Below are 72,089 nucleotides of genomic sequence, written 5' to 3' on the forward strand. Positions count from 1 at the left end.
ATGCATAAAAGCGACCATCGCAGTCTTCTAGTTGTGATATTGTATAAGTGTCGCCCGGAAGTACTGTCACAACCATTGGACCACGATACTTAGGTTGAGTTTTGGTTGGTTCTCCTGGTGTAGATTTTGAATTTCTTTTAACTACTACTATTTCTCCTTGTTCAAATGATAGAGATCCCGATTTCTTCTCCTCATAATAAGATTTCAGTTTTTCTTGTTCTCTAACAATCTTTTCTCTAGCTTCTTTTTACAATTTTTTTGGTTTCTTCCAAACTTCTGCTTCTTCATCAGCAAGTAATCTCAAAACTCCATTTTGAAATCGTGGTATATCCATGAAGTATTTCAAATGGTGTTTTCCCAATAGTTTTATTGATTGTATTATTCAAATTTCTTTCAACTTCTTTAGTCCCAATCCTTTTGATGTTTACTTTTCATTGATGTTACTATCGTTGATAAAATTGTTCTGTTCGATCTCTCGACCATACCATTTCCTTGTGGGTGGCAGGTTGAATTTAATGTATGAAGAATTCCCTTTTCCTTGCAAAAGTTTTGAAATTCCTTTGAAGTAAAACAAGAACCTCGATGTGATATTTTACGATCTGGTAATCCAAATTCTTCTATGAAACTTATCAATGATTTCAGTACGTTTTTCGAAGATGTGTTTTTCAGAGTATACAATCGAACGAATCTGGTCATATTATCAATGACGACTAACAATTCCTTGTTTCTTTTAGAACTTGTGATGAAAGGTCCAAGATGATCAATGTGCATGGTCTGGGGCCTGAGGGAATAGCATGCAGACGACCCTGTCTTTTTCCACCTGGAACTTTTTTTATCAGGCATTCGAAACACACTGATATATGTCGACGAACATTTCTCTTCATAGCAAGAAACCAGTAGAGTTCTTTGAGTTTTAAGACAGTCCTATCAACAGCAAAATGTCCTATAAAGTCATGAAACTTCACAACTATGCTTTTTCTTATGCTTTTAGGTACGACGTATAATAACTTCTTCTTTTCTCCATCCTCCACAATACGGAACAGTCTATTCCTTTTCAAAATATAATTCTCCACATTTTGATTTTCTTCTTTGGTTCTTTCACTTTGGTCTTTCTTCAAAATTGTTATTAATTCTCTTGACGTTTCATCTGCATGCTGTATGATAAGAATTTGTTCAACTAAATTTAAAGTCAGACAAACTTCTAAATTATCTTCTATCAAAGAATGCATGGTGTCTGATGAATTAATAACAGGAGCTCTACTGATTGCATCGATATGAGACATTTTAATTCTTGGTTTGTGGCGTATTTCAAAATTATATTCTTGAATACGAATACTCCAACGAGCAATTTTGGAGTTGCTAGATTTCTTTGCATTCATGTAAACCGATGCTTGGCAGTCGGTAACTACCGTAAATTCAATTCCGAGTAAGAATTGTCGATGTCTATCTAGAGTCCAGACAATTGCCATTAGCTCGAGTTTACTCGAGTGATAATTATTTTCAGCTTCCGTTGTCTTTTTACTCACGCAGTAGACAAGATGCCATTTGCCGTCAATTCCGAGTTGAAGTAACATGCCAGCAATACCCTCTGAGCATGCATCAGTATGGATATCTGTTTTGAGCTTTAGGGTTGTACAAAGCTAAAATTGGTTGATTCGTCAATTCATTTTTCAGCATTGTAAAAGAATTCCGATGACTTTCTTCCCATCTGAATGTTTGATTTTTCTTAGTTAGTTGAGTCAGTGGTCCAGCTTTAATTTGGAATAAACCTTCTAAAGAAAAGGAAATAACTCTTGTTGGTGATCAACGTCGAGATCCGAGCCAATTTTAACTTGGCTTAAACTTATAGGAACATTTATGTTGTTAATATTTTTCATTTTTGTTAAGTTCGAGCTCAATTCAGAAATTTCAGTATTTAAACATAGTTCAACTTCTGCACTCCCAACGCATTGATCTTTTTGGGCTTAACACTTCTACCGCCAAAGTTAATCACTGGCATACAAGTTTCGCCATTTTTAATTTCTAATAAACAGCCGATACCTTCGGAAGGATTTTCTATCATAATTAATCCATTATCTACAGAATCTGTTTGAGAACTGACAAGACTGATCGTATTTTTCTCTAATTAATTTAGCTCAAGAGCTTTAAGGCAGACTCGATTTATTTTTTCATCAATTTGGAGGTTACTAAATAGTTCATCTTCCCTATACCCGAATTGAAATCTTTTTCCTATTCTGACATAAGCCATGTGAGGGAGATCAAGCCATGTCCGTTCGATTATTAGATCAACTGGTTGTGCATCATCAAGAACAAGGTATATATTTATGCCTTGACCTTTTACGTTACCAACTTCAATATCAGCTTTAATTATTCCTGTAGAGGTCACCGCAGGCACACTTTGGTTTCCAAAACCATACAATTCATTCATCAAAGAGAATCAGAGTTTCTGATTTACGCGCGTCTGTATTTTTGACCACTCTCTCTCTCAAAGCTGTTATTACGCTCGGCCGTAGTCAGACCCTTCCTGAGCTTCGTAGTCAAATAAATTAAGGGGGCCAATTCGTTTTGAACCTTGATAGCTTCGGCTATACTTCTTTAGTTAATCTTAGTTTTAGTTTAATTCTTAGGCTTTTAATTTCAAGTCCAAGTGCGGGCTTTGCTTGTACACTCCCAGGCGGTGTTTTGTTAAATCTTATTGGAATAATAAAGCGTTAGTTACCCTTCTATCTTGTTGTTTCTTGTCACCGAACACAAGCGATTATTCGCTTATCAGTTCTTAGATTCTTCATTTCCAACATTAACTTAGAATTCCAAAGTGAGGAACTCTACAAAGTTTCTGAACAACTGAAATCCTTAAGAGACAACAAGAACTCCCCGTATCAATTAAATCCTGTACTTCTTCAGAATTATTCAGTTTGGCTTTCTTCAAGTATGAATTGCTCTCTTCTGAATTTTCGCGAACTTGCTCAACAGAATAATTTTTATCATTTGAATGATTATTTTCAGCTTTAGCATTTTTAAAAATACAATTTTTAGCTTTGTGACCTGTTTTATTACATTTTCGGCATGTTACTGCTGGTTTGGGGCAGCGGACAGTCCCTTGAAATGTGTCCAAAATTATTACAGCTGAAGCATTTTTGTTCACCTTTTCCATTATGTGTGATACCATAGAGTTTTTTTCTTTTCGTTAATTGTAGCAACAGGACCATCTCTGAAGCAATTTCGTTTGTCGTAAGACCCTTCTTTACGCGGTTGTTTATTGTTGAAAGTTGACTTCAAGGTATCATAATCATCTAGTTTTTCAACTAAATCATTTGGTGAAATTAACTTGGATCAGACGTCAATAAAATGATATTTTACTTCTGGAGACACTTTACGTTTTATCTGATACGCTATAATAAGGTCGCTCAGTTTCTCAAAAGTATCTACTTTAATTCCACTTATCCATTCATTAAAAAAAATTCCTTAACTCATATGCAAAATTCTTAAATGTGTTTCCTACACTCTTACTATGCGTAAAAAATTTTTGAAAGAAGAATTTGAAATTTTTTTTGAAAAATTTTCTGAAGAGAAATTTTTCAGGTGTCATCTTGTACCGTTTTAATAAGATTCTTTTAACTTCTTTATAATCGTTTGCAATTTTATCCGTTTTGCGATTAACTGAGCAATATTATACGGCAATAAGCCAAGCAAATGAGTAACCTATGTATTTCTGGTATTTCAACTTGTTTAGCCAAACGTTCAAACATGATTAAATATAAACTGATATCATTCTCGTCAGGTTTAAATTTTTGCATCAAACGATGAAGCTCTAACTTTGGATTCATGTGCATACCACTAGCAGTTTCATTGGTGCCAGAATTTGTAGATCAACTTACTGCTTCAATACGTAGTTTTTGCAGCTTTGGCGCCAACTTACCCCACTTATGGAATATTAGCCAACTTTTGACATAACCGTTATTCAGTATTAAAGTACTCTGCGAAAAAAAAAAAATTGGGACAGTTCTGAATCCCCCGTTCTACGGGCCGATTGACGAAATTCAATTTGCTTTTTTCATGTCTCAAAAGCGTGACAGGACATATATTAAATTTATATATAGCTTTGTTCTAACATAGTTATTTTGATATAAAAGCGGACTTTTTCTGAAATAACATATTCTACGACTCATTATGCCTACATATTAAATTTCGTAACTACTGGTGAGAAATTTAAAAAATTTATCTTGGCAAATTTTTTTCTGTGTTTGGTCCAAGAATGATTTACTTGGAGAACTTGATTTACAGCAACCTTTTTTCCTTTCCTTTTTCTTCATTGTCCATGAGTGGGGAAAAAAGTCATTGTTTGTACTTTCAAATAATTTTAAGAAAGTGCGTAAACCACATTTTCGTTATTATCGCTTATAATAAATACGCCAAATTTCAAAACGCGCCAAAATGTAAATTCATGTATATCTTAGGAAATTTTGAATAAAAAACTCTTATTTTTTTGCAGGTAGCTTAGAAATACATGTATTTTAAGATGATGGCAAAATTTTTATAGGTTATAATTCAAAATATTTTTCGAAAAATTTATAAAAATTGTTTAAAAATACAAATTTTAAAAATAAATCGTAGAAAATAGGCGAATTTTTTTTTCGAATGAACCTAAATTTCGAAATATGAAAGGAAGAACCAAATAAGTTTAATAAAAAAGGAGATATTAATAAATATCGAATATAATATTAAATTCAATTAACATTGAGGAGCTGAAATTTTGAGAGCTAATTTTTAAAAAAACTACACGTGCGATTCTTACAGAACTTGGCAGTTTGGCATAATTTGAGTCGTAGAATCGAAATGTGGAAAAAAAAATGGTATGTCATTTGGGAAAATGTTTGATTTTTATATCAAAATGCCTGTATTAAAGCAATGCTATATGTAAATCCAATACATATCGCGCTTTCGAGACATGAGAAACGCAAGTTGAATTTCATCACTAGAGCGGGAGATAAAGAACTTTTTTTTTTTTGCAGTGTACATTAGTAGAATGAAACAAAAGGTTTAATAATACCCTTTAATTACAAGCCTGATGCATGTAAGCAATATTTTCTGTAATTAGGACATTAGTTAGACGATTTTGTAACAGATATGCATGCTAAAAGTTATTAAAATTATAATCTTTATATAAATATATCGCTTTATGTAATAGAAGAGTTAATCTGTATTATATTATGCAGTATCTTAAATTTTTGTCCAATGCTGAATATTCTCAATACTAAGCTTTTTAAAATTCTTGCAACTTTTATCAATATACATATCCCTTTTTAACAGACAAGCTAATACACTGATGATTGTAAAATTCATTAGAAATTCTGACTGATAGGGGAAAATTACATTAATAAAATCAAGGCAGGTTAGATAAAATGCAAAGGATCCATCACTCGGTGTCCGCCGAAAACGTCGCGGAGAAAACCACGCAAAACGAAAACATCGTGGAACAGAAGAAAGCAGTTCTAAAATATCGTATCTATTTCACGGAGGAATGGTGTATACACACCTGGGTACCTGGTCCGAGGGCCCTATCTTTATCGAACAAAATTAAAAATTACTAATTATGTATGCATTAACACAAAGAACATTTCTAAATTAAAAAAAAAAAAAAAAGAGCTATATCATGAGATTTAAATAACAAGTTACATAATAAATTTAAGGTAAGTAGTTATATTATAATAAAAATGTACTAAAGTTAAGCAAGATATTAACATTAAATTATTAATAACAAGTTAATATGAGATAAGAATTTAAAAGGTGTAGTGAAACAGAGTCGACTAATGGGGGAAGCATCTTGTGAAAGCTTTTCGAGCCGATAACAAATATCCTGAACGGGAGACATACAACAATTGGAAGAATAAAACAAGAAGTAGGTGTAACTCCTTCGGTGAAAAATTTAAAAGGGGAAAAGAATAAAAAGGCAGGTAAATAATGGATAAGTTTGAGCAATTTGAAATATTAAATTGACACTGGTCCTGTCAAATAAAATATAACAAGATACAAAATATGTGCATATATGAGAGGAGATATACATAATACAATAAGCATAGTTACAATAGATAATTAACAAGTGCTGAATAATAATGCAGGTAACAGTAAGAAAACATCAATCAATATTTACATTTTGCAGTTATCAGGATCTTTAATGTAATTACATATTTTAATAGCAGGGTGTTGAATATTTTTTTGGCTTTCGAAAAAATTCCTTGGTAATATACAATATATAGTTTTAAGCTGGTCCATTTTGAGATTCGGTTATTACAAATGTACCAGGGTGAGTTTGAAATTTGACGTAATATACAATTTTAGGCTGTTTGGAGTCTCTTTCTATCCGATTTGCAAAAATATCCCCATACTTAGCAGGCATAACAGAGCATGAGACGCAATACAGATTTGTAAATGAGTAATCTGTTGTATATATAGAATTCTGTTTCGAGTAATTAAGGGGAAAAGTGTTGCTTTACGAGCTCGAAACTTCTGTAAGAGAAATGTTGTGTGTGGGGTCCATGTCAGAGAATTACTGAGAATCACCCCGAGATAAGGGACCTTCTTAGCCCAGAGGATAGATGCTCCATAGGTATGCAAATTTTTATCAATTTCCTTTTTCTTGGTAAACAAGATGGCATGCGTCTTACTTACATTAACAAGGATTTTCCATTTTTACAGCCAAATCTCAAGTATGTTTATGTGATCTTGTAATCGTTGTATGACTGATCCAACGAATGCACATTGCGTCAGGATCGCTGTGTCATCTGCGTACATTTCGAGTGTTGTAGGAATTTCGTTCATATGAATATTAAAAAATGTGGGTACCAGGAGGGACCCCTGGGCTACACCTGCTAATATGGGACGTGGTATCTACTGGTCAGATAGGATTTAATTATGTTTGTGATGTAATCTGGGAAGCCCAGATTGTGTATTTTGTAGAGGAGTGCTTCCAGCCATACGCGATCAAAATCCTTGGAAATGTCTAAGAAAATTCCACCTGTGATCTTCTTGTTTTCTTTATTCCTTCAGTAATCGTTTCAACAACTCTGTACAGTTGGTTCATTGTGCCCAGATTCTTTTGGAATCCAAACTGGAAAGGGATCTTCAAAATGCTTGTTCACTCTTTCAAGAATGACTGCTTCATTAATTTTGCTTAGGCATGGCAGGAGGCTGATGGGCCTGTAAGAATCTGGTTTGTTTGATGGTTTTCCAGGCTTTAATATTGGGGTTATTATAACAGTCTTGAGCAAAATATTGCCATTTCAGGATCAGGTTAATGATTTTGAAGGTGAACACAGTCTTTTTGGGGAATTTTTGAATCATATGGTTTGAGATCTTGTCGTGCCCTGGGGCTTTCTTCTTTTTGAATCGTCGATGTATTCAAGGACTTCCGATGGCATGACTGGGGGTATGTTGTCAGTGCGTGGATTGGGAGAGTAATTGTTCTGAAAGCTAGTGATCATATTTTCTGTTGTTGTGTCATGTATGTTTTAAAGTTGAAACTGAGATTCCAGATGCTGAGCAATAAGTTCTGCTTTCTTAGTTTCAGTGTAATGAATCCTATTGGGGCCTTTAAGCGGCGGAATGTTGTTGTAGCATTTCTTATACCTTTTGAGAGCTTTCCACAGCGAATTATCATCCGTGGACAGTGAAGTAAAGTATTTGGACCAGTCGAGTTGTGCTTGTATGTTAGTCTGAGATTTGATTGCGTTACACAATTGGTTAAATCTAGTTTTGTCTACAGGATTTCTTGTGCTTTGAAATTTTCTTCGAGCTGCATTTCGGTGTTTAATGAGTTCAGCTATTTCCTTGGTGCAACCTTTGTTTCTGGCTTTAATTTCTTTTTTTGCTCCACTATATGCAGCTTGAATTTGTTCCGTAAAGCTCTTTACTAAAGTGTCAATATCATTACCTGACTGTATTGTTGGAATTGTATATTGAATGTTGTTTAGAGCTTTGATGTATTTACGCCAGTCAGTAAAGGGTTTTTTTTTTTTTTTTTTGGTGTTTGTTCTGTTGTGGTATAACTACTGATGCCCAGGAGTATCCGAACTGGGTTGTGATCGGATGAGAGTTCATCCAGCGCAGAAACATCCAGTGGAACACTGGTGTTTCTGAGGATGAAAAAATGTATGATTCCTATGCAACCGGCAGTATACCGTGTTGGGATTTTTCGGAGCTGCAAATTATAATCCCGCCATTCGAACTGGCTAAATTGTAGATTACGATGCCTATGCTGTTAGAATTTAAGCAAGTCCATGTGCAGTGTCGCGCATGGAACTGCATGCGATGATTTGTAGGTACTTGATTTTTTACCACGATATTTTCAAGGACGATGTTTTTAAACTGCAAAGTTTTTAACCTCCTTATTTTCGACGACGATGTTTTGTACCATGATGTTTTCGTCTTGCGTTGCTTTCTCTGCGACGTTTTCGGCTGTAACCCCATCACTCTTAGCTTGGGAGACCTTTTTGCATGATGTTAAATTACAAATTAAAAAATTAATTGGCATGCAGGCAAAATTAAGATACAATACTCTTGGTTGGCACGATGGAATCACCTCTGAAATAAATGACCTTTTCATTATTGACATTTGAACCAGGTGACCTAATCCTCATCTGCTTCGTCGGATGGAACTAGAATGGATGGTTACTTTCCAGCTTGCGCAGCAAATTGCTACAGCTCTTGAGACATGATACAACAAAATACAAAAAAAGAAGCATGATGCCTGCAACTATTATGAGCACGCACCATTTTATATGCTCTATTCTGACAGGCAATTCTAAAATGTCACCAATAGTTCTGTTCGTATACTTGATCACCCTGAAAGTTTCATGGTTACTGTCACAGAAAAGTATTGAATGTTTTCCTTCTTTGAAGATAAATCCCTTCATTAGATAAAGTATTAAAAATAGCAAGACTGAAAGCATGTTACATTTTTCACATTTTTAAATCAGTGATATTTGGCCATTTTGAAATGATAACGAATAGAATTGTACAGAAATAAAATGCATTCATCTTGTACTTGACAGAAACTGCATAAGCTTTTAGAAATGTAGAATAATGGAATATTCAGTAACTGTGTGTTTATACAGTACAAAGTCTTTAATCCGGACCTCACAGCGACAAACTTTCTGCGCATGCGTAAACGCACAATGCGTTAATGCATAAATGCGCATAATACGTTTACGCATGCGCGTTTAATGTATTACAGACGGTATAAGCTAGGCTAAAATCATCTATTTCAGTTAATGTTGCAGATTGCGTTGTTCCTTAATCTTCTAATTAGATCCGGCTTATTATTTTTTGCAGACTGTTAGAGCAATTTTATAAAAAGTAAGTTTGAACTTTCGATTATGTCAAAAAGAGTTTCCGATTCTGAAGCTGCCAAAGGATCTACAAAGCGAAAGCATGTTTCAATGTCCATCAAACAAAAAGTGGAATTGCTGCAAAAAATGGATAAAGGCATGAAGAAAGTGACAGAGAGGTTAGTGAAAACAAAAAAATTTCGATTGACAAGTTAGTCGGTACTCTCAGCACAGCAAATACAGGACTTGAACAGGGGAACTTTGTAACTGAACAAGAAATTATGTCTGTTTATATAATTAAAGAGAAAGTATTAGCACATAAAACGAAGCAACTTAAACAACTTACATTGAAAGAAATGTTTAATAAAGTAAACAAATAAATATTAAGCTTTTTTTTTTTTTTTTAATTTTGATACACTTTAGATCCTAATTGCTCTTTATTTCATAAATTACGGTTTCATATTTTTAATTTTATAATTTCTGCATGCCATCTTACCAGATTTAAATTGATGATCTGTAATCCGGAATCGCCGAAGGTCCCGACGAGTCCGGATTAAAGACTTTGTACTGTATAAATGCCTACAAAAGGCTTGAATAAGTGTTTCTAGTCAAACGTTTAAGTACTGCTGACCTAAGAAATACATTATCAAGTTATTACATTAACTCCTTTGATTTCAATTTCAGCAATTTTGCATTCCTATTTACGCAACAGCTGTTTTAATGTTAATTAAAATAATCTATATAAATGTCATATTTTTTACATAAAGCCTGAACAAGTGTTTTTTTATCAGATAAAACAAATAAAGGAGAAAATATTTGTAAGCCGCAAACTTGTAAGTGACTGTAAGCACATCATAAACAACAAATACTGTATGCTCTAAGATGAAAGCTGACTTAATTTGTTGTGGACGCTATACTGAGTCAATATATGGGACAATTTAAATTAATCCAGAATTGATCAAGCATGATTTAAGTCGCAATAGTGAAAGAAGACGTTACTTTGCTGTTGCGAAGCTTAGTTTCTCTAAAATTGGCAAGAAATCCACTATTCTGCTAAGTTTCAAATGTAAACAAATATGGCTGCTATGATTAATCATTTTTAAAGCAAGAAATCGTCACGCAGTGGGCTAAAGCACATTTTCACCTTAATTTCTTATTCAGTTACAAAGCTCCATTGTTCAAGTTCTGTAATTGCTGAGTCAAGGATTCCGACTAACTTGTCAATAATCGAAATGTTTTCATTTTCTATAATCTCTCTCTCACTTTCTTCCCTATCGGTAGCGGTATTTTCTGGATCTAGAACCATACTACAGATTTCACTGTCCGTTGATTGATGATTGGGGCATTGTCATCGCAATCAAAAACTGCTGTTGTATCATCTTCATAAGTTCATTTCTTAGTGAAATAGTTTGACTTGAGCCAATAGCATTGGACCCGTCAATGACATGCCCTCGCTGCGACGCTGTCTGACACATTCAGTCATCACTTTGAGCATATCGAATAATTTTTCTGTTATTCATTGGGAGTGGGGTGTCGGAATGATAACAAAAAATACAAAGAGTTCCTTTTTCTGTTTTCTTACAGTTGACTTTCTATGCTATACTCCCGCACAATTTTGAGACAGATATACATTTATCCATTTTTTGCAGCAATTCCATTTTTTGTTTATTGAACATGCTTTGTTTAATGGATGAAGCATGCTTTCGCTTTGTAGATACTGTTGAAACTTCAGAATTAGAAACTCTTTTCGACAAAATCGAAAGTTCAACCTTTAATTTTCATAAAACTGCTGTAATAAAAACAGCATGAAAATAATAATAAGTTGGATCAAATCAGAAAGTCAAGGCAAAGCGCAACCTGCTATACTGACTGAAATTCTTTGGAATCAATACAATATAATTTTAGCTTAAATTAACAGTCTGCTATACATTATTGGCTATGTATCTTGAGATTGGTGACGAGAGACAAGTTGTTTCACTAAATTTTATCTTGCTTCTATCACGCATTGAAACAATTAAGCCTACATTATATTAGTTTTTTGTTTTACTTACGTCTATTTCTTCCACTTATTTAAGGCTTATCTAAGTCCTGAACAAATAAATTTCTACATATACTTGAGGCACATCGAAGACCGGCGCTAACTATCGTACCGCTTGATGACTCGTGCTACTTGATACTCTGCAAGTCCTAAATTCTACTACCAAGCACTTTCCCCGCACCTAAATTTTAGATCCCCGCACCTAAATTTTGGATCACAGTGCTTTCCCTAAATTCAAAAATTTTTTCCATCCCTTAATTTTGCTTAGTGTTTTTCTAAAAATTTTGTCTTTAAATTCTGCCGTCCGTTGCGGCATATACGATTTCTGGGTTTATGTGAAAAACAGTTATTCTTAATTCAAATAGCACCAAAAATAATCTTTTGGCTTATGAGTATCATTAAAAAAACGTATTTTTAGCATATGGAAAGAAATGTTAGTTAAATTTTTCCTTGTCAGCATTTCTTAGCGCATTTAATTTTAATTCTGTAATCATCACCAAGCGTATTGTCAGCATAAAAGATTATGATGTTAGTTATTAAATTACTAATATAAAAAAATGTTTGGGCATCGCTGCACGAGTCATTACTTAAGTTGACATGTGTTGATAAACATTGGTGATGAAAGCAAAATATAATAAATAATAATTTGCCAGGTTGGCGCCAGGGATATAAAATATTTGTAGGTGTAAAGTAAATTATGTTTGTAGAATGTTTCGGTTTGAGATGTATGCGAAGCAGTTTAGATCATTCCAGATATTAGACGTCTGGATCTCTGACTTTGTACTGTATCATGTTTCAGGATAAATGTGAAATTAAATGTTACATTTCAAACGTTTGAGAAATTACAATATAAAATTCTGTTAATCTTTTCAGAAAATATGTAACTAAGACATAACAAGACAGAATAAAACATAAAATTAGGCAAAGCAAAAAACTTGTATTTGGCGTAGATTTTAGTCAAGACTATCGAGAGGAAATAGGTACTGGTCCTTCTTTACCAAGTGCTAAGAAAGGAGAGCCTAAAAAGGGCAGATTCTTCGGCTTCTCGCAACTGAAAGAGGTAGAGACTGATGATATTAGTTGGCTTGCTAATCTTTAGCTCTGAGAGTGTATTTTTCAGCTTCATAAGTGTTCACTTGAAAATTAAAAAGCTTTGAAGAATTGTACAGTAAACAACATGAGCTGAGATTTTTAGTTCATGAAAATATATGTATTTACATCTAAACTAGTAATGCAGCTCTGGCATATTGAATTGAACATAAGTTTAAACTCATTTTTAAAAGATTAAATACTCATTTAATGTAATTCATATTTCTTTCTGAATAATTTTTTAAACATATGTAAAAAGTAACCCACCGATAAATTTCAACATTTATGATGAATTCTTTTCAAGTTAAAATACTATAAATAATGCTTCTAACATTAGTCACAAAATAATATTCATTATAGAAATATTAAATAAAAATATGTAAGCACATTTTCTGAATAAATGCTAATCATTAAAGCCTTGTGCATCTATTTTGTGCAATAATCAGTACTAACAATAGACTTCATAATACATTAAATCAAAGCAAATTTTACTTCGTTTTTTTTTTTTTTTTTCTTTCTGTGTTTCCAGTTAGCAATGGGAGTGAATTAATTTTTGTATGCTTTTGCAATGATTATTATAAAAGCATTATTATGGATCATCAGCAGTATTATGCAGCGTCAATTACTCATAAAGTAATGAAAATAAACTGGTATTTATATACTTTCATATGAATATTCATATTCAGTATTTTAGAAGTACAGTGGAACCTCAAGATAAGAGTTTAATTCGTTCCAGCATTGAGCTCATATAGCGAATTTCTCGTATATCTAGAAACAAACTTCGCCATTGAAAGTAATGGAAATCCAGTTAATCTGTTTCGCACCCCCAAAAATATCAACATAAAAATCAATTTTTCTAACAAATAACACTGATAAATAAGATAACCATAGTTTATCTTTATGATAGCTTCCAACACCGACCTTTTAACTACGTCTACTTAATCTACACCAACAACATCTTCTAGAAGTTTTGGATGGTTCTTGGAAGTAATGGTAACTCCTTTGGCTACATCAAGTTTCTTAATTTATTCTCGCTTCTTCAGAGAAGAGTGCAAATCGTCTATGTCGAAAGGCCGTAAGTCTTCGCCAATTCCGTCAGTCTTAGGGCCATGCTTGTTTTATCTATGATTTCTTTCTTAATTTCAACAGCAATGGCTTCCTTATTCTTCTTTGCAGCGCTATCTGAGGCAACACTCTTCTTTGAAGGCATCATAAAATAATTATTTTTAAGTTAAATGTAATAAACAATTGACCCACAAGTGCACAAGCACGTAGATCAAAGAATACAGAGTGATCTGATGAGGAGATTCCCAGAGTCCAGCCGGATCCGGAAATGGTGTCACGCATAGCAACAGCCTGGATCAAAGCTCGTATTTAGAGACCAATGTTTCGCTCATACTTTCCTTGTATATAGAGGTGCTCGTATCTCAAGGTTCCTTTGTATATTAATTTACCTTTATGCAGAATTCCATTCATTCAATTTTTCTAACATTTCTATTCCTTTTAAATCTCTTTAAACCCAAAAAGGCTTTTAGTCTCAAGACATGATTTTGGGTTGATTCATGTGAAATGCTTTTTTTCACTTTTTGTTGGAGTCTACTGTCACTCAGCAAAATGTTAAGATATTTATCCTTCAAACTTAATCTTCCAGTTATTAATTAATGAACTACACATGAAAGCAATTTCTGCAGTTCTTAAAAGTATATATATGCATATATTTTTTATTTTGATCTATTTAAATAAAAATGCATTTAATTCAGGATTCTGATTAAACATTAAACATTTTTATTTTCAGTTCTCAGATATACAGAAGATATATAATGTTCCCATGATAGCAAATATGTGTATTCACCTAGTATCTCATAAAATATTTTGCTATTCCATCAAGACCATCTCTACTGATAAATCATTTTAATTTTCAAAGCAATAATTTTAATGACTTAATATCCTAAACCTTTCAAGTCCTTATTTCATAAATTTAATCATTAGATCCTAGACTATCTCTAGTTATTTTATTTATTTTTGCTGGGAAATAATTTTTAAATACTGCTTCCTCTGTCTGTGAAACAAACTTTTTTCTCAAGAGCTGTTGACTGTAGCATCAAATCATCCACTTTGTTCTGAAGGCTGGAATAATAACATTGCTCAGTAGCATTACATTCATTCAGTTTCTCATGGCAATTGCTATCATTTTGAAGTTCCAGAAAAGCCTTTTTTTTTTTTTTCTGTTGCCTTTACTACCTTGGTGTTTTCTGCTAAATAGCTCATTCAGGTATATTAACAGTTGGGATAGCACCTCTTAGGTCAGCAATCCTACTTCCGAGTGAGAAGAATGTGAAAGCAATCATGAAAAACATTCCAGAAACAATAACTGAGGAGGCTATTTTTGATGACTTAAGCGCAGGAAATTCCTGATTGTTAAAGTCAAGCAATTTACTCGCACCAGACGTGTATTTACTAAAAGGCTGCTCATCTTTTTCATGGAACTACTTAGAAATGAAGGCGGCAATGCTATTTTTAATCTAAACATGTTCAGTTTCAATGTTAAAATAGAGAAGTTTGCCCCGAGGAAGCGACCAACACAATGTTACCGGTGTCAGGATTATGGACATACTCCACATCTATGAAAAAATAAGGAGCGATATTGCAAGTGTGGTGAAAACCATAGCACCAGGATTTGCCCTAAAAAACCAGAAGACACCCCCACCTGTTCATTTTGCGGCTAGGGACATGTAAGCAGTTATCGTGGGTGTAAAGCATACCAGGAGAAGTTTGAAAGAAAAGTTAAGAACCAACTCCCCCAACCCAACCAAGCTGGACGAAGGAAGAATTTCCTAACCTGAATAACACAGATCAAAACAGAGATAGCAATGGAGTTGACACCACTGCAAAACCTAAGTATATCGAAAAGGTTAAAGGTCAGAGATTTCAAATCCTGAAGGAAGCAAATTATGTTACGAACTGGTTATTCGATGAAGAAGTGCAAGATTTTCTAATATCATACTTATCAACAGAATTCACAAAGCCCGGACTGTTGCCGATAAACTTTCTGCAGGTTTCAAAGCTGTCACATACCTTATGAGGATTGCGGAAGAAGAAAATTGAATTGTTCTGAGTAAGTCACATTCTTCCTGAATTTCATGATTTCTCCAATTGTCACCAAATTTCTCACCACCAGCTCATCACTATTTTGTTACTATCTTAAATTTGTGTCATCTACAGCTTTCCCACTTCATATTCCATCTTTGATGCTTAATTTGTCACATGTTACTATTATTCTTAGAAACTCATTCAAGATCATCACCAGGTTCTTTTTGCATCAATGTTAGAACTTCTTAAACTGTACTACAATGGGTACCGGGTGTCCAAAGCACCACTCTACCAGGAGGTCAGCAATCCTAACATTCTATTTTTCATATCATCCTTTACAAGCGGATCCACTGAAGTGATTGCTGCATATTCTAGTTTTTTTTTTTTTTTTTTTTTTGTGTGTGTGTGTGTGTGTGTTGGCAAGATCCACTCTTTGGCATGTGTGCAACCATTCTTCAACCAAATGTCTCTGTATAGAAATTGATGAAATATCATATTTGCTTTTTTTGTATTACGATGTTATGTATTACTGCAGGTCACAATGGCACAGGATACCATTATTTTCAATATTTTTATTAGAAACACTTTCTAGATACAAATGCAATTAAAATATCCCTAGTTAAAATTTTCACGTAAAAGGAACCTCCTCTGAATCTAAGAACTAAATGGTCTAAGCTTTCAAACTGTGGAGCTCTGGTCAGTAGGTGTGGTGACAAACCCAATGACATCACATAATGTCTGATATAGTTCCCTTTATCACATTTCTGCACATAGAAATTAAGTACTTTTAAGGACCATTAATGAAAAAATTAAGGATCTATCAACAAATGGGAACTGAACAAATTCAATTAAAAATATTAGCTATGCCTGAACCTCACTTTTGTTATTAGCTATGCCTGAACTCATAAATTACGAATTCATATTTTAACTGTATAATTTCTGCATGCCCTTTTACCAGATTGAAATTGATGATCTAATATCTGGAAAAATCCCAAATCCAGAATCGCCGAAGTCCTGACGAGTCCGGATTTCGGACTTTGTACTGTATTTTACACTTATAATAATTGGACATATTTGAAAGAGGATAAGGGACATTTTTACGTTTTACTAACAGAGTTGATTGTTAAGTTGATTGTTTTCTTTAATGTCTCCACTTACTTGCCCAGTTTAGAGGTTTAGTAAATACTAGGTAGACTTTATGCCAAATGGCATAGGTTAAAATAAGAAGTTAAAATCATAATCAGCATGATTCATACTGCTGCTTCCCTAGAAAGAGACTTGCTGATCAGAACAATCCTGATAGCCTGATGTAGACATGGTTGGCAAGTTTTGAAAGTTGGCTGTACTCTGCCTGTCTGACACAGTTAGTGTTCCCAGTTAACATATTTTAAGGTTCCAATAAGCCACTAAAGCACCAGAGGTGATAAGCTGTTTTGCATTATTTTAAGTCTCACTAGATGCAAAGAATAAGTTTTACATGAATTTTAAAATTATTTTGCTGTCTCGTGTGACCACGGCAAGGATTAACGAAAGGCAACAACTCATTTTAATATGCGGAGATAACTTTTTAAGGGTGACCAGTCAGTTAATAATTTAATTAGCTAGTTAGGTACCCTTAGATTTACATGACCACTATTAAATTTTTTAAAAATATTTATTAAAAAAAGCACTATTAAAATCACGATCTATTAACATGTCATAGTTTAAAATACATGTAATTTATAACATTGCTTCTTAAACGATATTAAGATAATTACACATTAAAAGCTACAAAACACGTTTTGTAGCAACAATCAACAAAATATTTATGCAACTTTTAAATTCGTCGCAGGAATTTCAAACATTGCCAGTAATGATGCAAAGACAAATAAGTATAAATCATCAGAGCTGATGAAGCATGCAAATGGAGGATATAAACAAATTCTGTCTTATAACTCCAAAACCTTAGTTTAAAAAAGTGACTTGCATTCTGGTAACGAAACGGAAATTATAGTAAAGGCCAAAATTATAAATAACTGCTTAATTTACACAATAATAACTCTACATATTTTTGGAGATTAATTTTCTTTCTCTTTATGTATTCGGTTTCTTTCTTCAATACATTTCCTCTTCATTTTAGAAATTTGTTATTCTAAAAAAATTAAACGCATTTAGAATGTATAGGGAAAAGTGCTAATTTTATTCCTTTAGTAATATGAATATTCAGAATAAATATGAAATTATATATGAAAAGGACCGGTGAGGCAGAATGTTTAGAATTTAGTGACATACTGAGCAGCAAAACCTAGGAATGGGAAAACTTTTAGAATTAAGTATCCACAGACATTGCATCAGGTGGGGAAAATGCCTAATGCCAACCTTGTATATGACGCATTGAGCCATATAAGATAAAACTTTTAAATTGTCAGTTTTAAATCTCTTTATTAAAAGAAAATTTCTCTTCTATAAATGCCTGTTCATGTGATAAGTTTAGAAGCATTTCTGATATTTTTTATGTTTGTGTCTAATGAGAAGTAAAGACAATAAAGGGAAGATAAACATGCTAAGAACAAAAATAAAACATCCAAATATTATGTTTTCAGTTGTTCTATAAAAACCTTATTTTGTTCTAACCAATTATTTTTATTTTAAGAAACTTTCCTTTCTCTCCTGATTTCATTTTCATGCCAAAATGCAAATTTAAATGATGTATATGCAAATCTAAATTAGTTCAAAAAAATATTCAAGTAGCAGATTTTTAGAGTTTACAGTAGGAGAGTTATTTCTAAATTTATGCCGCATGTTTGAAAGTAGCTCTGTAGCTGCATATTTGGTGCTAGCCACTTACTTTAGATTACATATTAATATTCTAGGCTTGGCTTTGCTGTGTGCAGCCGATTAAGTAGTTTAGGTTGAATAGGAGCCAGTCGTGTAACTAAAATTTAAGTCATTGTGACTGTACACACTATTTTGTGAGCACAGAGTGAGTGCATGTTCTGTTCTGTTTAGTTAAAATGAAAAGGATGTTATAACCTTTGTCTACAGTCATCTGTTCTTTCAAGTCAGAGCAAGAATTCACCACTTCATCTTTCACTAGGGTCTACAATTTATGTTCCCAAAAGGAACAAGAAGACTCCACAAGTTCTTCCAAAAATTCTCCAAAAAATAAGAAATTCACCAAAAACTTTCTATAAAATACACCCTTTACGAGTTAATACCATGAAGATATTTTTCTGGTATCTTCTAGATTCGTGGGTCTATAAATCTTGCCATCAAATCCTTCTAAACTTTCCAAGTTGCAATGTCTAAAACCCTAAAGAAAAATTACCTTTACCAATTATGCAAATGCATATTCTCAGGCAATTTCATGGGAAAAACTCCTACCATGAAAAAATTAAAACGAAGACATTTTTAATTAATTACAAAGCTATTTCGCTTTTGCTAAATTGTTTCATAAATTATGCTGAAACACAATTTAAGTATTTATTATCTTGCTTATGTTTCAGATTCAAAATATTGTATAATTTAGTTGCCAAAATGAAAAGTAATGTCAGTTTATAATATGATAGCGAAAAATTAAAATTTTCATTTTAATTGTTCTTTCTTGAATATAATTTCAATATATTAGCATTATTTTAATAAAATTTATAATGTTTTAAAAAATATTGAAAAATCGATTTTTTCTGAATTAAAAATTTTCTATAAAAACTGATCTTAAAATTACCAAATTTAGAGCCATTTATTAAAATTCACATTCCCAAAAGCGAAAAGTTGTTTAAGAGCTCTTCGGAGTAGAAAAAATAAAATAATTTCAAAATGCTTATATTTCACTTCTTGCTCAGAAACTGAAGTATACTACCTTTTATATTAGAATTAGGAACAAATTATAATCCATGAACCTATTCACCCATTCAAAAAAAAAAAAAAAAAAAAAAAAAAAAAAAAAAAAAAATTAATTCAACGAATGGCCAAAAATATTTCTTGAAAATGCTAATTCACATTCAAAATGGCAGTCTTAAAAACAGACAGAAATTTCAGATGATTAAAATTAAGGACCTCCTGCCAATTTTGGCCGAAATTAAGGACTTTAAGGGACCAAAAATTGATTCCAAAAAACCTAAGGACTTTTAAGGACTGTACGAACCCTGTTTGCTAGAGTGTTCATGTTGGTACTTTTGTCCCTCCAAAATGATGACCCAGTCCTTTTCTTTCTTTAGCTATGCCTTAAATGCAGTCAGTCTACTTTCAAAACCTTCACCTTCCCAAAAAAACTTTAAATACAAAATTGTAATAAATATTTTACACATAAAAACAGATATTTTACCATACTTACTATACATGCTGCATATAATAAACAGCATTTAAAATGCACAGTTATCTAAATCCATGTTTAATCTTTAATTTTAAAAAAATGTTTCTGAAATTAAAGAATTCTAAACACTGTGTGTAAAATTCTTTATAGAAATCAATTTTCTGATAAGAGTAACTGACATCTAGGAAATTCTAAATAAAGTATGTTTAATTAGCAAATATAATCTATCTGACTTTACAATTTTACTTCTTATAAAGTTTTTACATTTAACTGATCTGAATATTAGCTGCTCCTATACAAAATCATTTAAATATTTATGAAAATATTTTAGTGAAACTAACATTTTTAACAACAGCTACTGGAAATCCAAGAATCTTGTGTATTTAATGCTGCAGCTATAAATATTTACAAGAGAGTTCTATAAATAACAAACATTTATTATTTGAATATTAAAAATGTAATTAGACAATGCAATAAAACAAGACTGTCACCAAATGTGCTTTTTTAATAAGAATTTCTGACGACATACAGAGCAAAGCCGAAGTGTATTTAGGGAAATACCCCAAGGTGCCACAAAACAATCACAGAGTAATTTGACAGTAATCATATCACATTAAACTGGTAGCTTTGGGAATTTTTTTACAATTAATAACAATTAATATATATAATATATAGTTAGCAATCAATAATCAATTGACAAGAAATACATCCTTTGGGTGAAAATTAACATTCAGCTTTTACTTTTTGAGCGAGCAGGCATATATTTCTACCAAAACTATAACAGTGATAGTAGATTTTGCTATCTTTATTTTTTCCTATTCACTGGTCTTAAATATTAAAACTGATGGACTACAAATCACAATATGAAAAAATGAATGTAGTTATAGCTTTCAGATATTCCAGGGGAAACAGCAGTCACAATTTTGCTTTTTTTTTCCCTTTAAAGATCACCACTTACGAAAAGCAGTTGGTGACATTTATCACCCAAAAAATAAAAAAAAGACAGAAGCCTATGCTCTTTCAAGCCCTGCCACAGATTATATAAATGGGGGAAACAGCATCAGCGAGGCAAAGTGATACTGTGCGAGAGGCAAGGGATTTTATTCTTGCTCATCCCCCAAGTCATGCTTCACCTTGGAAAAGTCAAAATCTTCCCCAGTTCCACGTCGAAAGATGTCCAACACATCTAGGCAGGTTGTTTCAAAATGTGACGTCGCATCATATGATTCAGATATAAATATCTGGGGGAAAAAATATATATATAATGTAAAGAAAAATTATAAAATTACACACACACACACAAAAAAAAAAAAAAAAAAATGCTCATTATAGTAAGTTTACTTACTTGACTTTCTTCACCATAATCTTTGGGTTTAAATACATCACTAACCCATACAAACCTAAAAGTAATAAGAAATGAAAAATTGACATATATGTAATCCAAAAAGAATTTGTTACTGAGAGTGAAATATCTTACTTACGTAACAAATCTTTACGTAACAAATTTTTATATAAAAAAAGATTCTTCTTTTATTATTATTTCTACTTTATTTACTCATAATTCTAAAATCAAAACTTTCATTATATATATATTTTTATTTTTTATTTTAACATTCCAGGGTTTTAAGAGGAAAAATCTGCATGTAACTTCTGAAATCATGTTTTGCACTTGAAGCTGTAAATACTTACAGCGTCTCACAAAAGTGATGGGACACTTGTGCTTTACAAAAGGAAACTGTAGTAAAATAAATTTAAAAAATTATTTATTTTTATAATATTAATTTAATAAAAATACAGTTGTTTAGAACGGAGCAAAAAATGGCTCACATAAGTGATGGGACACTTACTTTTTCAACAAATATTTATCAAAAAATTTTACTTTTTAAAAGGTTTTAATATTTTGTTGGATATCCTTTTACTTTTAAAACATGATTTAATCTTCTTGGGATAGATTCGACTAATTTTCTTGCGATTTCTGGAGTGATTTTACCCCATTCTTCTTGAAGCACCGATTTTAATTGTTGTTTTGAAGAAATGGTGTGTTTGCGAATTCTTGATTCCAATTCTTGCCAAATATTCTCTATGGGATTTAAGTCTGGAGATTGTGATGGTGTTTTTATTATTTCAGGAGAGTTATACAGCAGCCAGAGTCTAATGTTCAAAGCAGTGTGCGTGGGGTCATTATACTGGTAGAATTTAAAATCGTTATGAAGGTTCAATTTTCGTGCTGAAGATTTCAAATTTTGATTTAAAATGTCAATATACTTGTACCGATCCATTACATTGTCAATAAAAACAAGATTACCAACTCCAGCAGACGACATACACCACCATACCATAACTCCTTCTCCACCATGTTTTACTGTTGGTACCAAGTTCTGTTTACGAAATTCTTCCCTGGATTTTATCCACACCAAGATTCTACTGTCAGAACCATATATATTAAATTTACTCTCATCAGCAAATATAACTTCATTCCAGTAATCAGAATTCTTATTTATGTTGGATTTTGCGAAAGCCAGTCTGAGTTTTCTATTATTTTCACTTAGAATTTTTTTCCGGCTGCTCTACCATGATATCCAGCAGATCGAATTACTCTTCTAATAGTCTCAGGATTAAAAATTTCTCCATATAATGCTTGTAAATCAGCAGCAACTTTAGGAGCATTCATTCTTGGATTTTTTTTAATATTTCGAATGATAATTCGCTTTATTCCATTGGATAGCTTTGATGGTCGGCCAGGTCTTCTTTTATCCTGAATCATATGATTCATTTTATATCGTTTAATGATATTGAAAACTGTTGAATGACTCAAGTTAACTGTTTCAGCAGTTTTCTTATATATTTTCCACGTTCAATATGCAAATTAATAACTAATTTTCGAACTTCAGGCAAAGTTTCTTTTCGTTTAGCATTCACGGCTGCACAGAGCTAAAAAACACAAAAATTCCAAAACAAACTGAAGAGAAATATTGCAGACTATTTTATAAATTACTGCCAATTGCTTTTGAGTAAAAATAAAAAACCCCCAAAAAATATTTTTATTGCAGTACGTAGTAGTATCTAATGGTGTCCCATCACTTATGTGAGCCATTTTTTGCTCCGTTTTAAAAATTGTATTTTTATTAAATTAATATTTTAATATTTTGAGAAAATGTATGTTATGTAATAATTGTTACTAAATTTAAGAATGAAACACACCCACAAATATGTTTTTTTTAATTAATTTTATTACAGTTTCCTTTTGTAAAGCACAAGTGTCCCATCACTTTTGTGAGACACTGTATGTTGCAACTGATCTTAAATCTTAATACAAAAATCATCAGAATGAAAAAAAGGCGCACATAAAATGTTTTGCTACATTTTTTAAAGAAAAGTGTCAATTATTAAAAAGTAATAAATCCATTAAAAGTGCAAGAAAAATTAAGAAGTGTGTTTTCTCCTTATAATACATAATAAGGTTTTTTTTTTAACTTACTTCTGCTTGATTGGTCCCAAGAGATCCAAACCAGGTTTAATTTCCTGTTCTGGATTATCAGTTTCAACAGTAGTACTGACCATAGCAACAAACCAATTCTTAGCTGCAACTTGATGAGTGTATGAGACAAGAGACACATATATATCTAAAAATGGCAATTTAATAATTACATTTATTACTAATTTAACAACATTTTATAAAATTAAATACAATTATTAATTTTATAAAAATTTTGTTTTATATTTACAAAGGACCAAAAAAAACATTTTTGATAACATGTATATAAATGACAAAAATATCTAAAACAATTCAGAATTTTATGAACGAATACACTTGATCTTGAAATAATAAAAAAAGAGGTAAAAAAACCTTTTTTGAACAAAAGGAAGGCCTTTTCTCTAACATACGAAAATATTCACCATTTATTTTTAAACTGCCCTTTTTCTACAATCCAGGAATAAAAAATATAACTTATTTTACAATACCTATTTGTTCACAATAAATTGAAATAGGTCCAATGAATAGGTTGATAAAATTTATTTTATCAAGAGAAATACTTAAAAGTTCTTGAGCTTTCCACAAAAATAGATGTACAACTGTTCACAATATCACAGAGCACAGTCAGTAGTTACAATTCAAACTACTGAGAACGTTAAACATAATGCAATGCAAAGTGCATCTAAAGAACCAAGTTAAACCAGAGATATCTCAATACTCTAAAGTCACACTGAACTATTAACCGACAGCAAATGCCTTCTCTCTGGTCTTGCATAGTTTTTGACCGGCCATTTCTGTACTTCCTGCTTGTCAAAATTATTGGAAGGCATATGAGAGCTGAATTATGGTTACAACTATATAGAGCATCAATTATAGTTACTCAATTACAATATCCATTTAGGAACAGGACCAAAATGCTGCCAAGTTTGATGACTTTTGACAGTTTCTTGTCAATTGAGCAAGACAGCTATTTACTCTATATTTAATAGATATGCCCCTGTATTCTTACTTTTCCAGCAAAGTTCACCTCTCTGGATTTTCATGTTAGATTGATTATACAGAGAAATACAACAATTTCGCACATAACTGCACTAAAATTTTTTAAACTAATTTGATTGAATATTTACATTACAGTTGTGGGCAATAATAAACAGCATGTATGTGTACATACAGAAATATCCATTTTTGTGAACAAATTTGCATATATTCTATCAATGCTACAAAATCGTCTCAGCAGCAAATCATGAAGTAACAGTTAATCTGAATTCTGCACCACTGCCATGAAAATAGTCCCTATCAAATAAGTTTTTTTAAAATGAAACTTCTGAAAAGTTTTTATTTTTTAATTACATATCTTACTTTTAAAAACGAATTCATATATAAAAGTATAAATATATATTTTGTATAGAACTTATCATTTTTACCAAGAAAATTCTACTACACTTTGGATTGTATGTTTAACAAAATATTTAGTTCACATCTTTCCTGTCTACAGTTCACTCAGTCCAGAATTAATGTAGATTTAAACATGAAATTTTCTATAAGGTTGAGAAAGTTGCATATACCTGATACAAAGAATTTTGGCCTGACATTGCTTTGTCATGCAAAGTTTCGCTCTCTATGTTGGCAGCTTCAATGCTGGTCTTGAACTGAATATTATAAAGCACAGGTTGGCAATGATATGCTTAGAAGCATTATGGTGTCTGCAAAGCAATTCTAAAGTGCCCTTCTATTTAAATATCAAAATTATAAATATTTAGAATTCCCATAGGTATATATTGGGCACCACTGGGCCTTGCAAACTGTTAAGGGCCATTCCTACTGGGTTTTATTTGAGCAAATGGAGATAGCTGATGTAGCTGACCCATCTCCAAAAACTCAGTTTTTTCCTACAGGGCAGCAAGTTGAAAAATCTGAACCTCAGGCATAGCAGAGCTAATTGACACATGGATCTCACTCCATTAGCTCAGAAAATCTCCAGTGGGAATGGCCCTTTAAGGTTCTGCCCCAATTTTGCAGAACATCCTAGAAGCAGTCAGAGTCTTCCACTACTTTCCCTACAATTAAACTCTCAAGACTTTCAGCTTGCCGTGTATTTTGAGTGCCTCCTTGCTGCATGGAAATCATAAGCAGACAAATTTCTAACCATTTCAAATATGTAGCGAGTCCCCAAGAAAGAACTGTAGATTGAAATGCACTACCAGGTACTTTTCCTACTACATTAAGTCAATTATGGATTTAATGCAGCCACCTTCCATCTAAGCTTTCCCAACTTCTTCGTCACTCCATGGGTTTGAATTAGACAATTTTGAATTTGTAACTTCATGTATGACCAGATAAGTCATCTCACATTTCAGTTCAACCTGTAACAATATCGGCAGCAAATCAGGTTTCTGCATTCATCTGGCTATCTAGCCTTCAATATTCTTGAAATTTTTAACAGCTAGGTCAATGATGCATGATCTGTGCGAGACAAGAATTTTCGGGCATAGAGGTAATGGCGAAAATGTTCTACAGCTTTGACTGACGAGTAACTCTTTTCTGGTGACACAGCAATTCCTCTGTGGCTTAGCTAGACACTTATTCCAATATGGCACCATGCATATTTGACTCTGCACCATGCATATTTCTTGGGACAAAACCACAGTGACATTCACTGTTTGCATCCATGTCAAGAATAAACGGTTTATCGAGCAGAGGTTATATCAGGATTGTCGAAATGATAAAGCTAGCTGCAGCTCATTAAATACACCCCCAAATTCTTTTGCCTAGAACTTCTGCTTGCTCTTTGTCAGTTCATGAAGGGGGTCTTGCAATGGAAAAAAAAGTCCTTCGCTAATCTCCTATAGTAGATGCAAAGCCCCAGGAAACTTCTCAGCTGATGGACATTTTCATGCCTTCTAATCTTTAACTGCTGACACTTTTTCTGGATCCAGTCATACCTTCAACAGAGATAACATGTCTGAGGTAAGAAATTTCCTGAAATTCTTTAGTTCATCAATCTATAAAATCAAAACATTTCTTATATATGCTCTTGTATAGCAATTAGTATAATGGTTCATCACACTGACTCTGGGCAACAGCACGGTGAAATTTTCAAAACTTCCTTCTTCTTAAATTTTTAACTTTACAATGTTTGGCTGAATTCTGTTGAAACACAATATATTACAAAGCATGTGACTATCTGATCTCATCTCCAATCATCTCTAGGTTGGAGAACAAAGGTAAGGAAATAATTTACTCATGTTCTTGTCTTGCACTGACTAATGGTAAACATTAGAAAGACTGAAACTTAGTATATCCCTACATTACCTCCAAAGCAGTCAAAATGACTGCACTGTGAAAGAGTTACTACTGTGTAAGGAAATTTGTTTAAAATTAATTTTTAATATTATTTACAACTATATAACAAGTTATTAGTAAATATTAATAAAAACTTACTTCACTTAAAAAAAATAATTTATACATTATTATTTGTACTTTTTTTGCAAATGAAAGTGGAAATCTTTTTATGTGTACATCTTCCGCAAACATACTTTTGACATTTTTCACATTATATTATTATATATACTATATTATTTGTTTTGTTGTTGTGGCAAAGTCGTACTTTACAAATTTTGCGTTTGTTAGAATGGATTACATATGATGATGTTGCAGTTATCTTTGTGCGTCTTCATGTTCTGATGACTTTTTCGGTCTTGCTTTCTTTGTAAAGGATCCGGGTATTTATAACAGCCAAACCTAAAATATTGAAAAATATTTGGAGGTGCTTTCTACAAGAACTAGCTTTTACTGTATTATTTTCTGGCCATTTGATCCGTCATACCAACTCCAAATTTTGTGCTGCTATAAAATTGAATAGATTCCGGTAGCATTTTTTATTAACTTTTATCAATTTTCACAAATTTATGCTTAGAACTTAAAACAGCTATTCTTATTTGGTTTTTCTTTTATATATTGTAAGAACACAATTCTCTGATTTATATAGCAGAGTGGAAAAGAGTCATGTTATCCTTTGTTTTTTGGCTGATTTGTGTAGTTCTCTTTTGTTTCTTCTAATAGTACCAACTAGAGCTTCTTTGGCCAAAAATTTTGTCGCTAGTGACATGCTAGTGGAAAAGTTATCAGTCGTGATATTTCTTCCACAGCTTGTATATGGCTTGACTCAACCAGTTTCAGAAGAACCTGTTCACCGAGATTCAAATAACAAATATTACTTTAGCTTACTGAGAAACTTCAACTTATCAAGTATACGCCCAAATCGACAATTTATCATGTATTTGTATGTTATGTGATGGTAATCATCGAAAAAAATGAAAACTTATTTCAATACAGAGCCGAATTGGTCATACAAGAAATTTACTCAATTCAATAATAAGAGTCATTTGATTATTTAAAATTTCCCAAGCAGTCATTTTGACTGGCACTATAGGTATAACACACACATATATATACTGGAAATGAAAGAAGGGAGGAAACTAACATTAACTACAATTATTAATAAACGCAAAAAAGTCACTAAATTCTAAGAAATTATGTCATTATATACACAAATGTTTTTCTAATTGAAATTAAAAAGCAGTCAAAATGACTTCCTTGGGCAATCTAGTGTTAACTTTTGGACAAATTCCTATAGAAGATTCTTTTTTTTACACTTTTACATCAAGGATGATTTCTGCACATTATTATTGGAAAAAAGTCAAGAACCTTAAAAGGGAAGACTTTTTTACCTCCATTGCATTTGTACAATAAACAGAAAAGGCTGCAAAAGCCCCTCCCACATCCAGACTATCCAACTGCTAGGAACTGAATCTGCCACTGACTACCAGCATCTGGTGACTTATTCTCTAGGTCACTGTTTAACATCAAATAACAATAAGTTTTACATGATATGCTATCTCCCTTATCTTTTTTCATTTCTTTTTCTCTTCATCTTCAAACAAAAATTTCACTTGCATTTTGCAACCTTGTAGTTAACACTGAATACAAGTTTTCCAACAGTCTTAAATTCTTTTGCTTATACGTATGAGAAAGAATATTTTAAATTGACAATGAAATGTTTCAGATGTCTTTTTTTAATTACACAGATAAGCTGTATTTAACTGAACTAGAGAGGCATTGTTGATGATAATGCTCAAGTGCAAAATCAAAACATAAATAATGCAACCACTTAGATGATTTAAACTTCCGGCTGTATTATACTTCTGACCTGCATATTTTAATCCTCTCATGCATGCATTACAATAATGCAAATAAATTTGTAGAGCTGATTTCAGCTTTCCTCATTTCTTTTTTTAATCCAGATGATGCAGCTTAACCTTTTGAAGACGGGATGGCCATTATAGTGGCCATAGAGTCCTCTCTTTGAAAAGACGGGGTTGTCCACTTTAGTGGCCGTCTTTTTCCCCTATTTTCCAGGCTGAAAAGTGGGGTGAAATGTCAAATTTGACGTACCTAGGGTTTTAACCCCTTATCTCTTTCAAAGGTCTTTCTTTTGCGACATAGATGCACCCCTCTGAGAATCCATTAAACTACACACAAGAATCTTTGTTGCAAATAGGAGGTGATTTCTTAAAGGGGGGGGGAAAGCATCCGGTTCAAGATTCCCCGTCCTTTGGTAGCTTTTACTGCTTCTAAAACCCCGGCATCAAAAGGTTAAATGACATACTGCTGATACTACATCTATTCATTATATACGGAATAAATTTCTAAATATACTATTCGATACGATAGAAAATACGATTCTCATTTGATAAGTTTGGAACTTTCAATTTCATTTACAAGTTTTGTTTGCTTAAAAACTTTTCTTATTTTTTATTTATTTTTTCCTACTGTTACATAGACAATAATTCTATTATCTTACCTGATTTTCTGCCAACTTGTTTCTGTGGAATGATTATCTGGCACGAAAGTGCATCCTTCGTATTTGGAATGGGATGATTCAAGAGGCAAATGCAACGAACTACCTAACAAAATCAAATAAAATAAAATCTTCACATTTTATCATGAGACAAAAGCTCAGAAAATTTAAATTGCCAAACTTCAACCAGTTTACTAACTGTAAACATGATACGTATATATACTGCATACCTGCCCAACTTTTTCAACTTTATCAGGAACATAAGATGGGTCACAAAAAACTTGTTTACATCTTGCAGTTTCATTTCCAGAGCGGACTCCAACTACCTTGCCATTTTCCATTACCAATTCATCTATTGGTTTATCCAGCATGTATGTCCCACCATAAATTGCACTTAGCCTGTAAGATGTCCATTATTAAATCATAAATTTAAAAAAAAAAAAGACAAAGAAATAGAACTACTGTAAATAACTAAAAATACCATGAACACATCTTGAAAAAATCTGATGTATACACAACATGACTTCCTTGTACATAATATTAAATTATACACATTTTTTCTTGCATTTCATTTAAACTTATTGGACTGAATTAAACCTACTTGGCCGACAGCGCATAAACCACAATAGAATAAATGCATTCTTTAAAATTCACTCTATTTGTTTACCATAATGACACTCTGGCGCTAGGTTCACTTAACAGTATTATATTTCGTTCATATTATAACTCAGAATGCACAAAATTTATATCATTTAAACAATTATCTAATCGTTGCCACATGTTCTATTCAAATACTATAATAAAGCTAGAACGATGTATAAAAGAAATTAAGCATACAAAATAAAAAAGAAACGGTTTTTCAAGAAACAGTTTTTCACAGACGATTTAGCATTTCTCATTCAATTAATTCAGTTCTCACTTCGGGATAGGGCAAAAATACATAAAAACCCAAAATATCTGTATTAAAAATTACGAAGTCAATCTTAAACACTTATTTCCTCGGAAAAATTCCAGAAAGGATTAAGTATGATTTAAATAATAAATGAAGGCATCATCTTTGTTGTTGCGAAGCTAAGTTTCTCTAGATTAGCAACAAATCCGCTATCCTGCTGTTTCAAATGTAAACAAGAGCAATGGCCGCCATCAAAAACATTATTAAGCTTAGCGGCATTTAAACAATTTTAAAATTGTTGATAATTCTAAAAATATTGCATGCAGATTTACTACAGGCATAAAAACCTTAACCGGAAGATAAGAACAACATAATTCAATCATTTTTAAAGCAAAAAATGTACAATTTACAAACATATAAGAGTAAAGAAACTGAGATCACTGAGCCGAGTAACAGAGTGGATATATATATATACGCAAATACATCGTTAAATTGCATTCGAAAGCAGTCAAAATTGATATTTTTGTTGAAATATGCTGCATGAAACTTTTCGCGATTACAATACTTCCTTTTTACTTCGTACAAGGAAGTAAAAAATACTCAATTTTCAGACTGTCAACTGGGAAAAATACTTTCACAATACTATAAAACTGCTGCAAAAATTTCTGCAAATAATCATAAGCAATCATTTCCCAAGTCATGACTATTTTGTTTTTCAGCTGATTTAAATGGTCTTTCATAATTCCACAAGGAATTCACAATCTAAATCAAATTACCACAGTTGAAAATTCAGTTTTATTAGAAAAAAATTGAATAATTACCGTTTACAACCTCATTTACAGGTTTTAAATATTTCAAAGCTGATTTCTAATACATGTGCAAAATTACTTCAATTAACTTAATTGCTATGTTTAGTATTTTTAGATACTTGAGTATCAAATTATATTCTATAAATTAACTTCCAACATTTTACTCCGAGATGCATCAAATTATAGCAAATTAAAAGGCACATCATTTGTTTGTTTGTATTCAAAAAACATGCATGAAAAAAATTTTTTAATTCTAGAACATTTAAAATTTCATAAACCTGAAATTGGAAACCTTTCTGCACACATGGCTATATTTTAAATTAACTTTTAATGGAACTATAAAAGATATTTACAAAAAACTTATACAATATCTAAGGTACAAGATCTTCTTGACCAATAACACATTTTCACCTCTCTGGCAGATTGGGATATGCAAGGTTAACATTATAACCCATATACCAGGAGTGGCCATAGTACGGCTCTTGTAGTTGAGTGATGCAACTCTTTTTCAAATAAAATGTATGTATGAAATGAATTAAAACTAATCAATGACACTTATTTCACTGCTTTTAAAATAATGTATATAGAGACTTGCTGCAGTCAAACTTTTCTGAATTCCAAAATGCAGCTCGCCTTGCATATACTATGAAGTTTAGTCTTCATCTCAGCAAAATACTCAAGATTTAAAGGTGAAAAACTGGACAGTAGTTAAGAGTTATTAATGAAAACTTTTGTTTGGTCAAATACTTTCAGCCTTACCAATTCCGAAAATTCCCCTCCTGGAATAAATAAAATAAATAATAATCTTTCATCCAGTTCTCTACGATAAATAACATTAAGAGCAATTATCCAATCGATGGACAATTTTGTTTTTTAGGTACATGAATATTTTGAGCTATTATTTTAGTGACTGATATCTGGATAAAAGGAAAACCTTGACTGTAACATTGTGTTCAATATACAGTGAAACCTATATTCCACTGTACCACATTCTAATAAATTGTTGATTCAAAATTCTTCTAAAGTGAATGAGGATGGATGTTTCAAAAGTCAATTGATTTTATATGCATTCATGAAATTCTGAAACTGATCAGATGGCAAAGCTTTATACATTTTCCAAAAACCTCACTTATATTTTAATCATTTATTGAAATGGATAGAACTGTTGATTTCTGAAATACATAAATGCAGGAATACACATCTGACCAAATATCCCAATTTATTTACTGCAGGTCTGTCAATTCTACTGACAAACCTTTCCAAATCCTGAATCTGAAACATCACCACCCCTCTGAATGTAACATATTGCATTTTCCCTTTCTTAATAACTTCATCATAATTTTGACTATTTATTTCACATACCCAGTTACCGATACTTTCTTCAGTTACTTAAAGTTAAAATCTGCACCACAACCTAATAATTATACAAACTTTACAACTAAAAATGCTCAATATGTCACTCAATGAATAATGAAATTTTTCTTTTTTAAGTCCATTATTAAATTAAAACTACTGAAATGCAAAAATGAAGTTCATACTCTATATACTTAAAAAAATCTTCAACATGCATTCAAATTTCAGAAAAAATATAATTTTACCAGCAAATACTAATTAAATTTTCTTCCTGTGCACTTATACATTTTATTTATTTAAAAAAGTAAGTTTAATTTTAAAAAATTTCAACCAAAATAACTTTTTGATTCCAAAATTTAAGCTAAACTTACCTTGCAAACCCTTGTGGAAGCTCTCCTAGCCCATATAATGGATATAGATATGGACTCTTGCCATAGCGAGCCAAAGAATCACTGTACAGTTTAATTCTGTTGATAGTTTCTAAGCATGGCTTTGCAAGATAACTGGGTAAAGATACATACAAATATTAAACTACATATAACTTATAATCATATCATATCTATATTATAATTCTTTTTAATTATCTGTAATAATAAAAGAAAAAATGTGAGTACACTGCTTAATGCAAAGATGGAAAATCCTACAGCAAAATGACCAGAGTCCCCAGATTAAGTAAGACAGACCCACATTTCAATGCAGGGTACTATATAATTTAATTTTAATTTAAGCTGCCTCAGTAACTCTATCATATCAGGAAATAGAAATGGGAAATTATAGTAAAGGCTGAAATCATAAACAACTGGGTAATTTACATAATAACTATACATATTTTTGAAGAATAATTTTCTTTATGCAATCAGTTTTAATTTATAAATTTCTTTATTCAGTTTCTTTCTTCAAAACATTCCGTTTTTATTTTAAAATTTTTGGATTTAATTAAGAATTGCTTTTATTCTAAAAAAAAAAATAAATGCATTTACAATGCATAGAAAAAGCTGATAATTTTATTTCTTTAGTAATATGAACATTCAGAAAAAATATGAAATATATATGGTAAGGGCTGGTTAGAGCTGGTGTGGCAGAGTTTTTAGAATTTAGTGTCACACCGAGCAACAAAATCTAGAAATGTCAAAACTTTTAGAATTTAGAGCAAGCATTGGAAGCAGAATTAAGAAAGGCACTAGGGAGCATAATTTAGGTAACACAGAGGTTGTATGAGGTGGGATCATCATTAGGGGTAGCATATTTTTCCCAGCCAGGGCCGATTGCTTATTAGCCAATTCGTCACAGCAAGTGCATATCTTAAAATTAATTTTTAAAACAATACCACGGTTTGTCTGTAAAATCCAATGGAACTTGGAATAACAACAAAAAGAACATATATGAAATTGATGACTTTTAAAACTGAAGACACTGTTGCCAGATTTTCGTACATTCTGAAAATTTGATGATTTCTGTAAGGCATTCTCACACTAATAAGTAAATACCATAAGTTCTTTTCAAATGTTCAACATGGCTCTGCATCACATTTTCCATCAGACCAGCTACCCAGAACTTAGAACAACAAGTACTTTCCTTTTGTTCTTAAAATTACTTAGCTCTTGCAAAAAATGAATCTTGATATGGATCTTCTTCTTGTGTTACCAGTTAAAACTATATATACAGGGGCCTTCCTCACCTTTTTATATACAGCACCTTTCATACTGTTTCTTTCTTTAAATAGTTTATTTACATTTCATCAGATATCAATTTCTTGTTTCTTCTTTTAGTCCCCCACTTTATTAACCTGAGAGTAATATCCACTATAATTTTATTTACATCTTAGACCCCTAAATTTTTAATGTACCAAATATGATCTCGATTATGACATTATTTTGTTCCCTCTTTTTGCAAGACGTTTTCATGATACACCTCAAATAAGCAGCACAGCCCACCAGCGACCGAGCGGTAAAAGCCGCTGAACACTGGTAGTTCGTTCCGGGGTTCGAGTCCCGGCAAACAGGCTGGCTGCACGGGCGTTTTCGTGGTTTTCCCCATGTGTAATGTGGATACGAGCCAGTTTCCCTTAAAAAGACCTCCATGGGGCACCTCTCCCTTTCCGTGTAGTGCCTAACGGCAGAGCACGTAATAAGTAAAAAAAAGAGCAGCACAATATCCTAACTTCAGATAAAAGGATTCATATAACATGGACTAAGAAAATTTTGTACCAATTAAAAAAAAAAAGTAAAGTGATGCCTGCCCACATGAGCTTTAAGAATCCAACCAGTTATTATAAATATAAAAATCAATTCCTCTTTGAAGCAGGGATACATCTTTTCAGGAACTGAATCCTCCTCTAACCCAACTGCTAAAACACTAAAAATGGCAATATAAAAAGCATTCCTTTCTTCTCTACTTTCTGTTAAGCGAATAAGTTACTACTCATAAATATAATTTCAAAAAATCTTTCAATTTTTCACTTTTTGCCACATGATGTAACTATAACAGACTATTAAAGCATATAAAGGAAAACCGGTATACCACTAATAACCGCATTGAAGTAATTTTGATGTTGGCAAACATTTGGTTGGGAGATAATAGTGGAAGCGAGAAAAAACACTGCATGTCTTCTTTTGAGGGTAAATCCAACAGAAAGTTCTAAACCATTAATTGTCTCAAAAAGGCATGAGTGATTATATCCTTATCCTCTCTAGCTGACAAATTTTTAACTGATTATATCCTTATCCTCGCTAGTTGACAAATTTTATGGAATTTGTTAAAAATCGAGAGTTTGAATTATTTTATTTTATTAAAACATTAGTAAAATTTATTGGTACTTTTCTGTTTCGCCGGCGTAAATCTTGCCATGCAGACTTTATTGGCTACAGCATACACATAAAAAATGTTACAAATGAAGAATTTTTTTATTTTAAAGGCAGAAACATTTTAATATTGTTTAAAATTTGGTAAAAAGCCAATAAATTTTCAAAAAGACGTTAATTTAAGAATTTACTATGCTTTCATGTTTCAACATCCTGATTCGCCAATTGCGAATGGCCTTAGGGCATAAAACTGAACTAGCTGGTATAAATTCTATGTAACTATATACCAATATTGAAAGAAACAATCAATCTCATAAGAAATGGCTGGTACTTGTTTTGAAAATGAGGCAAAAATGAAAATGAGGTTACCAGAGAGGATATTCCATTTAGCATAAGTTATACCATTACTGGCGACTTTATCGCCTGCGGCGGCAAAACGGAGAAGTACCAATTTATAAGATAAACTTCTTAAATCATTTTTACAAATTCTTAAGAGCTAAAGTTTAAACGAAATCATTATCTGATTAATTCTTAGAAAATATTAAAAGCCAAAACACAGAATGTAATTCAACTTACTCGTCATCACGATACAGAGCTAATGCATGACCAGTAAAATCTGCAGTGTCTTTATCTAATCCAAATTTTTCATACAATTGAGCAGTGGTCATGGAGTTAGCATCTACATCTTTCCATGTTTTTGGATCCTTTTCACTGTACTCCTGAACATAGACTAAGAAATTTCTAAACCTCCTCTTTTCAAACATGCCCATTAAATCTAAGGAAGGGAAAAAATTGTAATAAATGTTAAACAGCAAAAAATAACAAAAGCTTACTCATTTAACCAATCTTCCTTAATATACAATTATATTTACTTCAGAAATCCCTTTAAAAAAATATAAAAATTTTTTATACTTCTGACATTTAAAAAAAAAAAATATGGTAACACACTGAATTTTCTCAGCACATCTAAAAATTTAATTTTTAAGAATCCTAACTACTTATGAACAATGAAAACAAATTACTTATAATACAATTATGTATTTTTAAAGTTTGAGAATTTAATTCTCATTCCTTAGTTTAAATGAAACTGATTCCTCCATTTTCTATCAGATTTAATATATATTTTATGTTTGTTTAGGAAGGCACTCTTGACAACCAGAAACCCTCTGAGGGTGATTAATAATGTCGAAATAAGGCTAAACACTAGTGGAAACTATATAGAAGAGATGTTGCACCAAGTGTTTTGAATGTCTCGCTTTTGAGACCACTATGACTAGATATCTACCTACTCAGTGGCTGCATATTTTTACTGATGGTTGGTTCTCAGTTTGACTGTCATTTTAAAGTTGGGGCTGGTGTGTTTTTGAATCTTCTTTACGCCCCTGCAAGAATACACTGGTACCTCCTTTGATGGTGAAGTACGAGGGCTGGAACTTTAATAGTGGCAACACAGCTGAAAAAACGCTACGCAACAAAACCAAAGAATATCGCGTATACCACACGCGAACTACATACCTACCTTACCTCTCAGCAAAAAGACTCGTCCTGCCTACGTCACGCGCATGCAGAGTGACGCGAGAAACAAATCCTTGTATTAGCTCGTGGTCTAAAGGAAGTATTGTCAGGATGTTTTCAAAACAAGAACAAGGATGTTGGATAAAAATTGAACGTGCCAGAGGTCATACAGCACAACAGTGTCATCAAGGGCTTCAAGAGGCTTGCGGGGAATCTGCATTGCCTTACAGAACCGTATCAAGATGGATGAAAGCATTCAATGAAGGACGCCAAAACATGGCAGACACGCTTCGGCCAGGTCGTCCGAGTGTCTGCGATGCAGACGTGCAAGCTGTTGCCGCACTAATGGACAGTGATCGCCACCAAACGATTCGTCAGCTGGCCAGACAAACAGGATTAGCGCATACGACTGTGCTGCACATTCTGAAGGAACGCCTGTCCATGAGAAAAATTGCTTCACGATGGGTTCCACATCAATTGACAGAAATGCAGAAATGGCTACAATACGATGATGCCCGAACCCACCTGGAGCGCTATGAGCGCGAAGGAGATGCTTTTTTATGCCGCATCATTACGCTGGATGAGACTTGGGCTCGATCGTACCAGCCAGAACTGAAACGCCAATCAAACGAAAGGCGTCATCACGGGTCACCACGACGTGCGAAATTTCGTCAGAACCCCAGCAATGTGAAAGTTATGGTGATTCTCGTGTAAGACTGCGATGGTGTCATCCTAACGCATACCGTTTTCCCACAGCAGACCGTCAATGTGCAGTATTACTGCTCATTTTTGGAGCACAATCTCCAACCAGCTTTGAGAAAAAAACGGCGACACTTTCTGCAGAAGACTCCTCTCATTTTGCATGACAATGCTCGGCCGCATGCAGCGCAAGCTGTGACTGATTTGTTCAAGTGCTGGGGCTGGGAAGTGCTTTACCATCCACCATACTCCCCAGATCTAAGCCCTTGTGACTATGACTTAATTATTAAGATGAAGGAACCACTTCGTATCACTCGCTTCCAAACTGTTGCTGAGATTCTTGTGGCAGTAGACCGGTCCATTCAAACTATCAACAAAACATGTGCTGCTACGGGTATTCTGCGACTTCCACATCGTTGGAAACGGGTTGTACACAATGCTGGCGACTATATTGAAGGACTGTAAAACATGGTGACATGAATCACTTTTGTATTCCTTGTAAATAAATAGTTGCCACTATTAAAGTTCCAACCCTCGTAGTAGCCATACGAATAGCCCTAAAGCAATTATTAGCTATCCATTACCAAGTTTGCAAAGGCAGTCATTTTTTTCTTATTTTTTTATTCTTACACAGCCATTCAATCAACTAACTCTGTTGAACACCCTTTAACACCTGAAATTTCGCAAGGTCAAGAACTCTCACTTTAAAGGGTAAACAAATCATTCTCCAGTAGGTGCCTGGCCATTGTGACCTTTGGGGCAATGAACAAGTGGGCTTTCTTGCAAAATGAGGTACCAGCAAACTAAAAACATCCTAATACAGCCATTTCTTATTGGCGTATTAAACTGTTTTAAAAAAAATTATTTGCATCTTATATCTTATGAAATCTTCAGACTCGTACATCCTTAAAAAGTTGAAGAATGCTACGTTCTTCTCTTATTTCTGATAGTCCAAGGTGCAATGCAGTTGCGGCTTTCTGTCTGTCTACAGGACATGACTGCCTTGCCACCCACCTGCACAGTGTAGGCATTTCAAGTGATTCTATTTGTCCACTTTGTGATTCTAGAAAACAAATGGACAGGGACTACCTGCTCCAATGTGGGGCTCTTTATGGTCAGAGTCGAGATACTAAGAGGCAAGAATACTCTTTAGGCAATGACTTCGGTCTTTTTGTTCTTAGTTCTAATGTTTGTAAACCTCCGTTTATAAAATTTTAGTTCTTTGTAACTTTTTGCCTGGCCACTGGGGGGGGGATGTCCGTATATTTCATATCTTCATAATGTCCTTACCTTTTTATACATTTTCCTTAATTTTCTTTACATTCCAGAACAATATATAACTACAATAATTTTCATTACTCGTAAAATTCTCACCCTTTCCCAATTAAAAAATTACAAAATGAAGTTATAAAAGAAAATTAAAAACAGGAACTCTCACGCAACAAATATAATTACATTCTTCAAAAATGCTGTATTATTATGCGAAATACGACAGAAACAAGAGCTAAATTAAAAACATACAATTTTATTTTTGTAATTATTTAAAATATGTTTATGAAATGTACCAATAATTAACCACACCTATTCATTTTAACATTACCCTTAATAATGGTAATAAATAAACTCAGCTTGAAAACAAATTACATACTCGAAAGGACACATAAATGCTACTCATATAGTGGAATCCTTTTCTGATATCATAAACAAGGTGTCCTTGGTCTTGAAAAATTCACAGTTTTCAGCTTTATAAATTAGTCCAAATTACAGAACTAACTGATTTTAGTGAATACAGATGGAGTAAAGGCTCCGTATAATTTTCTAAACAATGAAGGCAAGTTTAATTTTATATCATCACCATATTTTTATTAATTAAATTTAACACCCAAAATCAATTTTTCTTTTTACTTCTTTCATGAAAATCAATTATACAGATGAATTCTCTTTCAAGACATCCAACATAAAAAGATACATACTTGATCCCAATGCTTCTTTTTCATCAGCTGGAACTTTATAGATTTTTCCTCCTTTATACACATAACTTCCTTCCACAGATTTAAATTCTAAGTACCTAGTCACTCCTGTATGTATAAGAAGTTTAACTAACTGGCCTGGAATAAAAAAGACAATTATAAAATACTTATCATAAATTATTTATAGTAATTTTATTCTATCCATTAGATGAGAGAAATATCAATTATTAATATCTGAAAAACGAAAGGTCACCGACTAGTCTCAAAAATCACCAGGTCCTCTTTGCCTCGAGTACTAAAACAAAAAGCTTGCACATTATGTTAATAACTTTTTTTTTAACAAAATTAATCACATTTGTTTTGGCACAAATCCATGATGCAAATTTTATTTCACATAAATCAATCCATTTTTTGCCCTACTTACAGAAAATGATTAAAATATTTGGCTAATCTTTGGAATATGGTAACAACTAGTTTGGCGACATTTTGCTAAGGCGATAAAGGTTACTAGCTAGGACTTTAGCAGTGTACATGGATAAAGTCAAGAGTGTGTGCAATGCCATTTTTGTGCAATTCTGGGACTTTTTTTAAGTGAAAATAGGCCAATGTGTACATGTATACCGTTTATGTGCAATTCTTAAAAATGCAGCAAGCAGTGGGCGATTCTGCACTTTCTCCCAATTTCGCACCTAATCTTTGTCACGATTAAGCACTTTGTTCCATAAAAGTTCTAGCATAAGCGTAATTTGGCTAGCAGATTGTTGGAAAAAACTGTTGAGTTAAAAAAAAAAAAAAAAAAAAAAAAAAAAAAAAAACTATCAGGTTGCTGTAGCAGGGTTGGTCGCCAAATAATTACCAAGTTACCATAATCCGAAGATTAATCAAATATTTTATTAAATATTAATGTTATATAGTTAACTCAAAATGTGCACTGCGCAAAAAAAGGGGGTACAGTTCTATATCTCCCATTCTACTGTTCAACTTGTGTTTTACAGATCTCGAAAGCATGAAACTCTGATTAGAAATATTAAATATTTTTATGAAATCACATTGGCTGGACTCATTAAAATCATTGCCTATTTTTTACATTTTATAATCATTTTAGGTCACACATGGAAAAAACTATGAAACCTGAAACATCCTCCTTTAACACATACAGACAGCACGTTCAATTACTAAATATAAGACCTGCAACAAACTATCAGTGTTCTGCAGCATTCACAATTCAGTCTCTCTAAGAGATACTATAGTCAATCTACCCAAGTGGTTTCTGACTAAATCAGTAATCATTATTTCAAAAGCACCAACCATTTAGTTTACAAAACATGATAACCTACTTAAAATATATTACATACTGAAACCATAGTTTCAGGCTCTAAAACAAAAATATTTAAAAAAGTGTATATTGTTTCAAAACATGAAATATCTATTTAAAAAATTCATATATCTACTATAAAAAATCAACTCAGACCAGTGTTGTTCTGGTTCAATATATGATCAAAGGCTATTTCTACAAAGTATTTATTTTAAAATGGAATCCGCGAAATCGATATCCATAGCGTCTTCTGATCCAAATTTTGATAATTAAATTCAAGCTATAAAAAATACAAATCAGTTAAAAATATATTTCAAATTCTATACATGTATATCTATAAAATATTTTCTTCTTATGCAATTGAATATAGCACTTTGTAACTAAGATAGTTAAAAACGTTTTTTAATAATGTTTTTGAAACTGGAAACAACAAAATGCAATATCTAACTTCCATACTGTCATATGCTTCATCTGGAAAATCAGTTGTAAAATTTACTTTTAAAATTATTTGCATGCAGATTTCTTACTCTTTATATAAATAAGCCTAACAACATTCCACAAGAATTATGGCAAAACAAGCATTAAAAGATTATTATGATAGTTGGTTGTTTGCTTAATTATGTTCATCAGAGCTATCAAATACTCATAAACATAAGCAATGAAGAATAATTGCACATATTTGTGATAAGCAAATAAAAAGACACAAATTTATCTAGTGTTTATATGCAGTAAGAAATAATATAAGCAAAAAATGCACATAGTTCACATTCTGTAATTTTTAATCATACATTCTAAATCTCAACACACACACAAAGGGGATACAGTTCTATATCTCCCATTCTACCGGGCCAATCGACAAACTTCAAATTGTGTTTTTTTGAGTCTGGAAAGCACGACTTAGGATATATACAGTCAAAAGTCGTTAATTTGGACACCCATAATCTGGACCTCAAAGCTAAAAACTTTCTGCGCATGCGCCGCGTTGACACATGCGCATAGGCGTTTACGCGTGCGCGTAAGACCTTTACGACTGCGCATATGCGTGTGCGAAAGAGCAGAATACGTTTTCGCATGCGCGTTTAATGTATAACGGACAGCATAAGCTAAAATTATCTAATTATCTATTTCAGTTAATGTTGATGATTGCGTTGTTCCTTAATCTTCGAATTGGATCCGGCTTATTCTTTTTTGCAGACTGCAAGAGCAATTTTATAAAAGTAAACTTGAACTTTCGATTATGTCAAATAGAATTTCCGATGCTGGAGCTCCCAAAGGATCTACAAAACGAAAGTATGTTTTGATGTCCATCAAACAAAAAGTGGAATTGATGCAAAAAAATGGATAAAGACATGAAGAAGGTGACAGAGAGGTTAGTGAAAACAAAAAAATTTCGATTGACAAGTTAGTCGGTATTCTCGGCACAGCAATTACGGGACTTGAACAGCGGGACTTTGTAACTGAACAAGAAATTATGTCTGTTTATAAAATTAAAGAGAAAGTATTATCACATAAAACGAAGTAACTTAAACAACTTACATTGAAAGAAATGTTTAATAAAGTAAACAAATAAATATTAAGCTTTTTTTTTTTTTTTTGTAAATTTTGATACCCTTTAGATCATAATTATTCTTTATTTCATAAATTACGGTTTCATATTTTTAATTTTAGAATTTCTGCATGCCATCTTACGAGATTTAAACTGATGAGCTATAATCCGGAATCGCCGAAGTTCCGACGAGTCCGGATTAACGACTTTTGACTGTATTAGATTTATATAAAGCATTGTTCTAACATACATATTTTAACACAAAATCGTATTCTTTCAGAAATAACATACCAATTTTTTTCCATATTTTGATTCTACGACTCAAATTATGCTTAGATATTAAATTTTCTAAAATTTGGTGCGAAATTTACAGAGAAATTAAAAAATTTATCTTGTCTCAATTTTTTCCATTTGCACCATTATGCCAGAGCAGAAAAAAAAGTTCCTACCGGTTTACATTGTGCATGAGCAGGGGGAAAAAGTCATATCGTTCCTACTTTCAAATAATTTTAGTAAAGTGTCTAAACAACACTTGATATTTTATCGCTTTCAATAAATATACCAAATTTCAAAATGCACCAATATATAAATTTCCCTTATATCTTCGGAAATTTTGAATAAAAAACTAATTTTTTAGCAGGTATGCTTAGAAATACATCTACTTTAAGATGATGGTAAAAATTTTATAGTTTAAAATTTGTTTTGAATAATTTAAGAATTATTTAAAAATACAAATTTTTAAAATAAATCAAAAATGGGTGAATTTTATTTGGAATGAACCTAAATTCCGAAATATGAAAGGAAAAATCAAATAAGTTTAATAAAAAAAATGGAGAGATTAATAAACATATACCAAATTCGATTAACATTGAGGAGCTAAACATTTGAGAGCTAATTTTTTAAAAACTACTTCTGCAATTTTTACAAAACTTGGTAGTTTGGCGTAATTCGAGGCGTAGAATGGAAATATAGAAAACAATTGGTATGTTATTTCAGAAAAGATCAGATTTTGAGTCAGTATACCTATATTAAAACAATGCTATGTATAAATCTAATACATATGCTAAGTTGTGCTTTCGAGACATGAAAAACGGAAGTTGAATTTCATTAATTGGCCTAGTAGAACGGAAGATATAGAACTGTCTCCCCCTTTTTTTTGCATAGTGTACAACATACTACACTAAATTTTAACAAACTTTAAATATATATATATATATATATATATACCGGGTGGCCATAATTAAACTGACAGTGCTAACAGTGTTTTGTAGCGCGATCTATTTGCGAGAATGAAGCCACATTTTGTAGGAAGATTAAACAAGACGGGGGACGAAGGATTCCGCGGGAAAAAAAAAATTAGTTTCAAAAGTCACCGCTAGGGGAATATTTGGCACCGTGTAATAGAAAATAGAGTGTTAACAAATGCAAATTAATGCAGAATAAAATTACCTTTTATTATGGATATGACTTACAGTACGGTATGGAAAATCTTACGAAAGATTATCAATTTCTATCTGTACAAAATCAGCCGTGTACAGGAGTTACTGTACCCCGACCATGATAAGCGACTGACTTTTGCTCTCACCTTTCTTGCCAGAATGAGGTGGATGATGCTTGGCCGTGGAAAATCTTATGGGGAGGCGAGGCTCACTTTTACCAGAATGGAACTGTGAATACCCAGAAATGCCGAATTAGGGATGACAAATCACCACATGCAGTCACAGCAATTCCCTTACATTCAAAGGTAACTGTTTGGTGTGGGTTCACAGCGGAATTTATCGTAGGTCCATTCTTCTATGAGAACTTTACCCCGACAGAACCGGAAACCTGTTCTGTTACCGGAGAAATATCGTCACATGTTGAACAGCTTTGTCATTACGGCACTTCAGCAAAGACAATGCCTGGGGGAAATCATTTCCATGCACTCCACACGTTGCTGTACGAGTGCAACAGATGCTACGACAGAAATTCACAACAGAAAGAGTCATTAGCCGCTACTTTCCAACTGCATGGCCACCTCGGTCACCTGATCTTACCCCATGCGACTTCTGACTACAGGGTTACCTTAAGTCTAAGGTCTATCAAGGAGTGGTCCAGGACCTGGCTACGTTGAAGGATAACATATCACGGACTGTACGGGAGATTCCTGCAGACATGTTACTTTCTGCTGTTGTGCATACTGTGCACAGAATGTAATATGTGGTCCACAACAACAGCAGCCACATTGAACCTCATTTGAATGCAAAATAACAGGTAATTTCCGTACTGATTTGCATTTGTTAACACTCTATTTTCTATTACACAGCGCCAAATATTCCCCTAGCGGTGACTTTTGGAACTAATTTTTTTTTCGCGGAATCCTTCGTCTCCCGTCTTGTTTAATCTTCCTACAAAATGTGCCGTCATTCTCACAAATAGATCGCGCTACAGAACACTGTTAGCACTGTCAGTTTAATTATGGCCACCCGTTATATGCTGCACAGCACATGTTTAAACATTTGAAATCTTTGAAAGGAATCCAACTGATGAGAGTATATTAAATGTATTTCCACTACAGAGAGACTTGTTATGGAATCATTTACGTGTACGACACATGAGGGTCTTTTTAACAAGTCTTAACTGTACTAATGGAAAATAAAGGGAACCTATACAAATATTTAGTTACTTTTTTAAATAAAAACAATGCTAACTGTTGTCGTATGATAACGGTCAGCCTCTATTATTAAATAAAATAACTCACACAGTACTTGAATTTTAAAATCTTGTCTCTGCATTTATTTAAGTAAGATACGAAGAGTATCAAAAAAGTAAGAGCTACATTATCAGTTGATAAAAATTTTAAAGAAGAGAGAAAGAAGAAGATATACAAATTTATTATCTCTATGCACAGTATCATTGACATTATAAAACTATTTGTTACTGTAGACAGCATAAGTTTAAATAAAAATGGTACTTTTTGAATAACCAAACCCTCAAAAGCTTGAGGGCAATTAACTTTTTGCAAAGTTCACAGACTGTGAGAGATATTCTCAAAACGGTATCACACTAAGAATTTCATGAAAGAGCAATTAAGAAAAATTTAAGAAAAGAGAGAAAGCTTGCAAGTGTGCTCTGGCATAAGGAACTGTATAAAACTAAGATCAGTTTCTACTTTTAATAAAGCAACCTTCATAATGGTATGCAATTGAATAAAGCAACTTTCATAGTGGTATGTGCACCCTCATGCAAGTCCAATTTTATATTCAATTTCTGAATAATTAGTTAAGCAGAAAATGAAATAAATATTTTAGGGAATATGCTAAATTGTCATAGTCTGGCCACAACTTCTTGAAAAATGCTTGATTGGTGTAAGGGTGATGACGTTTTCATGAACGCAAACAAATTAAACCGAGTTTTCATCAAAATACGAAACTGCTTTGCACAAAAGAAATGAACGAGGCATGAACATTAACCACATATTAATAAAATATCTTTACTAAATTTTCAATATTCTATCACCGATATAATTTTTTATGGCTATCAATAAAAGCTGCAGTTATTTTGTTTTTTAAATCATATCATGACTTGCCATTTCTATAATAAATCCTTGGTCTTTCTTTGGACAACTCAGTATCATTTTCCATAATTTCTGCAGTTCTTTAACCACTTTACTTATTTAGCAGAAATTCAATTTTGGAACTACTGCATACTTACCAATCTACAATCCTTAAAAGGGGGGGGAGATTTTGTGAGTGTATATGCAACTTCAGTGTATATGTACGTAGATCTGTACACAAATGTACATATACACTGAAGGGCCATTACATTATGACCCCTCTCTGTTAATAACATGTAGGACCACCTTAAGCCCTTAAAACTGCCAGAACCCGGCATAGCATTGACTCCATAAGATGCTGATAGGTTGCCTGAGGTATCAAGCACTCATCACTGGTTCTGCGATTCCCGTACATTGCGAGGGGGTAGTGTGGCAGCACGAATTTGGTTTTCCAGGTGGGACCACAAATGCTCTACTGGATTAATGGCAAGTGAATTTTCAGGCCAAGACATGACTTGAAAATCACTAGAATGTTCCTGGAACTATTCCCTGATGATTCGACTCTTATGACATAGCGCATTATCATGTTAGCGGAAATACTGTTGTCATGAATGGGTGAACCTATCTGCAGCGATGTTCACATAGCGCACAGACGTCAGGGATTGTTCTATGCGAATAATGGGTCCTAATGTGCTCCATGAAAACATTTAAACCATAATATTTTCGTCAGCAGCTTGTTTCGGTGCAACTGTGCATTCGGGAGCCAGGGTTTCATTTGAAATCGTCGTATTAGCACACGCCTGTTGATGTGATGAACCAGGAAACGAGATTCGTCGGACCATACAACTTGTTTCCATTCTTCTAATATCCAATTCCGACATTTCTTGGCCCATTGCAGATGCAGATGGCAATGACGTGCTGTCAGTACAGGAACAACATTTGGCCTCCGGCTGACTAGGCCCATTCGCAGGAATGTACGCTGCACATAGTGTTAAAAAATACTGTCTGTGTCACCTCGGTTGCAGCTGGTGATGATTTCGGCAGTTGTAGCTCTTCAGCCATGGCGAACAATGTTCCACAGAAAAAATTTGCCATCGGCGACACACCACTGATTGGCAACTTGTCCATTTCACCATCCATACTCTTTCGTCATGTGCTCACAACAACTGCACATTAACAGCCTACTAAACGTGCCGGTTCTAATACTGATATTCTCAGTTGCCGAGCAATAATGATTTGACCTTTATTGAAGTCTGATAAATCCACTTCTTTTCCCATTATGTTTGGAAAAGAATTATGTTCGAAAAGCCAATGCATAGCTGCTTTATATGCTCTAACATTAGCTGCGCAAGTTATAGATGGAGGGTGGTCATAATCGGTATACACGTGCATACATAAACATATACATAGATTTCTGCATCCAATCCTGATAACAGAACAGTACAGATTTTTTTTTTAAATCAGAAGAATTTTCATGACAAAAATATATACAAAAATATTTTTTAATAATAAATTAACTTGAAATAGTAACTAATTAATATCTGACAATTCAGTTACTAATTCTTAAATGCAAACAGTAAAAAAATACTAGCATGTACAACATTTTTATTATTTGCATATTTTAATAGAAAAATAATACTTTAATCAGTTTTTGTACAAATGCTAAGAACAGTGGCAGATTTTGCTTTTGTTAAGAAACTCTTTGGTTCTAATATCCTTTAGCTAATAAAAGTTTTTCAAATGTGGCATCGCTAATATTGGATTCAAATTTAGTCCTCATTTTAGTTACACTGAAAATTCTCTTGCACTCTGCATTGAATTGTCAGAATGGTCTATTCAAGACACTTCACTGTAATTTAAAATTCCATTGGAGCCTTTCAGTTTTCCAATGAAACTCCACTGGGTGTCAATCTTTGCTGCTTTTATAACTTTATCCAAGTTTATAGAAGTATTTTATAACTTTCAATACAGCCTTTTACCTTAACTCAGAAGCAGTTACTTCTTTCTGAAAATGTGTAAGTGGGTTCCATTGACTGAGCACTCTAAATAAACATTTCTCTAAAGATAATCAGCATGTACATATAAGTTTCAAATTTTTTCTTATTTCAGTATTATGCAGTTGTTGGATTAGTTAAAATTTGTCTTTCCTTTGACAACTTTTTTCAAGATAATAATAAATATCAACAATGTGTTCATTCACACTTATTGGCAAAGAAACTGCTTCTTTTTCAGCTGCTAAATTTAAGAGGTTTGCATATCTCAACTTTCTTTCATAAAGATTCCAGCAACATGTAAAAGTTGCCTATCATCTGGTGCATTGTTGACACCAAGTCCTGAACAATTATCCAGATGAACTGCATTTCTTTTAAAGTTTTACTAATTACCTGTGCTATATTAAAGACTCTAGAATCTCCTTCTAAAGTGGGGACAAAAAGAAAACTACTCCATTTCTGAAGATTCTGGATTAAAGAAAGAGCCAACAATTAGATACAGTTTTGCCCAGGTATTATTGCTTCCATCTGTAGAGAGGCAGGCTGGAACTGAGTTAATGCAACCAATAACTAAAGATTTATTTTTCATACTCATTTCTTTAATGATTGTAGCTGTTTTTGCCCTTGCAGTTAAGTATTTCTTAGCGTTTTGATTGTCGGGAAACATTTTTCTAAATAAAGCTCCAGGATGATCTAATAAGTGGCAGGTTGCGCTTTAGTAAAAAAGTAGAGAACACGCATTCTGCATTAACTTTCTGGACCTTTGTTCCCAAAGAAAAATCTAACTTTTTTTTTTTTTTTTTTCCAATAGAAACGTCCTTGTGTTCTGTAAGCACAAATGTTTAAGAACAGAGGCTTTTCCAACATGCAAGATCAGAAATTGAAATGACAAATGAGATTTGTATTCTATTTCCTTGCCAAAATAATAGAAGAAAGTCGTCTGTGTATGATTTTTGAAAAGTACATGAATATTTTACCTTCCTTGCAGACTATAAGATGAAAGATCACATTTCCTTAAACTCTTTCTCAAAAGCACATGGAACTTGCAACAATCAGTGGCAAGATGAATGAAATAACAGCTTTGATCTTGCTTAGTGCTTACTGGCTAATGCATGCCCGATGACTTGCAGCAGAACTTGATGCTCACTGGAGAAGTAGAACATGACATTTTCGGACACGTGCTCTTGCATAAAAGCAAAAGGCGTGCCATAATGTATCACCGATGAAACAACTTTGGTTTTCTTTTACATGTAATTTAGAAACACCAAGCAATAGATGAAAAAAAAAAATCACTTTTTTGAATGCAAATAATGAAGTATTAAGAAAACTTTCATAAACATTGTGAGAGATTTTAAGAATAACAGAAAGGCGGGAGAACTATGTTGTAAACTGAGTGAGCAGTAATACAGTCAGAAATTGGAAAAGCTGGCACTTCTGCTAGTGTCAAAATTTTATTAGCTGTATTTTGAAGTCACGAAAATAATTCTAGATATGACCTATGAATTTATTTTTTCCTCCAATTCACTTTGAAACAACCAGAGAGAAAATTTTTTTAAGAATTAAGAATGCAGATAGTAAAAATACTGAAATTTAAATAATTTTTTATCACATTAAAAAATATACTTACCTAATTTACAGTAATTTATTCATTAATCAGTAAATAAAAAGAAAATCGGACTTACATAAGGGTGCTCACACTTTTATGAAAAACATCGAACTGCATAATGGCGCTGAGGATCAGTTTCACATTTTCTAGCTAGAAACTGATCTTCAGTTTGTGTATGTTCCCATATAACCAGGTCACACTTACAGAAGTTTCTGACTTTTCGAACAGAAACCAATTTACATAAGAAGGCTGCACTTTTTTTAAGTAGTCCTCATAATAAAACACCTTTTTGAGAAATCCTCCTCTATTTTTTCTAGTTTGTTCTCTCTAAGCATATAGCGATCTGTTTTTGCTAAAAAGCAGAAAATAACACAACCTTAGCACTGCACATAAGCAGTAATAAATAAAGCGAACAGTTGTTGTAAACGAAATATGACTCTTTCCAAACCAATTTTTTCTGAATTCTAACACTATATTTGCAATTTTTTACATTGCATTTGTATAAAATTTGGTCATTTAGAGATGTACAAAATCATAGAATGTGAATTTTCGCATTTCGTCATTGCGCAAAATGGCACATTTCTGTAGAAATGTAAAGCTTTCTATTTCATCAGCTCACAAATTCCCTGGTCACATTATATATTTATAAGAAAAACAAATTTTTTCACTGAAAAAAAAAAAAAAAAAACTTATCATTAAATTTTAAAGTGTAAATCTACGTCTCCATTAACCAAATGAACATCCAACACTGCATTAGGTACATACTATTTATTATAACCAAATTTTAAGGTATTTTAAACAAAATTGTAACAATTTTTCTCCTTAAATTACATTCAAATTCCTTTTCAAAATTAACATATGTTCTTTTTTTAGCATCAGTTCAATGTTAATGAAATACTGATATTTATTAATCAGTTTACACTAATATACAAATTTTAAGATAAGGTACTTCTAATAAAAATAGAATACAAAAAAAATTATAAGTTACCATTAGCCATTAAAAACTTTGGTATTAAATCAACATTCCAATCTCTAGATCTGCCATATTCTTCCAGCTGAGTAGCTGGCATGTTAAACTTGGCAAATAATTCTTCAAGTGGGGTGATTGATGCACTTTCTCCACCATAGTATTTATTGCGATCCATGTGAAGAACTTTCCGGCCGCTTACAGAAAGCATTCCACTCAAAATGCATTCCTAGAAAAGATTTTTAAAAAATTTTTAATATCAAAATGAAAAAATATTTTTCTGCCAATAAAACATTACAAAATTTAATATTTCCTCATCCCAAATTAGTTGCTACATTTCAAGTAGGTGCAGTCATAAATAACTTTCAATGCAGTTAAGTAGAACACTACCAATAAAATATACAATATACAGTCAAAATCCGGACTCATCGGTTAATCCGGACTCATCGGGACTTTGGCGATTCCAGATTATCGATTTTTTCGGATTATAGATCATTAGTTTAAATCTGGTAAGATGGCATGCAGAAATTATAAAATTAAAAATATGAAACCGCAATTTATGAAATAAAGAACAATTATGATCTGAAGGGTATCAAAATTTAGAAAAAAAAAAAAAAAACTTAATGTTTATTTGTTTACTTTATTAAACATTTCTTTCAATGTAAGTTATTTAAGTTGCTTCGTTTTACGTGATAATGCTTTCTCTTTAATTCTATAAACAGACATAATTTCTTGTTCAGTTACAAAGTTCCACTGTTCAAGTCTTATAATTGCCGTGTCGAGAATACTGACTAATTTGTCAATCGAAATTTTTTCGTTTTCAATAACCTCTGTGTCACTTCACTATCGGAAGTGAATTGTAATGATGAGGAATTTGATTTAAATCATATCAAAGACAGAGTACATCGAGATGAAATACTATTTTTAGTAAGGAATTATAAGCCGAATAAAATAAAAAAATCTGCCCTGAAGATAAGGATAGTGCCGTGGCGTTTCCACCCCCCCATCCGCCACAGAACAGTGTGAAATTGATAAACAGATTTCGGAATTGTTAGAGAAACAAAGGATATGCCTTTATTCATTTTTTGCAGCAATTCCACTTTTTGATGGACATCGAAACGTGTATTCGCTTTGTAGATATCCTTTGGCAGCTCCAGAATCGGAAATTCTTTTTGACATAATCGAAAGTTCAAGCTTACTTTTATAAAATTGCTCTAAGAGTCTGCAAAAAATAATAAGCCGGATCTCCAATTCGAAGATTAAGGAACAATGCAATCTGCAACATTAACTGAAATAGATAATTAGATAATTTTAGCTTAGCTTATACCGTCGGTTATACATTAAACGCGCATGCGTAAACGTATATGCGTTTACGCATGCGCAGAAAGTTTGTAGCTTTGAGGTTAGGATTATAGATTATTCCGAATTATGGGTGTCCCAATTAATGACTTCTGACTGTACTTACAATGAATATAACGTGGTATACTAGGTGTTAGAAGCAATGTTAACTTGAATGTGAAGTAATGGGGAAAAGGAGTAGCGTGACTCGACCTAATAAAAAAGTGATAACTGTAATTATGAATAATAATTTCAAAAATATCCTAAAGAAGGACAATGATAATAAAGAGCATAACATTGTATTGCAATTTTTTTTGCAGCATTTGAAAAATGAAGCTAAGCCATGATGCTATAAATGCTGCAGCTATGAAATTTAATGCTCATCATAGTACAATATCTTGTTTCTGTAAGCAGGCAAAGACTTCAAAAATAAATGATGATGAAATTTACAATGTAAGTTCACAAAAAATTTGTAAATGCAGATTGGAAAAAAAAAAAAAAAAAAAAAGGTTTTCTCAGCCACTGAGCAAAATCAAAGATGTCCCAATAAAACGAAGTTATTCACTGAGAAGCATATTGTGTGCTGTTAGTTTTCCTAAATTAACATTACACAGGATTATCAAGTTTTGAAGCGTATTTCATCTACCATTAACCATTTCGACCTGACTTCTGCATGATTAAAATTTAACTATGAAAAGTAGTTTCATTTAATGTTGACATGCTAAAAGAAGTGTAATATGAGTTTGAAGTTTTTAACTTTTTCAGTTTCCTGGAAATCTCCTCGGACAATATGTCTCAATCGTCTAAGATATTGTGAAAATAACCTTACACTGCATATGAATAAATAATAAAGTTAAATGAAATGTAACAAATATTTTATTCTTACAGTACAAGTTAAATTTCACGTGGTGTAAAGCAGTTTACAAAGTGCAACCCGACGCATTTGGCAAAATAGGACAGGTTTCTTTAGTCATATATTTGTTCTCTAATTCCTTACAAACACAGCAAACATAAAAATTATTTAAAAGTGGGTTTTACTTACACAATAGGGAATGAAATCTAATCTGCGGGACGTATTATGATCAGAAGGTTTAAGCCAAGTCTAACAGAAAAATATAAGCTCAACATAATTCGATTCTGTTTACAGCACGTTCAACCCAATGGATGCTTTTCGGAAATGTTGGATCATATTTGTAACGAAGAAAAATGGTTTTATACCACGAAAACCAGCATTTCGTTTTACATCAGTTTCAGGCGTTGCAAAAGAAAAAGGTTTATTACCAAAGTTGGCTCTACTCTGATATATGCCCTAAGATCACCAAATGTGGTGATATGTATTCTGCACTGGTTTGGGGGATGATGTTGTTTCTATGGCAACCCTTTTGATGTTGAAAGTTAACTCTTTTGCTGCAATGGTTTAATTGCTCATTGGTTCATGTCGAGTGTGTTTTGAAATGGCCTATGTTGCAATGATTGACGTGGTTGCAAGATTTTAGTTGCGTATTTTAGATTGTGTGGAAAGTAAATTTAGTATTAAAAGGTACGATGTTGGAGTTGTTAGTGAGTATTTTGTTCACAGGTGTGTTTATGAGGATCGAAGTGTATTTTTGAAATTTCTGTGGGACTTTTAAAACGGAGTCCGAAATGCAGAGCTGCTATAAGAACTTGGACGAGGAAGGGCATTTCTGATAGTTCTTGTGTGGATTTGCAGTCAAGTGGTTGCTGGTAAAGTTATGTGGCTGTAAGCGGAGTTTAAGATTTAAATCGTGGTTTTTGTGTAGTAAGTTAACTCTGGAGGAAGTTTTTATTGTTACTTTCAAAATTTTGAATCTCAGAAAGACATATGATATAGCAAAATCACGGCACTTTTGTTCACATTTGTGCGCAATGCCTAGATTGTGCAATTCGTAGATGTTTTTTTAAGTTTAAACAGGATGCTGTGTACATGGTATTCTTTGAAATTTATTGTTGTTACGTTAATTTATTAAAGGGAGGTGTGCGTAGTTCTTGGATTCTTTCACTGCCTAGATTGTGCAATTTGTAGATTTTTTTAAAGTTAAAACATATTGCTGTGTACATGGATTCTTGTCAAATATTTTTGGTTAGAAACTTTGTTTTTGCTAGCTAAATTTTTTGTTTTTGTTTCGGATTTTTAGCTTAAATTATGTGTTCAAAACGTGGTTTTTGCATGTGTGAAAACCGTGTTTTTGGAGACATTTAGGATTAAAGTTGAAAATGTAGACGACAAATTTAGATAGTAATATGGCACCGTGGAGTTTCTCGCCAAAAATATTTGGTGAGAAATTAGTCACCAAGCGAGGGCACATATAAGAGTAGTCCCCCAAAGTTATATTTATGGCAGCGGTTGCAAGACCCAGATAGGACTCAAACAGAAACAAAATGTTTAGTTGAAAAATTGGAATATAGTCCTTCGTTTATTCAGAAAATGTAAAAATAAATAAATAAATAAATAAATAAAATCATGCAAAAGGAGCTGCTCTGACAAAAATTGTAGGAACTGTTAACAAAGAAGAAAATTTCCAAGTAATGAAAAATCTAGTTCTATACACAGACAACTGGAAAATGCCAAGCCTCATTTGGCAGTGGATGATCCCAGTATCACAGAATAATGTTAATAGATGGATGGAATTTGCACCTACAATGTCAACCTCCAAATATTCCGGAATTAAATGTACTTGATCTCAGGTTTTTTAACAAAAAATAGTCATTGTAATATCAGATGCCGACAAAGAATATTGACTACTTAATTGATGCTGTTGAAGTCGCTTTTCAAAATATAGAAGCAGAAAAGCTTGACAATGTATTTTTAATTTTACGAACATGTACCTCGTTGGCAAAATGTTCTTTCGCAAAAGCTGGCATATATATAACCTGGCTATATAATGTGCAAAAAAATCCTTAAATATAAGTCGAAATTATTTTATTTGCAATTAAAATTATCACAACTTAGTTCTTTCACTCGCAGTTTTTATTTTTCACAAATCTGGCACTTATTTTGGAACAGTTTAGATATTCAGAAACAAATTTACAGGGTTTGCACACTCTTAAGGCCCTATTTTGTAAAGGCTCTACCACCCAGTATATCAGAAAGATCATGTTTATGTGAATAAGGCAAAGCCTCGAGGTCTCTCTGCCTTTGTGGTGGATTTTTTAAGGGAAATGGGCAGTATGCATCATTGAATTCACAATTGATTAGCTAGAAGATAGTTTTATGTGATTACTGGTGGAAGAGTCCTTACAAAATGGGGCATAGCTTAAGGGTATGCGAATCCTGGATTTTTTAATCTAATTTGGTACTGATTTAAGGAGGGAATGCTTAATAAGTAAACGTTAGATAACGTAGCATCCTGAAATTTCTGAAAAATGTTCCGGCAAAATCATCAGCATCAATACACTACAAAAGTATTCAAATCTGGACAATTTGGGACTGAGGACAATCTGTCTGAGGACAATCTGACAGAGGGAATATTAAACATACACTATGCTTTTAAAGTTATGACAAACTTAGAAATTTTTGATTTATTCTCTACTCCTAAAAGTTTCCCCCCTTCTTTTTCCTTATTAAGGAAATTAAATTATGAAGAATCTGCATAAATGTACGTGTTTCTCGCATTGTGGTAAGACAACGGTAACTAAAGCCATCAAATTTTGAATAATGTTATCTTCCAATGAATATGAGCATCTGGAAGAGCAAATTTTGATTTTTTTTACTATCAATTTCATAAAACTTTAACGAATTTTTGATTAACAAACTCAAGGGTTTCAAAGTGAGCAATGGCAACATTATTCAGAAAAAACATTTTTATCTCCAGCGCACAAGATTGTGTATCGGAAACTAAAGATATGATCATTTTAAAATTATTTTGCAATATTGCTGTTGAATTGAATTTTATGGTTTAAGTGCGAAGAACATGATATTTAATACATAAAGGTAACTCACGCCACTTTGGACATAATTTAAAATCTGTAACCTTTAAGATTTTTTTTTTTTTAAACTGCCTTTGGAAACACTGTAAATGAAACAAGTTTTCAGTATATTATTCTACACACTGACCCATTTACTTTATTTATATCTTGTAAAATTCATCTGTTTAAAAAAGCACTAAATTCTAGACAGAATGCTACTACAATTATTGTACATTTCCTGATATTAAGCCGAGAGACAAGATTCTTCTGCAAAAATTCAGCCAAGATTGAAAACCTGTGTATATGGCAGATTTAAAAACAACAAGTTCTAATTTATCTTCACCTTCCATAAAAAAAAAAAATAAAGATGGAAACATTGCAGGAAGAAAAGGTGATTTTGGCACCAGAAGATTTTTTTCTCTGTTCCCCAAACTTTAGACCCACCATATGGGACTATAGTGATTTACTGAATTTTACTACTGATGACTGGTTAATTTTATTATTACTATCAGTTGCGATATCCTTCTCAAGCAGTTACAAGACTTCTCCATCCACATGCATTTATACTTGCCTCAAGGAAAGAACAAAAAACTGGTTATAAACGCTACATCAGACTGATATTAAGAAATTTAATTAATATATATTTGGATCAAATAAAACAGTATTTTAATATTTATATATATAAATTAATACAGTCAAAAGTCGTTAATTCGTACACCCATAATCCAGACCTCAAAGCTAAAAACTTTCTGCACATGCGCCGTGTTGACACATGCGCATAGGCGTTTACACGTGTGCGTAAGACCTTTACAACTGCACATATGCATGTGCGCAAGCGCAGAATACGTTTTTGCGTGCACGTTTAATGTATAACGGACAGTAAGCTAAAATTATCTAATTCAGTTAATGTTGATGATTGCGTTGTTCTTAATCTTCGAATTGGATCAGATTATTTTTTGCAGACTCTAAGAGCAATTTTATAACAGTAAACTTGAACTTTTGATTATGTCAAATAGAATTTCTGATGCTGGAGCTCCCAAAGGATCTACAAAACGAAAGTATGTTTCGATGTCCATCAAACAAAAAGTGGAATTGATGCAAAAAAATGGATAAAGACATGAAGAAGGTGACAGAGAGGTTAGTGAAAATGAAAAATTTCAATTGACAAGTTAGTCGGTATTCTCGGCACAGCAATTACGGGACTTGAACAGCGGGACTTTGTAACTGAACACGAAATTATGTCTGTTTATAGAATTAAAGAGAAAGTATTATAACATAAAACGAAGCAACTTAAACAACTTACATTGAACGAAATGTTTAATAAAGTAAACAAATAAATATTAAGCTTTTTTTTTGTAAATTTTGATACCCTTTAGATCATAATTGTTCTTTATTTCATAAATTATGGTTTCATATTTTTAATTTTAGAATTTCTGCATGCCATCTTACGAGATTTAAACTGATGATCTATAATCCGTAAAAACCGATAATCCGGAATCGCCAAAGTCCCGACGAGTCCGGATTAACGACTTTTGACTGTATTGGTATATTATTTAACCTACAATACTACCTACTACTATATAATTGGTGAAGCTAATCCTCAAACAGCAATAGTAAAAATATATTAAAATTCCCAGATGAAATGTGGAAATATGTAGTATCAGTTTTGGCAGTCTGATTATTCTAACATTCACAACACCTATGACATTCTCAAACATTTACAATCCTTTATAACTTTTTGAATTGCTTTAAAAACATTCGTTGTGTAGAGTAGACTTTAAGGTACCCCTTGTATTATGGCGAAGTTGTTGTTTGATTTATCGCCAAGTTGTTGTTTCGTTTATGGTATCCTGAGTAGTTGAATGTTATGGAAACCCTATTGTAACGTAATCGGGTGCATGATTCTGGGAATTTTTTAATCATGGGATATTTTGTAAGCGTTTTTGTGGTGTGTGTTGGTTTGATGCTTTAGACGGTAGAATGGCCGAATGTAGTAAGATTAATTTGAAGTTTCTGTACAACTTGGAGCGAAAGGGGAAAAGAGCTTTAATTGACTGGTGTGTAAATGAAGGTTTACTTAGTAGCCATTATAAGCGTCCTGTATGTAGGAAGGATATGCGTCTAGTCGAATGTAAAAACCGTTTATATGGATTTGAATGGGTTTGTAGGAAGAAAGGTTCAGATGGTCACTACGTGAAGCATTCAATCAGAAAGAGTACATGGTTTGAAAAAAGTCATTTGAGTATGATTTATATTTTGATTTTTACGTGGCTCTGGGTGTACGAAGCAAATTCGAAAATCATGGGAAGTGAATATTTGCTTTTGGTAGTGCTTAAATGTATAACATGTTTTTCCTTTCTTATGTTATTTTATTGTTTGGTTTAAAATGTATTTTATTGAGATTATCTATTTTTTTGTGTGCCTATATTGTAGAATTTGGCACTCCTTTGACTTTTTAAGTGAAAATATATCGATGTGTACATGGACAAAGTAAAGGGAGTGTGCAATGCAAGTTTGTACAATTCTGTGATTTTTTTTTTTAAGTAAAAATAGGTAGATGTGTACATGGATAAAGTTATAAGAGTGCGCAATGTCATTTTTGTGGAATTCAGGAATTTTTTTTTAAGTGAAAATAAGTCGATGTGTAAATGGATACCGAGTTTGTGCAATTTTCTGTCTTGTTATTTTGGCACAAAAATTGCCGCTTCGCAAGCCAAAATAACGAGTCAAAGAATTGCACAAAATCGGTATCCATGTTTTGCCAAGGGGTACCGTAAACTATACTTTTACCCATTCATTTGACTACTTTTACAGCTCATTGGTACTTTTCTGTTCATTAAAAAAATATATAAACCATGAGAAATGTTAAGAGAGAAATCAAAAATCTGTATGATCAGTGCTTACATTTTTACAGCTAGTAAACAAATACTATTCAAGAAAATAACAATTAAATAAAAAATGCAAAATCCACATGCACAAAAACATGCGTGGGTTAGTTAATGTCTCAATACTTGAAAATATAAATATGTTAATCATACTGACTGTTGGAATTGCAGACACAAATAATTAAAAAAGTATCTTCGTTTTTCATAATAGATTATCTGCAAGATCAAGTTGCTGAATACTGGTGTTAATTTTAATTTGTATACAAATACTTCAATGAAATTATAAAAAAATTCCATTCATATATAAAGGTAAAAGTGCAGAATGTTTCTACAATGAAAAGTTGCATTTTCATTTACATATTATCATTAAAAGTCTCAGACTGGCAACTGATGTTATATACAATGCATCATACTGTTCATGAAAATACAGGTGTCTCTCATTCACAAAAAAGAGATTTGTGCCAAATCATTTATTGAATGCCTGGAGCCTAGTAAAATCAAAGCCCAAATAGATCAATTTAAAGCTGCTTCTTTTAAATGTGGTAACCAAGATACAAATATACCTATTGCTAATGCTAAGACGGAGATATCAAAAAAAGGAATCATGCATAAACTCAATTTTCCTTGGCAAATAATATTTCATGAAAGACTGCACGTCTAAAAAGTTATTTATTTAAAAGCAATACAATGAAACAGGTAATAAAATTAACTTAAAAGTACTTTTGAGCATGGTTTTGATCAGAAAAGCAATCAATTTTGCAGATGGAGATAACAAAATCTTAAATCTTTAAGTTTCTAACTTCTTCCACATATCACAACCACAGAAAAATAAAAAGGCATCTTTGAAAATATAATGCCAAGCAATGGGTGGCCTGGGATCATAAAACCAGGTGTTACAAATGTACTCCATAATTATGGAGAAATTTTCATCAACTAAATATGCAATCACTTCCTAGTAAAAATACATAAACCTGAATGAAGCTATTCAGACTGGCACAAGAGGAAGTTCCAAAGATCAAATCAATATAACGGTTAATTCTGCAGCATATTATTGGGAATTAAAAGAAACATTAATGTCTTTAAATGTTAATTAATATAACACACTCAACTTTTCATGAAATATAGTTCTTTATTCAAAGACAAAATTTAGGATTTTATATTTGAAAAATAATATGGAGAAAAACTGAACATTCAGTTCTCGTTAAATACATAAATCAATTATTCTACATCAAGCAAATTAGTTAAATTAAGTTTACTATTTTTGAACACTTTAACAGTTTTCGAACTCCGAATACATCCACGTTAACTATCGAGGAACTCCCTCCTTGATTAACAGAGTGTAACGAAATACTCTAATTGACAGATTGACACATAGGAAAGTTTAATGTCCTGCTGAAGTTATTTTTACCTACCTAATTTAAAGCTTAAATTTGAAGAAATTAATGAATTAATAAATTATCTATTTTCGAAGCTAATGAAAAATGAAAGATGTTTTTAAAGTCACAGTGAATGGGCTGTGGCTGATATCATTTATGAGATTAGGCTTAATCTATTAGTACAACAGATCGCATTTTGAAAAGTAGCAAAGCATACATATAGATTGTGAGTCTAAACAAATAAAATCAATTACTTTGAGTCCTGTGCCCAAAACAATAGCATCATATTCTTCATCCATCGTTAATTTCTTTTCAGGACAATCTGCAACAATCGACTTAAAGTGACTAAGAAAGATCACCACACCGCCCGCGGTAGATGATAGTAAGACCGCTGCAGACACCTGACCTGTGCACTACTTTTCATACCCTGTATTACTCCGCTGTCGCACGAATGGTGGTCTGATTAGCGTGTCGCACAGGCGATCTGATAATGCGCTATTATCAACATAGCATGAGTAAAACATAATAAATTGGCTTTGTAGAGAGACATATATTTATTTAATTCCACAGTTATACTATTTAAATAATAACTTCTTTAAATGCCTTTACATAAAAATTTCAATTTTCTTCTGCTTCGCATTATCTGCCTCCGTACAATGTTAAACATTTTCACTAGTTTCAAATTAAATCGATTTCAAGCAATTTTCGAGACATTTAGGTAAGGTTGGTATGCTAGAAAGCACTTTATTAGTATTTATGGCGCAACAAAACCAAAGTGCAGGCATAATAGTATTTGAAAATAATAATTAATTCCAGAGTCGTAGCTAGGGTTTTCAGCGCCCAGGGACAACTGAAGATTTCGCGCCTCCTACTGCTTGCCAAAGATAAGAAACATTTAATTCTAAAATGTCGTAACATCACTTTGGAGCCCCTTGGATTCTGCGCCCGGGGACAGATGCCCCCCTTGCCCCCCTCTAGCTACGCCCTGATTAATTCGGAAGAATCAGTTTCAGAGAAGACAAGCATAAAAGAATATAAAAGTTTTACCATCACATCTACAGAATGCACAATTATAAAGAATGAGAGCGTTTTTAATAACATAATTTAATCTTGGGTAACTTCAGAGTTAAGCTGGAGCGAATCCTTCATTAAGTTTGTGTCAAATCAGTAAGACCTTGTTACTTCGGAGCTAAGAAAGAACTACCGCTGAATACATACATAAAATAATGGTTTCAATTAATACCGATTTCCTGATCACTTTTTGAAAAATCATTTAATTGCATTTATTCCGAGGGAGTTCATGTAGTGTTGAGAAGAAAATCGAGAGTTGAAACACACTTCTATAAAATTTCCCTAACACTGTTAAATTTGTCACTGCATAACTCATCGTTTAAAATTAATTAGCCTTAGAAGATTCGATTAAAAACCACGATGAAATGAACCATTTTGGATTGCATCTTGATAAGTTATATGTTAAGTCCATTCCCCCCCCAAAAAAAAAATCAGCAAGAATTAAATGAGACTAATAAACACCTAGGTGTCAACATATTAAAAATTAGCGTTATTTAGACCATATTAGGAAGCACGTTGTTGACAAACAGTTTTTGCTTCATGGAATAACTATTCAGCTTTATGCAAGTACTTTTCCATCGGTCGATAGTTATAAGTGTTTATTAAACTGAGTGCTAAACTTGGAATTCTTAAGAGACTTGGTATTAATAGTCAATAACCTATAAGTAAATTACTATGCTTGATATTTTGCGATTGTTTTAATTTCAAAAATTTTCTTAATTACAAAGCTTTTTCTTGTTCGTGCACAGTTATTTGTATTTTCTTTTTTCATAAAAAATAAAATATTTCATCAGAATTTGATATTTTGTTTTCATGAAATTAATAAAATTAGATTGTAAAGTGTAAAAATTTGTTAAAATTTTCTTATCTCACCGTTGCGTAAAATAAAAGATTGGACTAACACCTGTTCCGGAGAGAAGGTACCATCTATAGCCAAAATTTACGAGTCACTAAAACAGCATTTTGATGGAATTATAACTAACCGAAGTATGCAAATCTGAGATTACACATCCAATCATTTGTCTCTACAAGAAGTAAGGAAACTATCTGACTCTGCGCAGATTAGAGATCATGGAACGTAGCTACTGAAACAGATGACTTTCCAAAGGTAAATAATTCAATGTACAGCACTGGAATAAAAAATATTATAACTACTTTTGACTTACTTAAAGGAAGTTCCTTACTTTTCTCCTCGTCTGGGGAAACGTAAAGAACTTATTTCTTCAAGATTCATCAGGACCTGTATTGTAGTAACGTTATATCATTTAAAATAAAGAAAGCTTCTACGATTCTACAATGCATAATTAATAAAAAGTTTGCAAAATAGACTTGGTTCTTGCCGATATTGAAGACACAGAAGTATTTTCTTGTGACTGGAATACGCATTTGTTTCATCTTCAAGGACAAATGAGGTCGTCGAGATCCGGAAAGTTTTGTGAGGCGCCGGTGGCCGTAAAGTCTACCTTACCACCAGACATCGACGGTTAAAAGCAGGTGAAACATTCATCATAATTGCTGAACTCATGCAACAAAAGGCAATAAACTTATTAGAAGAAAATTACTTAATGACAGAGACGTAGCTAGGGTTTTCAGCGCCCAGAGACAACTAAAGATTTTGCGCCCCTTTCTCTGTGCCAAGACCGGAAAACATTTCATTTTAAAATTTCGTAACATCAATTTGGTGCCCCCTGAATGCTGCACCCTGGGACAGATGTCCCCCCTTGCCCCACCCTAGCTACGCCACTGCTTTATGACCCTAAAAATTAAAGAAGTAAATTAGATAAATTAATGATAATTGTATCAAACACGTAGTCCTAATTCGTTGTTATCTCGTCGTAAATTCGCAACTGGTAATTTATAATTCTTTATTCCCTAGCATTAAAGGGCGAAAGTTTGATATTCTGCAACACCGACGATTTCATAGTTATCCCGTCACGTTTATTCAAGTCAGCAATTATTCACGTGGATAGATTTTCACATGGGCGTCCATCACATCTTGATGAAGATTGCATTCTTCATGATATAACTTGAACTTCATAAGAGTGCGTGGCATTCTGTTGAGTCTTGGCGAACAAGAGAAAACTTTCACAAAGGTGTCGGCAGCCCTGTGTGAGCTTGAGAGCACCGTTATACGAGTCCATCCTCCTTTGGTCATCCATAAATCATATTTTTGAAAGAGACGTAAGTTGTGCTCTTAATTTAGAGAGGTGCTCATTAGCAAGACACCTTAAACGAAGTGCTAAGCTTATATTATTCAATGAGAGAAGTGTCAGACAGATTTTGCGAAAAGTAGATCGAAAAACTATTAGAAAGAGCTCAGAAATTAATTGGTATTTTGTAGTTGTTATAGGAAATACACTGATAGAATATGATATCTGTATTAAAAACCAAGCCTCAATTGTTATCTTTCATTCATAGTTTGACTTTGTAAGAGTAGTAACCTTCTGAAGTCTGTTCTAGTTTATTACCATTCTACGGATTTCGAAAATAAAAGCATGACGCTTTTGAATATTAGATGTTTATATGGAGAAAGAAGAACTATTAGTTCCAGCAAACCTCGAACAATTCCAACAGAAAGAAGTTATGCTGTATATACAAAAAATTGGGACGTGTGCTTGCACACCTCAAAGATAACGACTATTCAGATTTCGTTCTAGATTGATAACTGTGGCGTAAGGAGCTACAGTTCCTAATTTGAAAATGACTTTAGGAAAATCACGGTAAACACGCGAGATAAACTTCGTATGCTTTATTAATTTTTCGGATTGAAAGCGAGATTTGAGTCAAGAAAGCCCTTCAAAACACGAGAATGGCAGAATCAGCAAGTTGCTAAGTTTGTTAGGAGACATTTAATAGGGCTAAGAGAAGGTGTATTTTTCTCTCCGCAGTATTGCACAAAGACTTGGCAGAGATGCATCCATTGGTATGCGTATTGGCAGCATCCGTTGGCATGCGTATTGACATCCACTGGAATTCGTATTGGCAGCAGTGGTCACGCGAAGGTACTATCTGAACCAAGGCCAACTTATACTCATAAGTATACTAAGTAAGTTGTAGTTGTAATTAAGTATAGTAAGTTGGCCTTGATCTGAACAAAGCCGGGATCCGACTGTCACCACTCAAAGGGAAGACCGCCGTATTTCCCACAAGACGACGGCGCATGGCACCAAAGCTGCTTCAAGAGCTGCTATACATACAGCTTTGGCTTGGCACTACATCTGCAGAAGTCGTTCAAATCTGGAACGGCTTCCTTCGTTAACTGGAAGAGTCCAAGACTTGTGGGTATGGTAAGTGAAAGTGGGGATTAGGTAAGGGGAGAGGAAAAGGGAAAAGGCGAGGTTGTCATTTTCAGCGCCTGCTTTCTACGTGTATGCGGCTACCGTTTGTTTTCAGATGAAATTTTTTATTAGTAAGTTCCAGTATAATATGTATTCTTATTTTTACTACATAAAACTGTGAGTGGAGACAACATGTGTAAAGTCATGCTCTGTATCTGTTGAAATCAAAAATGTTTTTTATTCATTCTGTATTATAAATTCTGTATTATGCTTTTCATAATACTGAATATTAAATTGAAATGCTCCTATTGTATTATAATCAAAATATCCACATACCTAATACCTAGCCGCATACCTAATCCTCCTGTGGGGTTTGAAGGAGAAAATTACAATAATATTGAGAAATATTTAATTAAAAAATGTTAATTTAGTTTTATGTCATTTATAAAATTTAATATATATTTATATATTGGATGCAATACTTTACATTACAAACTTACTTTCAATTTGCATGTTCCAAATTTAGTGGAAAAGCATAAAACAACTGCACTGCATAGCACACTTTAACACAGCAACAGTTGTAATTTTCTGTTGAGTTAGACCATTGAGTTCAGAGAATTTTATTCCAAAAAGTCTTGTAAGAAGTATATATATTTTCTTATTCCTTGCAAATTCAATTGCAAAAAACGTTTCGCACCTTTATTTAGCATTCTGACTGTATAGTTTTTTCTTTTTCTTTCTGTTAAATTACTTTTTCGTATATTTCCAATTTTGATAACTAATCAGCACTTAGTTTCTTTTCTGAAGATATCACTTGTTTTAGATAAATTAATAGATTTTGTTTGCCTTTCACACTACGTAATTTTGATTACTCAATTTAATGATATCATAATATCAGATGATGCAAAAACAAAAAATAACTCGCTTCAAGTTTGTACCAAGATACAACATTGCCAAATATTTATTTGATTGGCACGACTTTTAGGGAGTTACTTAGAAGAAAAATGTGGGTAATTATGTAAATTTATACATTTGTAATATAAAATATGAGGCAGTTTCCTCTAGAAAATCCTCCACGCGAAAGGATTCTAACCATACCATGTCACATCATGCTTCGCCATAATGTAATAGATCTGCTAAGCCATATACAGTCAAAAGTCTTTAATCCGGACTCGTCGGGACTTCGGCGATTCCGGATTATCGATTTTTCCGGATTATAGATCATCAGTTTAAATCTGGTAAGATGGCATGCAGAAATTATAAAATTAAAAATATGAAACCGTAATTTATAAAATAATGAGCAATTATGATCTAAAGGGTATCAAAATTTACCAAAAAAGAAGCCTAATATTTATTTGTTTACTTTATTAAACATTTCTTTGAACGCGCGGATGCGTAAAGCATACCTTACGCATAGCCGAAATTAGAAAATTGCAACCAGAAAACTATTTGATTTGTATTCGTGGTATTTATAATGACGAGGAATTTGATTTAAATCATATCAAAGACGGAGTACATCGAAATTAAATACTACATTTAGTAAGGAATTATAAGCCGAATAAAATAAAAACATCTGCTCTGAAGATAACGATAGTGTTGACAAATCAACTTCCAGTTCACTGCGCGCCGCGACGTCTCCCCCCCGCGCGCAGAGCAGCGTGAAATTGATAAACAGATTTCGGAACGGTTAGATAAACAAAGAATATGCCTTTATCCATTTTTTGTAGCAATTCGTTTTTTGTTTGATGGACATCGAAACATACTTTCGTTTTCTAGATCCTTTGGGAGCTCCAGCATCGGAAATTCTATTTGACATAATCAAAACTTCAAGCTTACTTTTAGAAAATTGCTCTTACAGTCTGCAAAAAATAATAAGCCGGATCCAATTCGAAGATTAAGGAACAACGCAATCATCAACATTAACTGAAATAGATAATTCGATAATTTTAGCTTATAGCGTCCGTTATACATTAAACGCGCACGCGAAAACGTATTCTGCACTTGCGCAGATGCATATGCGCAGTCGTAAATGTCTTGGGCGCACGAGTAAAATGCGTCAATGCGGCGCATGCGCAGAAAGATTTTAGCTTTGAGGTCCGGATTATAGATCATTCCGGATTATGGGTGTCCGAATTAACGACTTTTGACTGTACCTGTCTATACTGCGATTTTAATTACCCATATTGCCAATTGCTTGGTTATTTTATATTCATAGCTATCATGAATGCCAACCATGTGATTCTTTGGAGATAGGTTTTTCCTCGTATTAGTTTATGCATTACGCTTTTTTAGTTTTTCTTATCAAATGCAATTTAAATAAGAAATAATTATTATGAATTTTTTATTAATTTTCAGTATTTCATAATATAAATTTTGTTTGACACTTTTGTAATAATGCAAAATTGTTAAGACAACCATTTACTATATCCCAGTATGTAGAATAAATGCATTGGAAAATAAATTTGAAAGACCCATTGATTGCCAGTGTTTGAATGGTCTAACTCATCTCTACCGTTAATTTTCAAAATGTGTAAACTTTAAATTTGTAACTTATCAAAATCAACAACTGAAAACAGTGAAGAGGATTGATGCTAATTAATTTTAACTAAGAACACTATCTACTTTATGATTTACCTTTTTGATATGTCTTATTTCATGAAATAAATTTTATTCTGTGAAAACTGAAATTGTTCTTTGACAAGTGAATACAATACTCTTTTCATATAATGGTAGGCCTTTTAACCTCTTCGTCGTCCGTAACGCGTCTAGCGCGTTCAAGTGAAACTTCCGCAGGGCGGCCGTAATGCGTCTCAAGCGTTCTTCTACATTTTAAAACTTTTAAATGTTTAAAACGCTTTCTAAATGTTTACTTGTTTGAGTTTTTATTTTTGTTTGTTTTAATACCTCCTAGAGGGTAGCACTAATCAGGCATTCTATTTCTAATTGAATTTGCCCATGGTTTTATGAATATTCGCGCCATTTTACATAAGATACAAGGCAGTGAGAGATGGCTTTATCGTCTACTCAGCAGAAAAAGAGAAAAAAATGAGGTTTTTAATTAGAAAGACAAGAAGGATATACGTTTGATGAATACAGTCCATAATAACTCGATGATAGATGTTGGAACACGGAAAAGAACTATAAAAAACCAATAATTGTAAAAGATTACAACAAAATGGGAGGAGTGGACCGCCTGGATCAGATGTTATCAAGTTATCCTGCTGTTAGAAATAAGCAGAGATATTATTATTTTTCCATTATGCTTTATTTCCTTATAATTTTACTTAATATTCATTGACATTCATCCACTATGAAAGTCATGTATGGAAAGTTATGATGTGCAGAGAAAACAACATTAGGCACTACGAAAAACAGACGGCCGCTGGGGGGAGGGAATTTTCGCGGACAGGAGAGAACGGCGAAAGGGTTAAAACTCCATCAAAATATATCATACTAAAAAGATTATTTATTTTGTGTACCAGAAAAAATAACAGTTAAATAATTTTTTTTTGTAACATTATCATAGTAGCAGTAAATATTAAAAATATAAAAAATTACAGTTTAAATTTTCTATAATATGGTAAATAAATAAAAACCTACAGTTACTCTTTTTGTAATTCAATTAATGTAATACTTAGTTATTAGTAAACAGCTAAGCGAATAATCGCTTAAGTTCAGGAACAGAGACGTAAACTCGAGAAGGGTTAATTACCCTTTAATGCTTAAAATAAAAATTGACAAATAGTCCCTTTCTCAGACAAAGCTTCTACTTATGCTTGAACTCAAAATAATAAGAAATAAGAACTAAATTAATTTTTAGCTAAAGATATATAGCTGAAGCTTCAAAATTCTAAGTAGTTGGCCCCTAAATATCGACTAAGCTAGCAAAGCTACCAAGGGCTTGTAATACGGGTCGAACGTAGTAACAGCTTAGAGAGTAGTAGCCAAAAGGCAAACGCGCTCTAGTCAGAAACTCGGAGGTTCTCTCTCGAAGTCAGTGGAACTTAAATACTACTCCTTACTCATTTGTATTAAACGCGATTCTAAAAACACATTCTGGTAAGGAATTGTAAGCTGAAATTCGGAAGGACAGGAAAATAGCTTTAACTAAAATTAACTAGAATTTTATTAGAAACTTAGGATAAACTTTATACACATAATACTGATTGCAATCTATCTTTGAATTTTGATTACAAAATAGTCAGGTACAATTTTTGTAAATTAAATCCGCTCATCCATCTTTTTTACATAAATAAATCAATAATATTTTCATTTAATTTAGATATGTCATTAACCATGATTTTGTTCAATTGAAAGTATGGCTAGAGCGCTTAATTTATTCTTGCTCATAGTGCTTCTTAAATATGTCTTAGCTCGTTTGAGAGTTCAGGAGCATAGCAGTGGTTATTGGAATGGTAAAAATATTTAGCAACAGTTTGTAGGTCTCCGAAAACATAGTCGATAAGTTGTTTTCTAAAATAAATTATGGAAAACTAATGGCACCAGTCACATTTCTGAAATATGATCTGTAAATTACCACGATCCCTCTGTAACATGGAATAAAAACCAGTTGTTTGGTTCAGAATTTGAATTGGAAACTTTTTCTCGCACTCCTGAAATTCTTTAGTTTCGAAAAGAGAAACAGCAGAGTAATGAGAAATAAAACAAAATTTCTCTTTTACTTGATTCGTGATATTATTACGTATATCTTTAACTGATACAGCTCTATGTCTATGAATATTTTCTTTCTTCCTTTTTCTTAAAGTTTCATATGGTTTCAATACCTCCTCTGCCACTGTGTAAACTCTCTTCCTTCTTTTCTCTAATGACTACTGGAAAACATTTGCTTGCTTTCTAATGAGTGCTGTATAAGTTGAGTATTTTCTGAAGCTAGTTGTATAAAACATCGACATGTGGCATAATATTGTGAAACGCTGTAAGCTAAAAGACAAATTCTGAATCTTCTAACATATGCCGAATAGCCCCTACTTGATTTTTTGTTACAACTTGTTTAGATGTTGATTCTATTTTTTCCAATAAAACAATAAATCATTTAATGAACTGTTCTCTATATTCATACACTGTATTTATAGTTCAACTTTTAAAATTCCATCTAATAACTGAACCATGAGGTATCCTTTTTTGACAGTTACATCTAGAACAGCAGTTCTCCTTGGAGAGTTTTTGGAAAAGTTAGTAATATCACTCAGTTGGAAAAGTTAGTAATATCACTTCAACCTCAGGTTGGAAAAAAAAAAAAAATGCTCGAACTTGCTGATTCCACGTTGAACACCAAGGTGGAGACCTTCATCAAGCTTGCATCATCGTAGCTCTGCGATATCAATTTCTAGGGCTTTCCTGCTACGTTTTACAAAATTGCTTAAGTGCTACTTTGGTAGACGGTTGCACGGACTTTGGCGATTTTTTTTTGGCGAGTAATACGACTTATGGTAAACCCATTGCTGGTTATTTATGGTAACCGATACTTCGTTTTTATTTTATTTAAAAAACAATGCGTTTTATTATGCATAAATTCCGTGTTTTAAATATTATTTATGGCTTCTAAACATTAAAAATCAATTTAATTTTTCATTTTTATTTGAAATAAAAATTTTATTGTTTATGATATTTTATGTTGTGGATGATGTAATCAATGACGTCACCTTACTTTGAAAGCAGTTAGTTTTAATATCTATAAATTTAATCTAATGTTTTAAACATTATTTATGGCTGTTAAATATTAAAATACATTTAATTTTGAATTTTCTAAACATGATTTTATTATGTATGATTATTTAAATAATTTTAATTCTTGGCGTGATGCAATCAGCTCTCTGATTGGTTATAGAATATTTGTGCATTAACGAGCTATAATCAGCTCCCTGATTGGTTACTGAAAATTTGTGCATTACGCGCCATTTTAAAATTTAATTCATATCTTCGAATTCCTTCATAATATGAGATTCTGAGTTATAATATGACCTTCTGAGTTATAATATGAATGAAAATATGAAGTTATAATATGAGAGAGGGATGAGATGTGAGTTTCTCTCTTGCGACGACGACTGCTCTTCTTCATTTTTCGTAAATATTATTTTTGCTTGTTCTCCTCGATATGCCCAGTAACAGCGAACCACCTGATAGAGGCAAAATTCCTTGGCATGGTACTTTTAGCGATTATGATAGCGATAATGATTCTACTTATTCGAATTATTCAAGAAAATCGACTACATCCAAACAGATGCCTAATTGCTTCAGATGACCGAGCGCTTCAAAGTATAATTGCTACTCTAATTTCTACTAAGAAAAGTAAATCTCAGAGAAAAGAAAAGAAAACCGCAGGAAGTCCTAAGAAAATAGCCGATAATACTAAGAAATTCAAACCCTTCCCTTCGAATTTTGAAGCAGTAGTTAGCAAACACAGAAAAGTTTTTCCTAATTTAACAGAAGCTATCTCGCAAGAATACCTTAATGCTCAGCTTCCGACTAACCCAAAAGATCTCTCACTCAAATTAGAAAACGAAATTTTCGATAAATTACACTGTATTGAGTCTGTGAAGACATTAACCTTCCCACCAGCGATAGAAATGCGTTCAAGGTTACAAGAAGAAATTCAACATCAGTAGTGCATTTTAGTAAGCATTCAGAACAGCCCGAAGCTCGCAAATTCTAACACAGATGATAAAACAATAAATCAGAAGGATTGGCAAACACCAAAGAAAACAGCAAAAAATTCTGAGTCTATCCCACCACCAGATATTCCGAAAAATAACAGATTTGAAACTCTTAACGAAAATAACGAAGTTATGGAAGTTACAGATGAAACGCAAACGACTACAACACAGAATAACGCAGAAAATAAAACGAAAATTCCCCCAGTAGTCATTCCAGAAAACGATGTTCATTGGCTTGAAATAGACAAGATGCTCAGAGAAATATGTAAAAACGAATTTGAAGTTACAATCAAAGCCAGACAGATTTTCCTTTACATTACCACCGAAGCCGATGATGAAGCTACAGCTGATAAATTCCAGAAAGCACAGATTAGCTTTCATACGTACCAAATTTCTTCAGCCTCTTCAATTAAAGTTATACTTAAGAATATCCCAAGATTCTTAAGTATAACTTAAGAGCAAGCAATACACAGAGCAAGCAATTCACGCAGACTTAGAACGCAGAAGCTTCCCTATAATTAAAGTAAAGCAATTCACGAAGAAAGCAGAAAACCAAATTATCCGTTTACCTATATTTTTCCTTGAACTAAAAAGAAATTTTGTAGGAGAGAAAATTCATCAATTAAACAATATGTTCGGATTCAATATCACAATAGAAAAATATCAGCCCAGAAAACGCCCAATTCAATGTTTCAATTGCCAGGAGTTCGAGCACTCCCAAAATAACTGCTTTAAAAAGGTCAAGTGCTGTAAGTACGGACAAAATCACAGATCCAATACCTGTAAATTAAAACTAGATGAAAAACCAACTTGCATTTACTGTCACGAAAATCGCGTTTCTTCTTATCGTGGTTGTAAGGTATACAGAAAAAGCTTCAATCATTTAGAGAAGATAGAAAAACAACAAGAAATTCCCACTAAAGATGACTTCCCCAAATTCATTCAAGCTTCAGGCCAAACTAATCAAGAAATGCCTAAAAACCTTTACAGTGACAAAGTTAAGCAGAAAAACCAGCAGGAAAATTTAGCAGAAATCATTAACATTTTCAAAGATCAGAAAACCCTTTATCTCATTAAATCAATAACCACAATAGTTCAAAGAATTAAACCAGCTAAATCAAATATGCAGAAACTTTGACTAGTTTTTCAAGCCATTGAGATGATTTTGAACTTTGCAGATCAAGATTAATTCGCAACTTCTCTCAAGACAATCTTATCCGAGCGGCAGAAATCCTCAAGTTTCAGATCCTCACATCATTTGCCACGTTCATTTCTCTTCTAGAGACTCTGCACTAGGTGCAAAAAGTACGTTCCGTCTTACTGGATTCAACTCATCATTAAAGACACCCTACTTGTAATATATTGGTAAAGG

The 72,089-nt window shown here is 32.7% G+C and overlaps 1 protein-coding gene across 1 annotated transcript; it reads right to left on the minus strand.

Annotated features, from left to right (window-relative positions):
• Positions 1-20,319: 20,319 nt before the first annotated feature.
• On the minus strand, positions 20,320-60,109 carry Gdi (GDP dissociation inhibitor). The gene is made up of 10 exons (XM_035366181.2): positions 59,949-60,109; positions 50,190-50,397; positions 39,212-39,346; positions 35,601-35,799; positions 32,595-32,726; positions 29,400-29,568; positions 29,173-29,275; positions 23,313-23,457; positions 21,180-21,234; positions 20,320-21,075 (listed from the first exon to the last, which is right to left on the minus strand). Exons 1-10 carry the CDS (start codon positions 59,991-59,993, stop codon positions 20,935-20,937), a joined length of 1,332 nt encoding a protein of 443 aa, XP_035222072.1. The 5' UTR covers positions 59,994-60,109; the 3' UTR covers positions 20,320-20,934.
• Between the last annotated feature and the right edge of the window lie 11,980 nt (positions 60,110-72,089).

Source organism: Stegodyphus dumicola, chromosome 9, assembly GCF_044657685.1.
Source record: "Stegodyphus dumicola isolate Sdum_Otavi_A_Nest chromosome 9, ASM4465768v1".
Lineage (NCBI taxonomy): Eukaryota > Metazoa > Arthropoda > Arachnida > Araneae > Eresidae > Stegodyphus > Stegodyphus dumicola.

What these genes read in the sequence shown, in the direction of transcription:
- Gdi (XM_035366181.2), bottom strand. Translation starts at nt 59,993, where the DNA reads ATGGATGAAGAATATGATGCTATTGTTTTGGGCACAGGACTCAAA. An exon ending in CTTCCACAAGGGTTTGCAAG is followed by an intron (nt 29,569 to 32,594) that starts GTAAGTTTAGCT and finishes GACATCTTACAG; the next exon opens with GCTAAGTGCAATTTATGGTG. An exon ending in AAGTTGAAAAAGTTGGGCAG is followed by an intron (nt 29,276 to 29,399) that starts GTATGCAGTATA and finishes TGATTTTGTTAG; the next exon opens with GTAGTTCGTTGCATTTGCCT.